Source organism: Podarcis muralis, chromosome 14 (genome assembly GCF_964188315.1).
Source record: "Podarcis muralis chromosome 14, rPodMur119.hap1.1, whole genome shotgun sequence".
NCBI lineage: Eukaryota > Metazoa > Chordata > Lepidosauria > Squamata > Lacertidae > Podarcis > Podarcis muralis.
In genome coordinates, this window is record NC_135668.1 from 46125820 (window position 1) to 46185498 (window position 59679).

The 59679-nt window shown below is 47.3% G+C and overlaps 1 protein-coding gene across 1 annotated transcript; it reads right to left on the reverse strand.

The window, feature by feature from the left end:
• Window positions 1-3229: 3229 nt before the first annotated feature.
• MYH16 (myosin heavy chain 16) lies at window positions 3230-59157 on the reverse strand. Its single transcript, XM_077918623.1, has 44 exons — window positions 58716-59157; window positions 57752-58033; window positions 55942-56085; window positions 54560-54716; window positions 53057-53084; window positions 51774-51870; window positions 50634-50726; window positions 49674-49737; window positions 48875-48973; window positions 47915-48018; window positions 44917-45055; window positions 43463-43731; window positions 42477-42647; window positions 41139-41318; window positions 40232-40358; window positions 39216-39277; window positions 37475-37562; window positions 36123-36240; window positions 34042-34162; window positions 33138-33274; window positions 31138-31219; window positions 28037-28210; window positions 26937-27164; window positions 26520-26624; window positions 25479-25565; window positions 24505-24650; window positions 22555-22645; window positions 22383-22439; window positions 20752-20838; window positions 20411-20656; window positions 20186-20303; window positions 18756-18883; window positions 17217-17413; window positions 15423-15555; window positions 14733-14949; window positions 13590-13726; window positions 11623-11726; window positions 10161-10353; window positions 9088-9291; window positions 7829-7954; window positions 7110-7280; window positions 5655-5855; window positions 3826-4058; window positions 3230-3607 (listed from the first exon to the last, which is right to left on the reverse strand). The coding sequence occupies exons 2-43, from the start codon at window positions 57959-57961 to the stop codon at window positions 3852-3854; spliced, it is 5847 nt and encodes a 1948-aa protein (XP_077774749.1). The 5' UTR covers window positions 57962-58033; window positions 58716-59157; the 3' UTR covers window positions 3230-3607; window positions 3826-3851.
• Window positions 59158-59679: the final 522 nt, after the last annotated feature.

Below are 59679 nucleotides of genomic sequence, written 5' to 3' on the forward strand. Positions count from 1 at the left end.
CCTGCATTGCAGAGGTTGGACTAGATGACCCTTGGGTCAACGCACGATAATCTCATGCCCACTTTTCTGGGGGCCTCATTGAACACGGCAGGACATAGGATGAACCTTTGCATTCAGTTCAGTGGGACTTTGGAGTAAACCTGCAAAGGGGCTGTGTTGCAAGGCTGAGATCTTGTTGATCGATCCAGTCTCTTGATCAGTTCAAGGATATCTCAATGGTGTCCTTGACCAGATGGCCACCTGACCCCCTGCTTAAGCACAGGAGGAGCCAAGGCAAACTGTTCTACTGTTGAACGGCTCTGAGAGTTCAGAGGTTACTCCTACTTCCCTGCCATCCATTGGCTCTAGTCGTGTTTCTCATAGAACTCTGGACATTTCACAGGGAAACCAAAATGCTTGTTTACAAAGCTATTGTACTACCAACCTTACGGTATGCTTGTGAAACATGGACCACTTATAAATGCTATCTCCAGCTCCTTGAAAGATTCCATCAATGGTGTCTCCCAAAAAAATTACACATCACTTGGGAAGGCAGGCGAACCAGTGTACTGGAAGAAACAAGATCACCAGTGTTGAAGCAATGATTCTTCAACATCAACTTCATTGGACTGGTCATGTTGTGCGGATGCCTGATTATCGTCTTTCAAAGCAACTACTCTATTCCAAACTTAAAAATGGAAAGTGTAATGCTGCTGGTCAACAAAAGAGGTTTAAACAAGGCAATTTTTTAAAAATGTAGTATAGTAAAGGTAAAGGTACCCCTGCCCGTACGGGCCAGTCTTGACAGACTCTGGGGTTGTGCGCCCATCTCACTTAAGAGGCCAGGGGCCAGCGCTGTCCGGAGACACTTCCGGGTCACGTGGCCAGCGTGACAAAGCTTCATCTGGCGAGCCAGCGCAGCACACGGAAACGCCGTTTACCTTCCCACCAGTAAGCGGTCCCTATTTATCTACTTGCACCCGGGGGTGCTTTCGAACTGCTAGATTGGCAGGCGCTGGGACCGAGCAACGGGAGCGCACCCCGCCGCGGGGATTCGAACCGCCGACCTTTTGATCGGCAAGCCCTAGGCGCTGAGGCTTTTACCCACAGCGCCACCCGCGTCCCACCAACAATTGGGAAACACTTGCCTGCAAGCACTCCAGTTGGAGAACAGCCTTTACCAAAGGTGTCACGGGCTTTGAAGACACTCAAACTCAAGACGCAAGGGAGAAACTGTTGGGAATTCCATTCCACCCTTTGCTGCAGACATGGGATTGTTGCGTGTCACATTTCTGTTTACATTCCAGCACAGATTGCTGGAATGAGCAGAACTTCCGCTCTGTATTGCTTTTGTTTTTAGTCTCACTCCGAGAAAAGGGCAAGGAGAGACGACATGTTTCTTTGTCCTGATTTATGTATAATAAATGCATAGTTTAGTATGTGTCTACAGCCTCAAGCCTCTTCTGTTGTGCAGTTTACACTGCTGAGTAAAGTGTCTCAAGTCTGCAAGCTTGAGTCGCTGATGCACATTGGAGCAGAGGTCGATGAATCTCCACAGCGGCAAGGCTGAGGGGAGACGCTCCAGCTGGGGCTGAGCCAGCTGGCCTTTCGAACCCCCCTCCCCATTCCGACAGAAACGTGCTAAGAGGAAGGCACGCTTGGCAAATCCACACCGTGATCAACTCCCACCCGGAAATCAATGTCCCCACTGTGGATGGATGTGTGGGTCCAGAATTAGCCTCCACAGTCACATTGTTAAAACCGTGTTTATGGAAGACAACCTTACTCAGCTACAAGTGATCGCTAAAGTAGAAGAGTTTTCAGATCCTATACACCCTTGCTTGGGAGCAAGCCCAACTGAATTTCAGAGCTTACTCCTGCATATAGAATTGTTCTGTCTTACATACATTTCATTGGGTGCAAGAACTACTGAATTTAATAAAAGCCTTTGTTTTTAGTGCCCATCCCTGCTCCTAAGCAAGTTCACATAAGGATGGCCATCTTTAATTCTCCAGATAAATCTGCAAAATTGGGTATCAATAGTATACTAGGTGAGAGCATGAATGACCGCCCTGTTTCTGCATTGATTTGTGGCAGGAGGGTTGTTTTTTTAAGGTTTTTACAGATTAAAAGCTTTGCAACTAGGGCAGCTAAAAAATGCATGAACAGAACACAGCGCCATGTTAATACAGTATTATTTTCCAAGAGGTCTTTTGTTGGTGGGGGAAATGAAACACTTTGGAGCTATATTTGAGTGTCTACCCACCCCAAGCAGGAATATACAATGCAGCAAATCTTAGCTGGGCAGAAATATTTTACGGTAATCTCTCAACTTTCCCACTTAACTTTGTTTCTCTAAGAACAGGGGAGAGGTTGCTAGAATGAAGAGTGGAAAAGATAAATGATGACGTGGATTGGTTGGATGCAGAGAAATGGTGGGAGGAACCAGCTGGGGAACCCCCAGAGGAAGAAAAATCAGAGCCCTGGGAATGGCGGTGGGACAATGCGTGGGAGAAGGACAGGGAGGAGGTGTAAGAAGCTGAAGGGCCTAGTGAGCAGGGAGAGTCTGTGATGCTATATATAGCATCAAGGGGAGGAACCCTGAAAACAACTTGCCCTCGGCATATCGCCCTAGTTTGGATAGCATTTCCCCTCCCAGAAAATGTTCTAATGCTCGGAAAACCCACATAACTGTATTTATCTTACATTGACTTCTTTCTGAATAGACATGTGAAGGAGGTACAGTGGTACCTTGGTTTTCAAATGCCACAGAAGCCAAACGTTTTGGTTTTCGAACGCCGAAAACCCGGAAGTAAATGCTTCCATTTTCGGAGGTCGAACGGCTTCTGCACATGTACGCCTTTGCGCCTTGGTTTTCGAACGTTCCAGTAGTCAAACGGTCTTCCGGAACAGACTACACTTGAAAAACCAAGGTACCACTGCATGGGGAACCTCTGGCCTTCCAGATCTTTCTGAGGTAGAACTCCCTTTATCTCTGACTTGCTGGGCTGATGGGAATTGTAGTTCACAGCGTCTGGAGGGCCAGAGGTTCCTCTTATTTGTAGTATTTTTAAGTATTTTATTTAAGTATTTGATGCACCCTTTATTTTGTATCATAAGCTGCCCTGGGCGTTTATTTAAAGGGCGGGATACAAATCAAGAAAAGCAAACAGTTCCTCTCTTCAAAATCGTTGCTAAACCAACGTATCCATGCACAGCCGTGGAAAGAAAGAATAAGAGCTCACCAAGGTTGTTTTCTATGGGATTAAGCTTTATTAAGACTATGCATTCAGGACTATTTTGCAGGAGACAGCTGAGGCCTCGCCTTCGTAACATTTTCCGTCCTTGACATGAAAATGCAAGCAGGGTGTGTGGAGAACAGACTCGTTCCAACTCAGAAAACATATCAGTATAACCTTCTTGGTAAATAAAACATTCTCTGGGAGAAGAGATGGGGTTTCAAGCTCCTGTATATGGTGGATGCTTTGCTAACCGCCATTTCTCCCCATTCTTTTCACTTCCAACTTCCCTTCTTGAGTGTCTTTTCCATTGCCTTAAGCTGCTCCAGTCCTCACTAGGGAAGCCGTCCTGCAAGAGGCAGCTGCATGGAGATGCTTCGTCCATCCGCCTGCAAAGTTAAGCACAGTTGGGACAACGTCAGTTGCAAAAGGATACAGAGGGCTAGCTGGCTGAATTGGTCCTACTTGAGCCAGCAAGGAGGCCAGGGGAGAATTAGCTGTGGGGTCTCAGAATGGGTGATCTTCATAAAAGGGGAGGGGGGGAGAGAAGGTTAAAGGGAGCCCCTCCAAGATCACTTAAAAACCAGGGCAGAAATAGCACACCTACCAGCTGCAGGTTCAAAGAGACGGGAGCTATTCCTCAGCCGTTGACTTGGAGGAGCTGGAGGACTTGGCCACCTGGATTATTTCTACGGAGGTGAATGCTTTGCCAGCTGAGACTCTGTGCCTCGTGCGTAGTTTGTTCAGGGCCGACTCGGCCATCCCAGCCCTCTCTTCGGCATCGTCCAACTCATGCACAGTCTTCCGGTACCTCGCCAGACTCTGGTTAGCCTGTTCTTCCTATAGGGAGTTGAAGTGGGGGGAAAGAGTTTGGTTGTTTTGTACTGGGCGGCTTGAGAAACAGTTTTCGGTCATTTGCTGGGAGCGGATGCATGCCTGCGTTTCCCCAAAGGTCTCGTACAGGAACACACCCGCACCATATATTTTTACACATTTCTACCACTTTTACATTCATAGCTGTTGGGAGTGTTGCAAGTATCGACTCTGTGTTAAGTGGAAATGCTGACTCGCGAGGTGTGAGGTGTGAGTCAGCCTCACAAGCAACTGGGAGAGAGCTAATAGGTTTAAAGCAGTGTTTCTCAAACTTGAGTCACCAGCTATTTTGGGACTACAACTCCCATCATCCCTAGCTAGCAGGACCAATGGTCAGGGATGATGGGAATTGTAGTGTGAATTAGGATGAGGTAGACTGCAACTGGAATAAAAGCTTTACATGGAACAAGGGGTGACTCCGGAGTGCTTCACGGGGTTGCTATCCATCAGTAACAATATTCCACTGGTTGTACCACTTTTAACAGTCATCCTAGGCGCCAACTCCTTGAGGCCCTGAGTGCCCGAGCACCCACAAAATTCCCCATGAAGGGGCCAGGCACTCACAAATTTCAGTGCCAGGGCCATGCACGCTGCATGGCACCCACGGTCTCTGGCACCCAAAGTTGTGGGGCCAAGCTGGAACTCCTGACAATTGTGGCTCCCCCCCCCAAAGAATCCTGGGAGCTGTAGTTTACACCCACACAGAGCTGCAGTTCTCAGCACTCTACAGTTCCCAGGATTCTGTGGGGGGAGACTTGTGTTTTAAATGTGCTTTAAAATGCGTGTTGTGGATGTGACCGAAGCCGAAATGCATTGTTCCTAGAGTACACTGGGATCCCTGATGTTAAGCAGAGTGAGGTGGCAGATGGTGGCAAGTGGCAGCGACGTCACATCTGCACATCATGCACCCTTTAAGCAAGCCTGATGGCCCTCTCAAATAAAAGGGCTTCTTTTATTCCTTATGCGTTGATTTTTATCACATTCCAATTTGAATTCCATGGAATTTAGACTGCAGTGCAATAGAGCAGAACACAAGAAACGAAAGAAGCAATTAAAAATACCGTATTTTTCGCTCTATAGGACACACTTTTTCCCCTCCAAAAATGAAGTGGAAATGTGTGTGCGTCCTATGGAGTGAATGCAGGCTTTCGCTGAAGCCTGGAGAGCGAGAGGGGTCAGTGCGCACTGACCCCTCTCGCTCTCCAGGCTTCAGGCAGCTATCCACAAGCTTTCGGAGCGCTCCAAAGGCTTGCGGATAGCAGCCTGCAGCCTGAAGTCTGGGGAGTGCAGTGCCAACTCCCGCTGCGCTCCCCGGGCTTCAGGCAGCTATCCGCAAGCCTTCTGAGCGCAGCGGGAGTTCCCGCTGGGCTCCGAAGGCTTGCGGATAGCAGCCTGTTCTGGGGGCTGGGGTCGGGGGAAGCTCGGGCTTCCCCCGCCTCAGCCCCGCAGCTAAAAAGGAAGTTTGGAAGCCCCTGCGATTCCCCACCCCCTAGTCAATGTGCCTGTCAAGGGAGGAGGCAGGGGAAGAGAGAAATGATGCTCAAGGCCACTCCTGGTACATACAGCTTCCTCGATCTGCCTCTTGTAGGTCTTCATCTTGCTCTGCAGCTTCTCCACCAGCTCCTGCAAGCGCTGGTTGGTCTTGTGGTCCTCCTCCGTTTGGAAGACCAGCTCCTTCAGGCGACGCTCATTCTTGTGCACGATTTTCATCGTCTCCACGTGGCGCTTCTGTTCCGAATCCAGCTCTGTTTCCAGCTCCTTGATCTGGAAAAGGGGGTGGGGGAGATTGAGGCCGTGGAAATGTGGAAAGCTACCTTAAACTGAGTCAGATCCTTGGTCCCTCTCGCTGGGAACTGTCTACACTGACTGGCAGCAGCTATCCAGGGTTTTGGGCAAGGGGCTGAACCTGGAACTGCCAGCGGGCAAAAAGGATTTCCTACCACAGGGCTACAGCCCTTTCCAAGGGACCTAAGACAATGTCTTCTACTGAATTCACTGGGTGACCATGAGTTCTAGTGTTATATGAGAGAGGGAGGGAGGGAGGGAGGGAGGGAGGGAGGGAGGAAGGAAGGAAGGAAGAAAGAAAGAAAGAAAGAAAGAAAGAAAGAAAGAAAGAAAGAAAGAAAGAAAGAAAGAAAGAAAGAAACCTCTCTCTGAAGAAGAAGAGGAGTTTGGATTTGATATCCCGCCTTTCACTCCCTTTTAAGGAGTCTCAAAGCGGCTCACATTCTCCTTTCTCTTCCTCCCCCACAACAAACACTCTGTGAGGTGAGTGGGGCTGAGAGACTTCAGAGAAGTGTGACTGGCCCAAGGTCACCCAGCAGCTGCATGTGGAGGAGCGGGGAATCAAACCCGGTTCACCAGATTATGAGTCCACCGCTCTTAACCACTACACCACACTGGCTCTGTCCAATTCCTCCACATCATTCTATTCACCTCTGTGATTTCCCTGAGGGGCAGATGGGACTTGTCAGCCTGGGAAGGCAGCCCATCTAGGAGAAGGAAAACCCTGATCCTAAACCTCTGCTGCCTTGCAGGACATATTCAGGAGGAGAAGCAGCTAAGGAGTAACCCCACACAAATTCAGAGTGGAGTCCCTAAGACGGTTGGATGGCGCATTGTATGGCTCCTTCTGGCATCTCTTGCAGCCAAGCTGTTTCCAAACGTCTTGGTCTGCTTTCCTTTGGACCACACCAGAGAGGTCTTGTCATGTGAGAAGCCCAGGACCTCCATACACCTTGCCCTGGCTTGTGAGGTCGCTTTGGCGCTGCTAACACAGCAGTTTGACTCCACCCCTGGAGGCACACTCCATTGTCTCTTGAGACAGATGCCGATTAAAAAATAAGTAATGATTTCTCCTCTTAACTGCCTTTTCTGTGGCCCTCATGGTGAAGAAGGTTCTCTGCTCCCGGCAGGTCTGGGGTTAATCTGAAGATTCAGCACCTCTGTGCATCTTTGGTCTGGCAACATGCATATTTTGGGGACGAGGTCAGAGGCAACGGGGAAGCGTCCTCCTACCTTGGTCTCCAGCTTCATGATGGTTCGCTTCCCTCCTTTCAGGGCCATTTGCTCAGCTTCCTCCATCTTGACTTGCAGGTCTTTTATGGTGACCTCATGGTTCTTCTTAATCCTCTCCAGGTGCATGGAGTGATCTTGCTCCTGGCGCAGCTCCTCTGCCATGCGGGTCGCCTGGAAGGGGTGGGGAGGGTAAGTAGTAAGTATTAGAATCACCAAGAGCAGCAAGCGTCAGAACTCGGCTCCATCTCATGTATTCAGAGCAGCCCAACGGAAGGAAGGGGAATGTTGAGTGATACTCAGGGCTATGGAACGCAAGTAGCTGGCCTCAACCTGTTTATTGAGCGTGCATCCTGATATCTTTGTAGGAAAGTGAGGCAATGCTATCTACTGTATTTGATGGTCTCTGTGTACTTTCCCCATCACTTTCCTAACTGCAAATAGCCCGTTTTTTTTTTAAATGGTTGTACCAGAGCACTTTAATCCAATTTAATTGTGCAAACCTTAATTTTCGGTGCACAGTCCCTTCTGCAAAATAGTGATAGCCTGGAGTTGACCGAGGTGTGATTAAAAAATAAACAAACATGAATGAAGAGTATGAGATTCCTCATCCTTTAACCTCACATTATTGATACACAAAGGATCATCCCTTTCTATTTGCCACCATAAAAATAATAGGCTATAATTATCCCTGAGCCTTATTCGGCAGGGATGCAACTCACATCAGCCACTGCCTTCTTTGCTTTCTCGTCCGCCGTTCGGAACTCGCTGATGAGCTCCTCGTGATCATTAGTGATGCGCTGGAGGTCAGATTCCAGTTTTCTCTTGATCACCAGCAGGCTTTGGTTCTGCAGAGGGAAAAGAAGAGTTTGGGGTAAGCAATTGCCTCAGTTGTTGCAGAAATGCAGAGACAGACTGCCTGTTCTAATGCCTGAATGCTGCTTTTTTTATTGCATGCTTTGAGCTAGTTGCCTGTGATGATGGCTGGTGCCACTGGGCCTGATAGGACAGAAAGCAAGGAGACCCACAACAGGTAGCACCAAAACCAGTGACAGGCAGAGCCAGCTTAGTCTAGTTTGGTCCCTGCCTCCCTGCTGAGTTCTGCAAGGGGCAATAATGCGACTAAGGAGGAGAAAGTCAACAGGGAGTGCCACCATCTGGACTGGCGGCAAGTAAGAAGACAGACGGGCAGTATCAAAGAATGAGCCAGCAGTAAATCACACCATTCAAGGTTGGAGTTAACTCTTTATTTGCCAAAACATTATTTTCACAGACTTGGCGGAGAGTGCGGCCTAACAAGCAAAACAGCTCCTTCCCGTTGGGTCTTAGACATAAAATCAGTTGCTGAGACTGAAAGCCCCCGCCTCCCCACAGCTGTCTGTCCCCTCATCTTCAGGGTTTTCCCCCAAACAATTTGAGACTGTTCCTGTGTGAGGCTAATTTCTCCTCCACCCTCTTCATGCCTCTGCTGGTTCTGGGAGACCAGCAGGGAGGGGAGCTTTTCACAGCAGAAGGGGGAGACACCCATGACTCTTCACCACCTGGGCTCACCTCTGCCCCTTGGCCTCCCTCCTCTCCTGCTTCAGCTTGTGCCTCTGATTCTGGACTTCTATCTGCCACAGACTCTCCCATCTCACTAAGCCCTGTTACTTCTTCAGCTTCTGATACATCCTCTTCCCAGTCTGACTACTCGGCGGCATCCCACCACCACTGTCCAGGCTCTGAGCCTCCTTCCCTTCAGGGTTCCCCAGCCAGTTCCTCCCATCATTCCTCTGCGTCCAGCCAGTCGATGACTTCTAGGGGCTGGCTAAGGGCAGACAGACTAGTGAAGGAGCGCTGCCCTAATGGACCACTCTCCATTGGCTGGTCTAAGCAGGGCGTGCGTCTGCTTAGTTTTACCAACGGGTTCAACATGCTGCACATCAAACTGCCCAGCTAGTCAGCCAACCACACCCAGGACAGGCAGGTCCTCTGTCCTCACCTGGACGTTGAGTTCATTGTGCCTCTCGGAGACCTCCACCAACTCCTGCTCAAGCAGTTTGCGGGAGCGCTCGCTGCCCTCCAGGCCGGTGCGAACTTCCTCCAGCTCCGTTTGGAGAAGGCTGAGGCGACGCTCCTGGAGGTTGTACTGTTCCCGGAGCTCTTCATGCTGGCGGGCATCCTCGTCCATCTGGATCTGGAGGTCCTGAAGGTGGAAAAGTAGCCAGTGGAGTCAGGCTGGGGACCACCCCAGATCCACAAGATGGGTTGCACATGGGACATGCAGCACTGTACCTAATATTAGTCACGTTCATTGAGGTCCAGCTCTGAGGGCCTTCTGGTGGTTCCCTCACTGCGAGAAGTGAAATTACAGGCAACCAGGCAGAGGGCCTCCTCAGTAGTGGTACCCGCCCCATGGAATGCCCTCCCATCAAATGTCAAGGAGATAAATAACTATACACCTTTTAGAAGACATCTGAAGGCAGCCCTGCGTCTGAAAGTCTTTAATGTTTGATGTCTTATTGTGCTTTTATGCCCAGAGTGGCTGGGGCAACCCAGTCAGATGGGTGGGTTACAAATAATGAAATCAGCAACATCGTTTGGTGTGGCTAACTCAGTTCCACTCATTTCAATGGGTCTACTCTGAGAACTTGGATAGCTACAACCTGTACCTAGGAAGCTGCCTTAGGCTGAGTCAAGCTGTTGGCCTATCAAACTCCATCTCATTTACACTGGTTGTAGACCAGTCTGTCCACACCCCAATCTGAACTCTGCCAAACTGTACATAATCTGCCCTGAAAAGAGCCATTGCTCAGTGTAGGGTGTTGGAAAGAAAGGCGTTTCGGTTCACATTTTGACTGGGCAAGAGCCTTGGCTCAGAGGTAGAACACGCAAGAAGACCACAGAAGGTCTTGAGATCAACCTTGCCAGCTCTGTCTGAGGAGAACAAGCAACCCAGGGGTTTCTCCAACTTGTGTTAACCTGCAAAGCTTTTCCTCAGAAGACCATCCCCTCCAGGCACCATTTTCTCTTCCGCCTGGCTTCTCCCTCCCTTCCTCATGATCTTTTTCTCACCTTGATCTGTTGCTGGAGTTTCTTCAGCGTCTTGACCAGCTCGCTGTTGTTCCTGTTGGCGTGGTCCAGCTGGATCTCCATCTCGTTCAGGTCGGTCTCCATCTTCTTTTTCAGACGGAGCGCCTCAGCCCGGCCTTTCGCCTCCAGCTCCAGGCTGGATTGAAGGGCCTCAATGGCCCGCTGGTGGTTTTTCCTGCAGAGGAGAACAAAGGCATCCATTTGTCTCAATTCCACTCCCCCACCCCCTTAGTTTTTTATTTATACTTTTCAAATTTATACCTTTCATTAGTTTTACAATCAATTTAACGTTTCAAAATTTGACTTCCTCCCCCCTCTTTCTGCGGTTCCTTAAATTTATTTTTTAATATCTTCTGCATACCCAAATTCATTTAACTTGCTCGTTTAATTATCTACTGTAAATATATACTTTTATAAAACGGCAGGTTATTACAATAATCCTGCTAATGTTTTTATCTGTTTACAATTTATCTGTAAATATTCAATAAACCATTTCCATTCTTTTATTAAAAAAAGTTTGTTTTCTTGATTTATTATTCTTCCGGTAAGTTTCGCCATTTCTGCATGTTCCATAAGTTTTTGTATCCATTCTTCCTTTGCGGGGACTTCTTCTAGTGTCTCAATCCCTCTCAGTCATGAAGCTCAGTTGGGGATCTTACACTAATCTGTCTGTCTGTCTGTCTGTCTGTCTGTCTGTCTGTCTGTCTGTCTCTCTCTCTCTCTCTCTAATGTGCCAAAAAATTATCCTGCATTTCATCATTGTACATTACTGAATACAGAAATGCCGTCTGAAAATTATCAAAGAGGATTGAAATGGTCAATGAAAATCTCATGAATGGGATATGGGTTTTTGATGCAGTTACCTTGCCAAGTCTCCTTCCTTTCATTTTAAACCTCCTCACCTAGCATTCTGCCCTCTGCAGCCTCCTCAGGTGCCTGCACTCCCATAAAAGGCCAGAGGAAGATGTTGTGAACTTATACCTCCCCACTTGGGCTTTTTCGAATCGGGGAATGCAGGCAGCAGGGAAGGCTGCAGAAATATTTACCAGAAAGAAAACCACACACATACACACACACCAGCCACTTTTCTAGACCAAGGAAAGTTCAAAATCCCACAACCACTGATATCCCAAATAAGTTAACAAGTGTTCCAAATAGAACAGCTATAAAATGAGAAGTAATGTTCACTGGCTGGCAGTGTGGAGCAGTGGCTAGAGTGCTGGACTAGGGACAGAGAGACCAAGGGTTCAAATCCCCACTCAACACATTGGGTGACTTTGGGCTAGCCACCGTCTCTGCCTAACCTACCTCGCAGGGTGGTTGTGAGGATTAAAACAAAGATTAAAAAGGGGAGAACCTCATCTCTCTCAAATACTTCTTTTTTTGTTGTTCCCAGTTTTAACCTTCCGCTTCCTGCCTCTCGCACGCGTTCTGCGCTCCATACCTTGTGGCTTCAAACTCCTCCTCCTTCTCATGAATCCTCCTGTCAATGTCTGCCTTGACTTGCGCCAGTTCAAGCTGGATGCGGATGAGCTTGCTCTCTTCCACCTGTCGGCAGAAACAAGGAGACGTGTGGATGACAGGCTCTTTAAAGGGGAAAACAGCTATTGACTACTTTAGTAGGGACCGATCAGCTATGGGTGTCTGAGCGATGTGGGGCAAAGGACTTGGAACCCCCTTCAAGCTCGGCAAAGGAACATAACTCCCAACACTTACCTTAGACGCTCAGGTGCCAATCAAGCTTATTATTATTTTCTTTTTCATGTACCATTATTCTTTACTCTCTACCTCATAGCACAGGTTTCCTCAACCTTGGCCCTCCAAATGTTTTGGGCCTACAACTCCCATGTTCCCTAGCTAGCAGGACCAGTGGTCAGGGATGAAGGAAATTGTAGTCTCAAAACATCTGGAGGGCTGAGGTTGAGGAAGCCTGTCATAGCATATCCGAATCTTAAAGGTAAAGGTAAAGGGACCCCTGACCATTAGGTCCAGTTGTGGACGACTCTGGGGTTGCGGCGCTCATCTCGCTTTATTGGCCGAGGGAGCCGGCGTACAGCTTCCGGGTCATGCGGCCAGCATGACTAAACTGCCTCTAGCGAACCAGAGCAGCACATGGAAACGCCGTTTACCTTCCCGCCAGAGTGGTACCTATTTATCTACTTGCACTTTGACGTGCTTTCGAACTGCTAGGTTGGCAGGAGCTGGGACCGAGCAACGGGAGCTCACCCTGTCGCGGGGATTCGAACCGCCGACCTTCTGATCGGCAAGTCCTAGGCTCTGTGGTTTAACCCACAGCGCCACCCGCGTCCCGAATCTTAGGATCAATCAAGGCTACTAGCTCGGCTTATGGCTATTCTCTGCCACCATGGTCAGAGGCAATGATGTTTCTGAATACCAGCTGCTGGGAATTGCAGCTGTGCAGAGTATTATCACGCTCAGATCCTGTTTCCAGGCTTTTCATGGCCACCTGAGTACAACAGCAACTCTGCCCCTTGCAGTTTCCTGCAACTGGCATTCAGAAGCACCACTTCCTCTCACTGAGCAGGAGGCCAATGGAATATGGATGGCGATGCCCTTTGCAGGGCCGGAAATGCTGAAAAAATGAGGCTGCTCATGTTTTTCGTGTTGGCGTTCATCTGTCTCGAGACGCAACGGAGTGTGCCTCTGGGGGTGAAGTCAAATCGCTGCATTTGCAGCACCAAAGTGACCTCCCCGGGGTGCAAGCCTGGGCGGTGTGCATGGAGGTCCTGGGCTGCCCACATGACAAGCCACACACACACACCCTTGACCTCGCTGATGTGGTCCGAAGGAAAGCAGAGCAAGGCATTTGGCAGCAGCTTGGCTGCAGCAGTTGCTGGAAGGAGGCGTACAGGACGACAAAGAGAAATGAGGCCGGGGAAAGGCTGGCACTGCAGCATAAAGGCTGCTGGACACGCCCCCCCATGGCACCTGGTTGGACGGCCACCGGGGGGGGGGGGCATGAGCGCCAGCCAGGTGAGCTGGAGGCAGGGGGCAACGCCCCCTGCTAGGAGCGGTGTTCAGGCTCCCGCCCACAACCACTCCCCTCTCTTTCAGGGAGGAGAGTCTTTGCTGGCAGGAGGCGTACAAGGTGCCATCCAACCGTCTTAGGAACCACATTCTGGATTTGTGCAGGTTTCACTCCTTAGCCTTTTCTTCTCCTGAAGATATCCCGTAAGGCCATGGAGGTTTAGGATCAGAGTTTTCCTTCTCCTAGACGGGCTGCCTTCCCAGGTAGATGAGCCCCATCTGCCCCTCACTTCCCTCTACAGCACATGCAGAAACTGCCTTCTTGACCACTGGACCCTCTATTGGTCTTGTCTGCTCCAGAGCCTGTCTCCACACGCAGGGGAAGTCCTACTAATGCTTAATAAATAAACAAGGAATCATTACCTCCAGGGTTGATTCTGCTTCTTCCAGGGCCACCTGCAGCTCGTCCTTCTCAAGCTCCAGTTTCTTCTTCATCTTCTGCAGCTCATGGACACTCCTCCCTCCCTCGCCCAGCTGGTCAATCAGATCTTTAATCTCCTCTGAGGGGGGAAAAAGCACACACACAAATCTTTTCAATGCTTCCGTGGTATTTCAGGCCTGCAAACTGGAGGGATGTACAAATCTCTCCATTTCCGTTCCACCACATTTCTCATTCGTCCGCACCAATTTGTGATTTAAAAACAACTCATGGAAACTCATCGACATTTGAGTGCGAATTTCTCCTCATAAGCAATTTTTGCATGTAGTTTTGCCTAACAGGCACACATTTGTAAGTGGTTTCCTCCAATGAAATGCATTTCGTATGTTTATTTTCACTTATATAGGCATTCCTATGCACATTTCACTCTAGGACAGGGGTCAGCAACCTGCAGCCCATGGGCCACAAGCAGCCCATGGGGGTCGTTTAAATGGCCCCCGAGCCACCCCCGAACCGAGCCACCTGCTCGGCAAGTCCCTGCATGCTGCGCTAAACCGGCACAGTGCAGCGCTTCTGTGGGCGCAGACACAATCTGGCCCACGGAGCGATCTCCCGGGAGTGAACTGGCCCAGGCGAGGTACACCTTGCTGACCCTGGCTCTAGAATATGCATTTTTGGAGACGAAGAAGAAGAGTTTGGATTTGATATCCCGTTTTATCAGTACCTTAAGGAGTCTCAAAGTGGCTCACAACTTCCTTTCCCCTCCTCATCCACAACAAACACTCTGTGAAGTGAGTGGGGCTGAGAGACTTCAAAGAAGTGTGACTGGCCCAAGGTCACCCAGCAGCTGCATGTGGAGGAGCAGGGAAGCGAACCCAGTTCACTAGATTACGAGTCCACCGCTCTTAACCACTACACCACACTGGCTCTCATGTGTTACTTTGCTTAATAACTGCAAGGGAAAATTCATGGAAGCACAAATTTCGAAGGAGGGCTGTATTTCTGTCCGTGTCTTGTATTTCAGAAAGTGAAAATTAGATCAGTTCGCCTTCTGATTGGAACTGAACCAAATCTTGTCTCCACCCTATTTCCTAGCACAGAGAAACTACAGCCCCAGAAACACTTGCCTTGGAGGGTCTTGTTATCCTTCTTCACAGATTCCAAGTGCTCCAAGGATTCCTCATAGGCCGTCTTGAGCTTGAAGTTCTCTGTCATGTACATGCGGCACTCCTTCTGGGAGTTGTCTACTTCCAGCTGCAGCTCCTCGCACTTCTGGTGCCACTCCGCAAGCATCTTGTCAAAGGCTCTCTGCTTCTTGTCCAGGGCTGCGCAGGCTGCATTGGCCTGGGGAGAGAAAGTCAAGCAGGGCATTTAATAATACAGTGGTACCTCTGGTTGCGAACGGGATCCGTTCCGGAGGCCCATTCTTAACATGAGCAGAACGCAACCTGCGTCTGTGCATGTGCAGGTCATGATTCGCCACTTCTGCGCATGCACATGACATCATTTTGTGCATCTGCGCATGCGTGAGCAGCGAAACCCGGAAGTAACCCTTTCCGGTTCTTCCGGGTTGCTGGGGGACGCAACCTGAAAACACTCAACCTGAAGCAAACGTAACATGAGGTATGACAATAATAATAATAATAATAATAATAATAATAATAATAATAATAATAATAATAATAATAATAATTTACTATTTATACCCTGCCCATCTGGCTACTCTGGGCGGCTTCCAACAAAAGATTTAAAAATGCATTAAAACATCAGTCATTAAAAACTTCCCTAAACAGTTTTGGGAACTGCGAATCGGGTACCTTCTCGAGATCCAGAGTGAGGTCTTCCACTTCCATCTGCAGCCTCTGCTTGTTCTTCTCCATGCTGGCCACCCGGGCTTGAGCCGTTTCAGCCGTCTCCTCTGCCTCCTGGAGCCGGGCGGTCAACTTTCTCCTGGAAGAAGACACCGCGACACGAGAATGCAAGTCAGCGTTGCATCGGTTGTGGGTTTAATACCGTAGGTGGCGGCAGCATCCTTCCAGAGTAACATTGCTGCATCCCTTCCTGGCTCTCAGACAGGCCCATAACTGGAGATGTGCTTCCATGCACTTCACCTGACACCTCTACAGGGATGAGGATGGAGATATCTGGATCTGACTGTAAAGAAGGCGGCAGGTGAACTAATCTGGGGAGGCCATTCCACAGCAGAGAAGGCTGCAACGCAATTGCATTGGGCGCACTTGCTCCAAGCCGATTTCCAGACCGAATTCAACGTGCCTGTCTTAAAGCCCTCCATGTGGGGATGGGAGACCCTCTGGCACCCCGGATGTTGCTGGACTACAACTCCCATCAGCCCTAACCAGGCTGGCAGGGGCCAACGACTGTTGGGAGTTCCAGCAACATGCGGACGGCACATCGGCTATTCCCCAAGATAGATACTGGGCACCATAAAGAGCAGGGGATATTTCGTGTTTATTATGGAACCTTTGTCCCAGCGCAGGCGACAACAGAATGATAAGTTGTCGAACAAATAAAATTATGAACAACTGGAAAACAAAGCACTTCCATTTATAAAAAACACACACACAAACATTTCAACGCAATTCCACATATAAATAGAGTTTTAAAAATAGTTCCAGTGCAGATTCAGACTGGGGAAAATCTCTGCTTAAAAGACTTGATGAAAGAGGAAAGGAATGGAAAGACGACAGCGGCAGCATCCAGTGGTCGAGCTTCATGCTCCGGCACCAGGGGGCGGAGAGCAAGCAGGGGCGGGGGCTGGTGCGCATCCCGGGGGTGTGGAATGCCGCCTGTGAGGGCATGGTGCCCAGCGCAGGCAGGGGAGCAGCCGCGATGGCACCCTAGAGGGATTGCGTTGCCAGGGGCGGTGCGCTCCCCCCGCACTCCTCTTCCTCCGCCACGGACAGCGTCTGTCTCATATTCCAGGGAAGGTGCAAACACACCAAAAGCCCAATTCCTACATTCCTTCTTGTCTGGCCCTTGGGACACCTCCAGGCCAGCTCTCCTTTGCACCCTGCTTGAGTATTTTCCTGTGGTTGGAAAGTGTTGTTTATAATCCCCTTTCCTTGCCTGGACAGAGGATAGAAAGAGGAAGTGGTATGTGTGTGCCTACTGTAAAGGTAAAGGGACCCCTGACCATTAGGTCCAGTCGTGACCGACTCTGGGGTTGCGATGCTCATCTCGCTTTATTGGCCAAGGGAGCCGGCGTACAGCTTCCGGGTCATGTGGCCAGCATAACTAAGCTGCTTCTGGCGAACCAGAGCAGTGCACAGAAACGCCATTTAACTTCCTGCCGGAGCGGTACCTATTTATCTACTTGCACTTTGACGTGCTTTCGAACTGCTAGGTTGGCAGGAACAGGGACCGAGCAACGGGAGCTCACCCCGCTGCAGGGATTCGAACCGCCAACCTTCTGATCGGCAAGTCCTAGGCTCTGTGGTTTAGCCCACAGCGCCACCCGCTTTGCCTACTGTACAAAAGTATAATTTACACGTATTGTTCCACCCACTTGTCTCTGGCTCTGACCAACACTAGCATATGGCCATCAGAAGGTTGACCAGGAGCCCCCTCCCTCTCCCCAAAATCATGCTCACTTAGTCTCTTCCAGCTCCTCCGTCCTCTGAATGGCATCCGTTTCATATTTGGTCCTCCACGTGGTGACTTCGGTGTTGAGCTTGGAGACCAAGCGTTGCAGCTCTGCTTTGCCGCCTTGCTCTTCCTCCAGCTGCTCTTTGATCAGGTCCAGGTCGTGTTTGGTGTTGGCCAGACTTACCACGGCGGCGCTCCGAGCCTACAGACACCAAAGCCATAGCTGCTTAGTACAGTTTCCCATTTAGTTCCTCTACTTAAAATTTCTACCCTGCCCTTCAGCCCTACATGGCTCGACCCTGGTAAGCCCAGGTGATCAGAGTGTATGGAGAGGTCCATAGGTACACTCTTCACACCAGGAGTGGCTCAACTTTGACCCTCCAGATGTTGGGCTACAACTTACATCATTGTTTCCCAAACTTGGACCTTTAGCTGTTTTGGGACTACAATTCCCATCATCCCTGACCACTAGTCCTGCTAGACTCCCTCAGAAGGTGGTGGACTCTCATTCATTGGTAGACTCCCTCAGAAGGTGGTGGACTCTCAATCATTGCTAGACTCCCTCAGAAAGTGGTGGACTTTCATTCATTGCTAGACTCCCTCAGAAGGTGGTAGACTCTAGACTCCCTCAGTCCTGCTAGAAGGTGATGGACTCTCATTCATTCATTGCTAGACTCCCTCAGAAGGCAGTGGACTCCCATTCATTGGAGGTTTATAAGCAGAGGTTGGATGGCCACATGCCATGGATACTCAGCACATGAGATTCCTGCATTGCAGGGGGTTGAGCTAGATGACCCTCAAGGTCCCTTCCAACTCTACAATTCTATGATTCTATGCAAAGCACCCTCCTTCTCGGTGAACCGGAATGTGATGCACTCCTATGAGAAAAAGCAAATTGCTGACTCTGGCTGCATACTGGCAATCTTTTGTTTTGTTTTGTTTTAAAGGGAAAATTGTAGTCCATGATAATTATGAAGACATGTCAGGTCTGGGCCAGAGGTAGCTGTCAGGAGCCAGGAAATAAGACCAATGAAGATTAGGACGTCAACCAGAAGGTTGGACTGGAGAACCAAACTGGGATCAGGGCCACAGAGCAAGCCCAGAAGCACAAGACTTGCCACAGCTCAGATAATTATTGGTGCTTAAACAAAGTGCCATTGAGTCAGGAAGTCTTCTTATACTCTGTTCTGCCCAGGAAGAGCCAATGGCCAGCCTGGGTCAGTCAGTCCAGAAGGTTCTACACTGCGAAGCTGCAGTGACGTTTCTCGCCACATGGGGCTGGAAGGTTTGATTGGGGAAGAGCCAGAGTGCCACCCTCCATGGCAAAGGACCTACCCTTTAAGGCAGGAATAAGGAACAATAGCGAACCAGTTGAGATCTTCAACATGCTGCAGTTATGGAGTCCACCACATGGGGCAGCATTCCTGACAGAAGGTTCTTATACTGAGAGGCTGCGCTTCTGCCGCTCATCCCAAGGGGGCGCTGGTCAGCAGTTCTGAATGAGGCATGCATGTTTTTCTATACAATTATTCACCCATCTTTACCTTGGACTCTTCGTCCAGCTGCCGCTTGAAGTCGTCCACCTGGGAGGTGAGGGACGTCTTGACGCGGAGAATCTGGTTCAGCCTCGTCTGGCTCTCCTCATGCTCCCGACTCAGCTCACTGTTCTCAGCTGTAGCAGAAAGTAGCGGGAAAGCCCAGGCTTAAGGGTCTGCGATAGGGGCAGAGAATCTTTCTGCCTCACAAGCCAAATTTGACAGGCGGGTTGACGTCACATGGTTGTGTGGTGTCACACGACTGGCTGGTGGTCCTGGTCACCTGTCAAACCCCTTTGTTCTGGGGTTCCTAAGTGCATTGCTGGCCCTAAGCACCACGTTTGGAGAGACGTCAATCACAGGGTTGGTGAGGGGAGAAAGACGCTGCATTTCACTTGCTTGCTTTGGCTGTGCCAGAAGAGAACATGTGTACACAACAAAACAGCAGACCTTAACACCTGCTTGTCAGCAATTGAGCGAGGTTAAATCCTGCTGTGTCAGCTGTGCCTGCCAGTTCCCCTCTGGGAACAGGTGTGCACAGCCAAAGAAAGCCCGTAAAAAAGAATGAAAGCCAGCTAAAGAGCTTTCAAGCAGCCCTGCACTCCTGTGGAGGTTGCAACAGCAGCTGTGGGCTGCTTGAAAGCCCTTTTGCAAAGGGCTTTAAAGCAGCTTTGTGCTGGTGTTTCAGCCTCTGGTTTTCAGAGGCTGGGAGAGCAGCCCTGGGCTGTTTGAAAGCCCTTCAATTTTAGCAAGATTCCAATGCCTCCTGATTCAAGAAGGGAGAATGAAGGAAAAGGAAGGGAGATAAAGGAGAAAGGTCTGCTGCAGTGCTAGGCAGCATATGAATACCAAGGACTAAATAAACAGTCCAGGCTTCCTCAAACTTTGCCCTCCGGATGTTTTTGGCCTACAACTCCCATGATCCCTAGCTAGCAGGACCAGTGGTCAGGGATGATGGGAATTGTAGTCTCAAAACATCTGGAGGGCCGAGGCTGAGGAAGCCTGAACTAATCAGTTAAAATGTAGTTACAGATAGGTAGCCGTGTTGGTCTGCCATAGTCAAAACAAAAAAAATTCCTTCCAGTAGCACCTTAAAGACCAACTAAGTTAGTTCTTGGTATGAGCTTTCGTGTGCATGCACACTTCTTCAGATACCATCTATCTATCTGAAGAAGTGTGCATGCACACGAAAGCTCATACCAAGAACTAACTTAGTTGGTCTTTAAGGTGCTACTGGAAGGAATTTTTTTCAGTTAAAATGTAATAAATGTGTTATAAACATGTGACACCAGAGGTTGCTGTAGAGCAATGTAATGTAAAATTGCATTGAGAGCTATATAACACTTTAAAAGCGTTTTTTACAATCAGTATAGATCCAGCCCAAGAATGAGTTGGACGCAACATTGCAGGCAACCGAATCAGTCCAGAAAGATCCTGACCTTGGAGCCTGCTCCTGATCGCATTAATTTCCGCTTGGTTCTTCTCCATCTCGGCCAGCCTTGCATTGGCTTCAGACAGGTTGTCTTCCAGCTTGCGGACATGAGCATCAGCATTCATCTGCAGAAGACGTGGAGTGGATGGTATATAAAGCAAAGAGGTGCTCACATCCTTCTTACCTTTTCAAGAGCACCCAAGTCTTTGCGAACGGGAGAAACTAACCCTACCTTGGACTTCTGGATGGTCTCCATGCTGGCGCTGAGGTCTTCAATCTCGGCCTTCATGACCTGCTTGTCTTTCTCCAGCTTGGACTTCACCCTCTGCAGGTTCTCAAGGTGCTCAGTCATCTCCGCCATGGCGTCCGTGTGCTTCTTGCGGAGGGTGGAAGCCGTGGCCTCACTCTGCAAGGCAGCCTCCTCCAGCTCCCGGCGGAGCTTCAGCAGCTCGGCCTCCCGCTTGCGGTTCTGCTCAATCTGGAGGCAGAAAGGGATAGAGGGAGCGAGTGACCACCCTGACCTTTCATCTGCATACTGGGTTGAATGGCTCCTCTGTCTTGGCTCCTGCATACCTGAGAGGTTGTCGCCCCGCCAGCCTCTTCCAGTCTGTCACTGAGCTCTTCCAGTTCCCGGGAGATGTCACTGCGCTGCTTCTCAACCTGAAGGAAGTTTGGGAAAGAACACATCTTAATACTGGTTTGTTCATTTAATTTTGCACCTCCAACATGCCTTGATGACCCCTGGACAGCTCGGTGTAGTTAGGAATAAATAATAATAATAATAATAATAATAATAATAATAATAATAATAATAATAATAATAATACAGTCATACCTCTACTTACATATCCCTCTAGATATGGAATCTTCAGGTTACAGCCACAGCAAACCCGGAAATGTATACTTCCGGGTTTCTCCCCGTGCGCATGCACAGAAGCGCTCAATTGCGCTGCGTGCGTGTGCAGAAGCGCACCTCTATTTATGTGATTTTCCGGGTGCGAACAGACCCCTGGATTGAATTAAGTTCGTATCCAGAGGGTCCACTGTAATAGTAAACTAACTAATGCATCAGTTAAAAGGACAAACTAAGTCACAATTTAAGGATATTGTCAAGCTGGAACGTGTGCAGAGGAGGGCAAGCCAGATGATCAAGGGTCTGGAAACTAGGCCTTATGAGGAACAGTAGCAGAAGCTTGGTAGCTTGGTATGTTTAGCCTGGACAAGATGAGACTGGGAAGAGATATGAGAGCCACCTTCAAATATCTCAAGGGCTGTCCCATGGAAGATGGAGCGAGTTTGTTTTTCCCTGCTCTGGAGAGTAGGACCTAAACCAATGGCTTCAAGTGACAAGAAAGGAGAATTCGACTAAACATCAGGAATAACTTTCTGAAGTAAGAGCTGTTTGGCAGTGGAATGGGCTCCCTCAGGAGGTGTGGACTCTCCTTCCTTGGAGATTTTTAAGCAGAGACTTGGATGGCCATCTGCCATGGATGCTTTAGCTGAGATTCCTGCACTGGACCAGATGATCCTCAGAGTTGCTCTCAACTCTATAATTCTGAAAATATTAAACTCTACATTACCCCACCTAGGCATCTTTAATGGGCTGATATATCCTGTTTTGTTCTTTAGCTGATTTCAAACAAAACTCTTCCAAAGTTGCCCATTTGAAACTTCTTCTTCTTTTTTGTTTTTACAAGTACAGTGGTACCTCGGGTTAAGTACTTAATTCGTTCCGGAGGCCCGTTCTTAACCTGAAACTGTTCTTAACCTGAAGCACCACTTTAGCTAATGGGGCCTCCTCCTGCTGCTGCACCGCCGGAGCACAATTTCGGTTCTGATCCTGAAGCAAAGTTCTTAACCTGAGGTACTATTTCTGGGTTAGCGGAGTTTGTAACCTGAAGCATATGTAACCCGAGGTACCACTGTACCTGATTGTAATTACACTAAATGAGACTCAGTGCAATCTGCTGGATTGAATGTCAGGCTCAGGAGATCTGGGCTCAGATTCCAGTTGGCCCATGAACTCCCTGGGGGCCTTCGGATTACTATCTAGCGTCTGGCTTCAGTTGTCCAGTCTGTAAAATGGAGATTGCAATGGCCGACCTTACAGGTTTGTTGTGAGGGCAAGCGTCGAAGCGTTTAACAACAATGTGCACAACTGATTCATGTCATTGGCTGTTGAAAAGGGGGTTAAAAAAAAATACCTTTGCCCTTATAGAACGTTCTGCTTCAAGTTCTTCCTCCAGCTCTTCAATCCGGGCCTATGAGAAAGACATGCGAGGATCATGAGGCTTGTATTTAAGGCAAAGAGTAAAAGCAGAAAAGCTACCAAAGAAGGCTGTTCTTTCTGCCTCCCTCAGCCTCTTTCTCTTCTACCTGATGCTCCTTCAGTTTCCTCTGGAGTGTGGAGTTCAGGGACTGCTCATCTTCCACTTTGCCGGTGATAGAGTTGATTTCCATGTCTCGCCTGCAAGGGAAGATGTGGTGTAGTGGTTAAGAGCGGTGGACTCGTAATCTGGTGAACCGGGTTCGCTTCCCCACTCCTCCACATGCAGCTGCTGGGTGACCTTGGGCCAGTCACACTTCTTTGAAGTCTCTCAGCCCCACTCACCTCACAGAGTGTGTGTTGTGGGGGAGGAAGGGAAAGGAGATTGTTAGCCGCTTTGAGACTCCTTAGGGTAGTGATAAAGCAGGATATCAAATCCAAACCCTTCAAACAGAAGGAATGCTATCACCTTGGCCATGTATACCTGGGACAGGGGACCTGTGGCTCTGCAGATATTGTTTGCCTCCAACTCCCATCAGCCTTGGACACGATCCAAGTAACAATATCTGGAAGGCAACAACTTCCCTATTCCAGATACATGGCAAGGGAGAGGGCCTTCTCTGTTGTGGCTCCCTGTCTGTGGGACACTCTCCCCAGGAAGGTCCGCCTGGCACCTTCACGGATATCTTTTCACTGCCAGGAAAAGGCTTACCTTAGCTCAGTCAGTAGAGCATGAGACTCTTAATGTCAGGGTTGTAGGTTTGAGCCCCATGTTTGGGCAGAAGATTCTAGCATTGCAGGGGGTTGGACTAGATGACCCCCGTTGTGGTCCCTTCCAACTCTGCAATTCTATTATTCCTCCAAGACTAAGATGATGCTCTCTTTTTTTGCTGTTGGGGTACTTGCCAAACCTTCCTGTCGCTGATACAGTGAGGTGTTCTTTTGTTCATCTCGATGTGCATTCAGGTTTGCGTTTCTCAAATTAATATTATAATGTATTTATGCTTATGTTTTCAAATATGTTGTAAATCGCTAGGAGACATCTGTGTAACAAGCCATTAGCAAGCTGTGGCCCTCCGGGTGTGGTTGGACTCCAATTGCCACAAACCCCAGGGATTATGGGAGTTGGAGTCTAGGAAAACTTAGTATGGCAACAGTTTTGAGTGCCTTCAACTTTTTCTTAGCACATCTTGGTGATATATTGAATGTGTCTTCCCTCCAGATGCTGTCAGACTCAGATTCCCATCAGCCCCTGCATGACTAATCGTTAAGGGAGATGGGAATTGGAGTTCTACAACACCAGGATGCTACCTTGTTGGCTAACTCAGATATATGGGTAGCCCTAAACGGCCTCGGTCCAGTATACCTGAAGGAGCGTCTCCATCCATATCATTCTGCCCGGACACTGAGGTCCAGTGCCAAGGGCCTTCTGGGGGTTCCCTCACTGCGAGAAACGAAGTTACAGGGAACCAGGCAGAGGGCCCTTCTCGGTAGTGGCACCCGCCCTGTGGAATGCCCTCCCACCAGATGTCAAGGAAATAAAAAACTATCTGACTTTTAGAAGACATCCCCTGTTTAGGGAAGTTTTTAATGTTTGGTGTTTTATAGTGTTTTTAATACAGTACCTTGGGTTACAGACGCTTCAGGTTACATACGCTTCAGGTTACAGACTCCGCTAACCCAGAAATAGTACCTCGAGTTAAGAACTTTGCTTCAGGATGAGAACAGAAATCGTGCTCCAGCGGCACGGCAGCAGCAGAAGGCTCCATTAGCTAAAGTGGTGCTTCAGGTTAAGAACAGTTTCAAGTTAAGAACAGACCTCCAGAATGAATTAAGTACTTAATCCAAGGTACCACTGTATTCTGTTGGAAGGCGCGCAGAGTGGCTGGGGAAACCCAGCCAATGGGAGGGTATAAATATTATTATTATTATTATTATTATTATTATTATTATTATTATTATTATTAGTTTCTCTGCTGGCCAGCCCACAGTTCACTCCTACTTTAATTCCCAACCGCCTTCCTTGCAGTGTCGCATGCCTGATACACGCCTTCACTCACTTCTTGACCACCTCCTCCAAATCAAGCTTTGCCCTTTCCATCTCGTTGAGGTTCTCAATGGTCATCTTCAAGTCGCCCTCAGCCTTGCGACGGGCCTTCTCCACCTCAGCACGAATCTTCTTCTCCTGCTCCCAGTTGTCCTCCAGCTGGTTGAAGAAATCAATCCAAAAGTGAATTACAAAGGGAAGAAAAGCAAAGAGGACAATGGGAAGGAACCACCGAGGTGGAACACATGACACTCCTTTGTCACAACGGAAAGGAGACGCACCACGGGGAGGCGGTGTGGGGGTGGTGGAGTGCCAGACTAGGACCTTGGGAGATGAGGGTCCAGGGGGACCGTGTGGACCAGTGTCATGGATCAGCTGGATGCAGAGGGATGGTGGGAGGAACCAACTGGGGAAACCCCAGGGGCTCAGAGCTTGGGGATTGGTGGTGGGATGACGAGGAGTAGTCAGAGGGAGAAGAGAGAGAAGCCTGGGAAGAGGAGGTGTTGGAAGCTGAAGAGGCCACAGGGTTTGGTGAGCAGGGAGAGTCTGTGGCAGAGAGCAGTCCTGAAGCAGAGGCAGAAGCAGAGGCTGAAGAGGAGAGGAGGTGGGGCCAAGAGGCAGAGATGAGCCAGGTCGCTAAAGAAGCCAGGGAGTCTCCCCCTCCTGCTGTGACCAGCTCTCTGTGCCCTCACCGGTCTCCCAGAACACGAAGAGGAATGAAGAGGGGCGCAACAATCTCTTTTGCTTGCCCTGAATCTACTATATGTTATTGGGGCTCCTGGAGGTCACAAGCCCTTCCCTCTGCGTGTGCATGCGTGTGCACACACACACACACCTGCGCTTTTGCTATTGCCACATGGTTTCCAGTCACATATCCACTGTGCATAGGGCGGGACAGTGTAGAATCTCAAGGCGTTATTCGCGTGACAAGTGCCCTAGCCCAATGGCAGATCAAGACAGCACCCCAGTTGTCCAATCGGTACTGACCTCGTGTATCTGGGTGCTAAGTTTGCTGTTGTTTTTGGTGAGATGATTCACTTTGTCCTCCTCAGCCTGAAGGTCGTCCAGAGTTTTCTAAGGAGAGACGGAGAACAAGGGAAACTTGTCATGGCCAAAGGGAACTAAAGAGAAGCCAGGGGGCGTTCCTCTTTGAGATCAGGCCATCTGATCTGATCTGGCCATCCAAGAATTTTTTCTGGCTCTCGAAATTTTGACAGAAGTCACACACACACACACACACACACACACACACACACACACACACACACCAATAGACACAGCACAGGAGTTGGCAGCATCCTGATGGGGATTCACACTCTCTTCCCTTCCTGGTAAAAGGTAAAGGGACCCCTGACCATTAGGTCCAGTCGTGGCTGACTCTGGGGTTGCGGCGCTCATCTCGCTTTATCGGCCGAGGGAGCCGGCGTACAGCTTCCGGGTCATGTGGCCAGCATGACTAAGCCGCTTCTGGCGAACCAGAGCAGCGCACAGAAACACCGTTTACCTTCCCACCGGAGCGGTACCTATTTATCTACTTGCACTTTGAGGTGCTTTCGAACTGCTAGGTTGGCAGGAGCAGGGACCGAGCAACGGGAGCTCACCCTGTCACGGGGATTTGAACTGCTGACCTTCTGTTCGGCAAGTCCTAGGCTCTGTGGTTTAACCCACAGCACCACCCGTGTCCCTGGTAGGGTGGGGCAAATTGGTCCCTTTCATTCAGTTCCTACATTTCTGCAGCAATTTGCAGTTTCATTATTTAATAATAATAATAATAATAATAATAATAATCAGGAAAATTCATCTGCATTTTAAGTGACAATTGTTCCTAATAAACACCTGCAACAAACTACACTTCCCAGAATTCTTTGGAGGAAGCCATGCCTGTCAAAGTAGTATAGCAATGCTTTAAATGTACAATGCAGATGTGGCACAAGGTCTTCTGAGAGAGATTTCCTTGGAAAGGCAGGCTATATTTATCTTTTTTTCTGCTTTGTCTTTATGGTACAGCTTGCGACTGGGCTTTCTTACCTGGTGCAACTCCTCCAGAGCCCGCTTCTCCTTCTGGAGTTTGGTGACAGCGTCTTCCCGTGCCGAAAGGTCTGTGGTCAGGGTTCTGACTCTGTGGTCCAAAGCCTGGAGGGGAGAAGGGAGACCTAATAATGTAGGCCCAACCACGACTCAGCTTGTTTAATTCATTGCAAAATCCAAGACCAGGTGCCAACCGAAAGAGGGAACCTGCCATTTTATCAGGATCCCACAAGATCGAAACTCAAATCTCTGCACTGAACTTTATCCACTCTCCTCCTTTCGATGTTTTAGGCAGAAATTATTAACTGTTGAAAAGCCACAGGTTCCCCCCAACCCAACAGCAACCCAAGAGTCTGCATCGAGAAAGGATGTCCAAAATCGATTTCCCGCTTGGCGCCAGGTTCAAGGAAGACTTACCTGTTTCTCTTTCTCTGTCTTGGCGAGGGTGGTTTCTAGGCCCTCAAGGTCCATCTTGAGATCATTGAGCTCTCCCTCCAGTTTGCGCTTGTTGGCGCCCAGAGACGCAGCTGCACCTTCCTCCTCCTCCAAGCGTTCTTTCATATCTGAGACCTGACTCTCCAGGTCCATCTTGGATTTCATCATTTGGGTCAGGCGTTCCTCAGCATCCATCAGATTCTCTTGCTCCTGAAAGGGGACAGGCAAATGGTGACCCAAGGACCAGTTCTTCCTGGATGCTACTGCCACATCCCTCCAATGAAGCTGAATGTTGGAAGATTCAGTGTTCAACTCCCACAGGAGGCGGTCATCAATTTGGGTGGCTTTAAAAGAGGATTTAGATAAATACATGAAGGAGAGGGCTATCAATGGTTACCAGCCATGATGGCTATGCAGTGCCATCACAGCTGGACCAGAGGCGTAACAAGGTCAGGTGGTACCCAGGGCGAAAACATTTTTGTCATGATGCGATAATCTTTATTGTCATTGTCCCATACAGAACAACGAAACTGAAAATCTACGTCAGACATTCAGAAACCAACAAGCCTCCTATCCCATCTATCCCAGCCTGGTTAGCCCCCTAAAAACTCTGATACCCCATAATTAAATACAATATACGTACTCCCATAGAGACTACCTTAAAGGTAAAGGGACCCCTGACCATTAGGTCCAGTCGTGACCAACTCTAGGGTTGCGCGCTCATCTCGCTCTATAGGCCGAGGGAGCCGGCGTTTGTCCGCAGACAGCTTCCGGGTCATGTGGCCAGCATGACTAAGCCGCTTCTGTCGAACCAGAGCAGCACACAGAAATGCAATTTACCTTCCCACTGGAGTGGTACCTATTTATCTACTTGCACTTTGATGTGCTTTCGAACTGCTTACTTGAGTTCAAAGTCACGTTCCAGCCAAGCATAAACACTAAATGAAGATGTGGTGCAAGACAGATTGGAGGCGTGGCCCGGGAAGAGTTCCAAGGGCCAGCTAGAGAGGCCTGGGGGCCATGTTGGTCCCACAAGCCAGAGCTTTCTCACCCCTGCCCTGCAAAGTGTTTTGTTGACTCACGGCCTGCAGCTGGATGGTCAAGTCATTCTTCTCCTGGCTGAGGGTGTTTGTCTTTTCTTCCAGCTCTTTGACACGGTCCATCAGCTCCTGCGTCTTGGACATGGCGCTCCTCAGCTCCTCCTCCTTTGCTTTCATCTCCTCCTCTTGCCGGGCCACATTCAGCAGAGGTTTGACCTATGGGGAAGGGGACCCGGGGCCACAAAGTGAGCATGGGGGGGGGCAGGCAGGTTGCCCATCCCTGCCTTGCCATAATAACTCAGGAAATCAAAATTCTTAGATCCAGGCTTGCTCTTCCACAAACGGTCAAGTTCCTTCCCGTTGCAGAAGGATATTTTATCCAGCAGAGGGTCCTTCTGATGGGGGGGGGGGAGAGAAAGGTGAACTTTGCCAGTTCCTCCCCTAACCAACATCACCCCCTACTTTGTTCCATGGGATCTTCTGGAACAGATGTGAGAGAGATGTAGGCATTGCCAAAGAGGCATTTTTTTATGATTTGGAACACAATGAACATTCAGATGAAGGCTAAATATTTTAATAAATAGCCCAAAGAAGTTACAAAGCACTGTTATTCCCTTATTCAGTCTTTGGTTTCTGGGGACTTTGTCAACAACAGGTGTGAAGCCTGGAGATGGTATTGGAGGGGTAACTGGTACACAGAACTTCCAAAGTCCAGCCTGTGCAGCAGTTCTCCCTAACAAATGTGTTTCGGGGGCTTCTGTTGTTAACAGAGAAATCTGAGGGCTCCCTTGGACAAAAAACAAGGACACCAGCCAGGAATACCAGAGCAAAACAGCAGCCAGTAGGCATGGTCTTTATTGAAGACTGTCACGACAGGACTTCCACCTGCCACAAGGTGGAACAAGATGGAAGCCCCAAACAAAAGAGAACCCAAACTTTTATTAGCTGCTAATCCCCATGTTAAAAAGGTAAAGGTAAAGGTACCCCTGCCAGTTCGGGCCAGTCTTGCCAGACTCTAGGGTTGTGTGCTCATCTCACTCTATAGGCCGGGAGCCAGCGCTGTGCGCAGACACTTCCGGGTCACGTGGACAGCGTGACAAGCTGCATCTGGCAAGCCAGCGCAGCACACGGAACGCCGTTTACCTTCCCACTGGTAAGCGGTCCCTATTTATCTACTTGCACCCGGAGGTGCTTTCAAACTGCTAGGTTGGCATGCGCTGGGACCGAACGACGGGAGCACACCCCGCCACGGGGATTTGAACCGCCGACCATGCGATCGGCAAGTCCTAGGCGCTGAGGTTTTACCCACAGCGCCACACGCGTCCCTTTTATCCCCATGTTACACACCCCCAAACTACATCACTAAAACATCATGGTTACATCATGAAAGGGGAGGTCTGGTGGCAGTAATCTGAGCATCCTGAACCCTGCCCCATGGTTCTCCTTGCCCTCCACCAAACACCCATCAAGTGTAACAAAAGAGATATTTACATTTCCCTGTTTCCTAGCCAAGTTAATCACACCCTTTTGTCTTCAACTGGGTTTTTTATTTCTGGAATGGCTACCTGTCTGGCACTCAGGTATCAGGATGCCAGGAATTATCACTCAGGCAGAGGGGCTGCTGAATGAGCTCACATGTCTATATGAATTTCTGAAGTTTTCCGAGTGAGCCAGTACATAGAGACATTTATCAGTGAATTGTCACATTTGTAAGAAACTGTGATGAAGTGTTTTGTGGGGACAAATCACAAAAGTCACAAAAGTGATTGTGCTGATTTTGGTAGTGGGCTGCATGTGTATGATATCTGCTGGAGGGGCAACCCCCCCCTCCAACCTATACATAAATTCCTGCAACACTATACTGTACAGTACATCCATTCCAACCAAAGTAACTGATGCTGTTACATAAGCCGTAGCTGGTGTCTGGGTAGCACATCCATTTCCCACCAGAGTGAAAGACTAACCAATATCGGCAGGAAGTTAACAGAAACAACTCCCTTATTCCAGGTGCTTTATTCCAGCCTTATCTTAAAAGATTAACATCCTCACACAGTGCCAACTCAATAGAACAAGGCGTGAGAAACTACGAGGTTATGGCATAAACAGAATGAGTCACTTAAAGGCCCAGACATGCAGGATTTCTAAGTATTATGGGGCATGTGAGCAGCAAACAGTGGGCACTATCCCAAGCTCCTCGAGATAACAAGAATCTCCCTCAATATGACACTACAGTGCGGGTGGGGGGGGGAGGGAATTAAGCGGGGGGTGGGGAATAGCCTTCCTCCCAATTCTACCAGCATTTTGCTCACAGGATCTCTGGATCTCTTAGATTTTAACTACTAATGGTGAGCTGCTTTGGGGTCTCTCTGCTGAAAAACCACGTACCTGTTCATTTTTAAATATAGAAACGAACAAAAGGAGCCTCTTATTTTGGTGAATTAATGAAATTTATAAACTGCTTAATGGAAATAAATCTCTAAGGCATTTTCATAGGTAAAGGTAAAGGGACCCCTGACCATTAGGTCCAGTCGTGGCCGACTCTGGGGTTGCGGCGCTCATCTCGCTTTATTGGCCGAGGGAGCCGGCGGAGGTCATGTGGCCATCATGACTAAGCCGCTTCTGGCGGACCAGAGCAGCGCACGGAAATGCCATTTACCTTCCTGCCAGAGCGGTACCTATTTATCTACTTGCGCTTTGACGTGCTTTTGAACTGCTAGGTTGGCAGGAGCAGGGACTGAGCAACGGGAGCTCTCCCCATTGCGGGGATTTGAACCACCGACCTTCTGATCAGCAAGTCCTAGGCTCTGCGGTTTAACCCACAGCGCCACCCGCATCCCTTAAGGCATTTTCATAAAGCAGTGCATTTTTTATTTTATTTTTTAAACATTTTGCACTTCACACGGCTCCCGTGTTGTACAGCAAAACCCCAGCTTCTTTTCAGGGTGTTCCTTCAGATGGGAAACGGCTCCATCCCTTTTGCCCTGTCAATAATTAACCGAAACTCACAATGGGACTCCTTAGCATCAAACAAAGGGGCTGATAAATTCTCCTCCTGTTTCCTTGTTTTCCAGAATTGCCCCGGTCACCAAGCCAGCTCCTCCCCTCCTGGACCCACAATGCTGAGCTGGGTTGCTTGGCCTCACCTTGTTATACAGCTTCCACCAGCCCCAGTACCGCATCTGCAAGAATTTGCGCACATTCCTCTGGATAAGCATCAGGCCCAGCCTGCAATGGAAAGGAAAAACGGGTTGCAGAGTCCATCATCACCTGGAGGGACCTAGGTTCCCTGCCCCCCTGATTTAACCCAACCAGAAGATTCTTACCACCCCCACCTACAATGGGACTACATTATTAGATGGGTGGAGCCACCCACCTGTCCATCACCTGACACCATCACGAGATCCGGAGGCGACCTCAAAGGGACTCCCTCTCAGTGCCCATCAGTGCCCATCAGCTGATGGTGCCGGCCTATACAGGGGTTGCTCACAGTACCTATCAGCTGATCGCTACCGAGAGCAGCCCATTAGTGGGGAACTGTTCTTTACCTGCCATCATATATAGCAGTGGTTCTCAACCTGTGGGTCCCCAGATGTTGTTCGACTACAACTCCCATCATCCCTGACCACTGGTCATGCTAGCTAGGAATGATGGGAGTTGTAGTCCAACAACATCTGGGGACCCACAGGTTGAGAACCACTGACATATGGGACAGTGCCTGAAGCGGGGGCCAGTTGCAGGTCAGTGATAACTCACATGGCATCAGTGACATTAACTCTTTATTCAAAGAAACAAAGCTCAGGAGACTAGGCCTAGTGAGAACAGCAACTCTTCCCGGTAGGTCTTGCCCCAATGAGGCAACTGCGAGGACTGAAGGTCCCCTCCTTCCCACCGCTCCCTACGACGCCTACTCCCCTGGGTATTTCCCAAGCTTTCTGAGACTCTGCCAAAAGTCTGTCTCTGCTCTGCCCTCTGCATACCTCTTCTGGTCCTGGGAGACCAGGCGGGAGGGCCGTTTGTAACAGCAGGAGGGGGAGACCCATTGCCTTCTTCAGCAGACATCTCATCTCTGCCTTTTGCCCCTCTCCAGCTTCCCTTCTGACTCTGGACTGCTCTCTGTCCCAGCCTCTTCCTGCTCACTAAACCCTGTTACCTCTTCAGCTTCTGACACCTCCTGCTCCCTCTTCTGCCTCTGATCGCTCATCATCGTCCCGCCATCAATCCCTGGGCTCTGAGCCTTCTTCCCTTTGGGGGTTCCCCAGCTGGTGCCCCCCAACATTCCTCTGCATCCAGCCAGAGGCAGGGGTGTGTGTGTTGGAGGGCAATGGCTTTGCCAGACCTAATTAGGACCCTCACTAAGCACAATTAGGCCTGCAGGCTGGGGGTTCCCCATCTCCCAGTTTAAACTGGGGGTTCCCCATCCCCTGATTTAAACTGGGGTGGGGTTTCCTGGCTCACAGAGCCCCTTCACTGGCACCACATTGAACTGTGCTAGCCAGGCCCAGCACCACAAGCTACAAGGGTTTCTCCCAAGTAGCAAAGGGCTGATACAGAGGGCAAGGGAAGCACTACCAGAGTGGAGCATGCTCTAGTTATCTCCCACTTGGACTACTGCAATGCGCTCTACGTGGGGCTACCTTTGAAGGTGACCCAGAAACTACAACTAATCCAGAATGCGGCAGTTAGACTGGTGACTGGAAGTGGCCGCTGAGACCACATAACACCGGTCCTACATTGGCTCCCAGTACGTTTCCGAGCACAATTCAAAGTGTTGGTGCTGACCATTAAAGCCCTAAACAGCCTCGGTCCTGTATCCCTGAAGGAGCGTCTCCACCCCCATCGTTCAGCCCAGACACTGAGGTCCAGCGCCGAGGGCCTTCTGGCGGTTCCCTCATTGTGAGAAGCAAAGCTACAGGGAACCAGGCAGAGGGCCTTCTCGGTAGTGGCGCCCGCCCTGTGGAACGCCCTTCCAGCAGATGTCAAAGAGATAAACAGCTACCTGACATTTAGAAAACATCTGAAGGGAAGTTTTTAATGTGTGACATTTTGATGTATTTTTAATCTTTGTTCGAAGCCGCCCAGAGTGGCTGGGGAAACCCAGCCAGATGGGCAGGGTACAAATAATAAATTATTATTATTATTATACCTCCTGTCTAGCATCTTCTTGAACTCAATCCTCATCAGGAAGCCCCGGCCCCGGCACTGCAGCATAGTCATGATCTTTGCCAAACGCTCGTCTCGCATGTCTTCCAGCTTGGCCAAGATTCCAGCGCGGAAGAAGACCTTTGAAAGCAAGGAGCAGCAAGTCCATCAAGACACTGGCAGGAGAATGATCACACCGCCAGCTCACCCTGCAAAGCTCTGTTTCACATATGATCTCGAAGGATACAGAGACCACTTCTTCTACAAGAAGCCGTGGATGGGGGGGAAACCGCTCCCCTCAAAGGGAACAGTAAGGCTGCTAGAACAGTGATTGCTGCTAGGTGGAAGTCACAAACTATACCCTTAAAGGAGGACTGGATTTGTAAACTAAACGAATATTTAATTTTGGCAAAATTAACTGCTATAATAAGAAATCAGTCAAATCAAAAATTAAAAAAGGAGTGGAAATGTTTTGATGAATATACGGCAAAATATTGCTCAAAAAACGATACACTAATATGCCTAGATTAACATGTGAAGTGCTGGATGGAAGAAAAATTAATAATGAAAGATAAGAAGAATATACAGATGATCTGAGATGATTGTAGAATGCTATGATTATTGTAAATTGTATAATGTGGAGGAAATCGAGTGGGGGCGGAGGAGAGTGGGAGGAAGGAGAAAAGAATAACATGATGGATTGAGGAAATATAAATGTAAATTTATGAGGGGATGGAGAGGAAATGGTGTTGGCTTTGGCTTTGGTATATCTGTGTTGTAATGTAATATGTGAAAACCAAGAAAGAAAGAAAGAAAGAAAGAAAGAAAGAAAGAAAGAAAGAAAGAAAGAAAGAAAGAAAGAAAGAAAGAAAAGAGGGACAGTAAGGCCAGACTGAAGCCTGCCGTACCTTCGTGTGCCCAATTTTGTACTCATTCTCTCCCAGGTCCAGAGATCCCAGGAGAAGTTCTGAGGCCTTCTTGTTGTCCACAAATCCCTGAGGGATCACGTTGGGGTTCAGCACCTGGTACCTGACAAGAGAAAGACACAAGTGGCCACTCAGAGGCTTTCAAGAACCACAATCTGGTGGCTGGTGGTCCACAGAACAGCTAAGCAAAGTGATGGGGGAGAATAATAGCCAGTAAGGCAACACAGATGGGGACCAGCCCTGCTCTGCCAGCTCCCCAACCCAGCCAATCACGGGAGCTAATCGAGAGAGGAGGGAGAAGGCGTGAAGTGCATCATGGCAGGACATGGGATGAATTCTGCTGCCATGCATCTCACCACACTGAGTTCCCCCAGCCCCCTCTTCTCTTTCGTGCTAAGTTCTGCTGGGTTCGGATGCCTGGAGAGCCACAACGCCTCTCCTTCTGGCAGGACCAAGCCAGCAGGAAATCACACGGAGCAAGCTGGAGTTTATTAGCAAAAACAGCATCAACACAGGATTGTCAGGCCAAATGAGCACAGCAGCTCATCTCTAGTAAGACTTGCTCCTATGTAGCAGCTGCAGAAACTGAAGGTCCCCCACAGACGCCTAAGTCCCCATCTTTCCAGGGGTTTTTCCCCCAAGCAGCCAGAGACTGCGCCTGCACATCACCAATCTCTCCTCCGCCCTCTTCAGGCCTCTTCTGAGGTTTGAGCGACTTTCTGCAGGCAATGTCTTCTCCGCCTGCCTTGCCCCACCCTCCAGCCCCAGACCATGACACTGAGAAGCAGCTGGCAAGAGAGTAGCTCAGGGATAGCTTTCAAAGATAATTTTATGGGTTGTGTGTTCTAGTTTCTCAATCTGATCCTTTTGCGTGGTTTTGCATGTTTTGTGGTATTTTATGCATTGTGATTTCCTGTTATTTTATTGATTATAAATTAGTAACTCTTTATTGTAATTGGTAAGTATAAACTGTTTAATTATTATTTCTTGATGCTTAATTTTACTCTTTGCTATTGGATTCTAAAGGATTGTCGAATATTGTTTTATTTGATATAAGTTGCTTATTTTAAAGTTACTGCGACTTTTCATATAGTATCTGATGGTTACTATTAATGATTGATGTTTATTATTATTATTATTATTATTATTATTATTATTATTATTATTTGTTGAAAGCCACCCAGAGTGGCTGCATAGCTGTCAACTTACAGATTTGAAAATAAGGGACCAGCAGCCAAAATAAGGGATTTTCCGGGCACAGGTATGTTCAACTTCTGAGCTCCTCTGAGTCAAAGGCAGAAAGCCCAGCCAGCAGCCAAACGAAGCCTCATCGATAAGGGACAGCAATGGACATGGCGCTGGGAAAGGGGACTGTCCCGCCAAATAAGGGACACTTGACAGCTATGAGTGGCTGGGGCAACCTAGCCAGATGGGAGGTGTATAAATATGAAAGCGTTGTTATTGTTGTTGTTGTTGTTATTCTGGTTCTGGGAGACCAGGACGGAGGGGAGCTTGTTGCAGCAGGAGAAGGAGACACCCAGGACTCTTCACCAGCCTGACTCATCTCTGCCACTTGGCCTCCCTCCTCTCCTGCTTTAGCTTCTGCCTCTGTTTCTGGCCTTCTCTCTGCCACAGACTCTCCCTGCTCACTAAGGCCTGTTACCTCATCAGCTTCCAACACCTCCTCCACCCAAGCTTCTCTCTCTTCTCCCTCTGACCGCTCCTCCTCGTCCCACCACCCCTCTCCTGGCTCTGAACCTTTTCCCCCTGGGGGTTTACCAGCTGGTTCCTCCCACCATTCCTCTGCGTCCAATCGGTCCATGACACCTGCACGCCCTTAGCAGCTACTACTGAGAAGTGGGTGCAACAAACACTTCATCTGTAGCTCTGCTGGGACTGGAGGAGAATTTTGATCAGTCTGGTTGTTCATCATCTGACTGGCAGTTCCAGTCAACATGGCCAATGACCAGGCCAGGTGGGGTTGTAGCTCATCAACACCAGGAGAGTGACAGGCATTCCATCCCCACCCTAGAAATGGATGGCGTATTGATGATTATATTCACCTTTGCTTGAACTCAGGGTACTGCAACCTGTTGGGGAAACCTTTCCGGCAAATACGGATACCTTCCAAAACGCCGTTACAGGCCAGCTGGTGCAAGATCAGGTGTGCATCCACCACACCTGCAAAAGACAGAGCGTGGCGTTTCCATTTCACGGCTGCAAGAGCAAAAACTGCTGCGGGACTGTTGCTTGGAACGAGACTGGCTCAGTCAGGGCTGAGTGAATTAGGGTGCTACCTTGAAAACTAAAGAAGAGGCGCTCAAGCAAATGGTGGAGCGCTGGAGGGAAAGGGTCGAGAATCAGAGCCTCCGTGAGCCAGTCTTTCGGATGCTTTGCTTCCCGTGACAATTCACCAAGCCAAGTGGACGATGCTCCATGGAACAAGATGTTTCAGCCTGAATGCAGTCAACTGACCCCCCTCCCAAATCAACTGGGACAACACTGGGGGAAAATAATGTCTCCTCTTCTGCCCAAATGGTTGTTTAGAATTCAGGATGCTGCTGATATGAATAAGTCAACTTAACTCATTCATAACAGCAGCACCCCAAATTCTAAACAACCATTATATCTGTGCAAGAAAGGGCCATGTGTCTGATAGGAATGGATAGCTGCTGCAATTTCTGGAAAGAAAAAAACGGAAGAGGATGCATGACCTTATTCATTATTTTAGTAACTGCTTGTTTGTTTTCTCGGGGTTTCCTAGAACATTAGGACTGGACTTCTTCTTGCCCTGTTAGACTATGGGATTGGTTTAAAATGCATTTTACTTTTGTAAACTGCTTGGTGACATTCCTTTGAATGCACGCAGTACAGAAGTACGATCAAATAAATGAATTAAAAAAATTATCTGGCCTAGAACCGATGACTTCCCTCCTCCTCTTTCGTTTGTTATTTACAGTGTGCTGAATGGTTATTTAACCAGCCCTCCTTATATACCTATGGGATGTGGGTGGCGCTGTGGGTTAAACCACTGAGCCTTGGGCTTGCCGATCAGAAGGTCGGCGGTTTGAATCCCCGCGACGGGGTGAGCTCCCATTGCTCGGTCCCTGCTCCTGCCCACCTAGCAGTTCGAAAGCGCACCAGTGCAAGTAGATGAATAGGTACCGCTCCAGCGGGAAGGTAAACGGTGTTTCCATGCGCTGCTCTGGTTCGCCAGAAGCGGCTTAGTCATGCTGGCCACATGACCCGGAAGCTGTACGCCAGCTCCATCAGCCAGTAAAGCAAGATGAGCGACGCAACCCCAGAGTCGGCCACGACTGGACCTAATGGTCAGGGGTCCCTTTACCTTTACCTTATATACCTTTTTTATATTTACAATTTTTAAAAGGGAAAGAAGAACAGCAAAGCTCCGTACCGGACTGCTTGAACTCGTTTGGAACGATACAGCGGACGAAATGAGGGGCTGTGCTGTGTAAAGTGGTCATCAGCTTGTTCAGCTGCTCCTGAAACAGGAAGAGGAAATGGAACAGGGGGTTATTCAGGTGGGGGGAGAATATTGCATTCATTTCATAAAATTTATATACTGCTTGATTGCAAAGAAGAAGAAGACACCTCAAGGTGGTTTACACAAAAATGTAAACTCATTGGTGAAAACTGTTAAAAACAACTATATAAAACATTCAGAAAAACTAAAATCAGATTAAGGCATGCATCAGCATTCTACATATCCAGGCAGACTTGTCTAAGAAAAAATGTGTTTAGCAGGTGCAGAAAAGTGTACAGTGAAGACATCTGCCTGGGATCAATAGGCAGGGAGTTTCGAAGGGCGGATGCTGCCACACGAAACAATCAATTTCTTACAAATGCTAAACAGGTATCCTGTGACATTTGTCACAGTGCCGGCTTTGTGCCAGACAGAAGCAGCCGAGTGGGCATGGTGCCAGGTGATCTTGCAGGTAAACCGGTCCCAAGTTGTTAAGGGCTTGGTTGTTGTGGGCACCCGTCTTTCTCGAGAGACAATGGAGTGCGCCTCCGGGGGTGAAGTCAAACTGCTGTGTTAGCAGCACCAAAGTAACCTCTCCGGGGTGCAAACCTGGGCAGTGTGCATGGAGGTCCTGGGTTGACCAGATGACAAGACCCCCTCTCTTGGACTTGCTGATGTGGTCCAAAGGAAAACAGAGCAAGACATTTGGCACCAGCTCAGCTGCAGGAGTTGATGGAAGGAGGCGTATAAGGAGCCATCCAACCATCTTAGGGTCTTCACTCTGGATTTGTGTAGGGTTGATTCCTTAGCCTTTTCTTCTCTTGAAGATATCTCACAAAGCAGTGGAGGGCTGCCATTGATACACTAATGGTAATACCTTGAACTTGGCCTGGTAGGGATGCTTTCGTTTTTCCTGCCAGCAATCCTGAAGGCCCTCCAGAGCCAAACATCCCTGCTCCACGACTGTAGGTCACCACACCAGTTGCTGGGTTTCTGGCTGGTTCTCAACACACACACACACACACACACACACAGACACAAGCAAAAGAAGTGCCACATGGCTATCCACTGATGCCAATGACAGAGGTGGAGTTCCCTTACCAGGTAAGAATTTAGTTAATGAATTTTGGAAACAGATTGGTATAGAAATATCGGAAATTGTGGGTAGGAAGGTGGGAATATCTAAATTAATGGTTCTTATTAGTCTGCTTAGCACTGAGTTAAAAACAAAAGGGGAATGGAAATGGGTAAAATTGATGATAACTGCAGCCAGACAGGTTATAGCGAGTAATTGGAAAAATGCAGAAGAGTTGGGGGTGAACCAATGGAGGACAAAACTGAATAATATTATAATTTTAGAATATCTGACTGTGAAGATACACAGAATGAAAGGGTTTAAGGTCAGTGAGAAAGAGGAGAATTGGTTTGAGAAGAAATTGAATTTTTTGTGTAGGTTTGAACAATTTAGGGCAATTAAAATGTTAAAAGTTAAATAAACCTTGTGGATGGAGGAGTGTTAACATATATAAAATTGTACATATGGTTGATTTGAATAAGCTATTAATGATTATGTATACCCAATGTACCAGCCGCCTGGGAGGTTTCACTGTTTATGTTTTGGTGGTTGGTAAAAAATAAAATTTTAAACATTCTCTTACCAGGTGAGACTTACCCTATAGAAGTTGGAGACAGTCATAAAGGAGGACCCCCTTTTCTGCTTCTTGGTTGTTCCAGCTGAGGAAAACATGGAACTGAAGATGATTCAAGTGTATATGGAAATAAATTCATGTATACACAAAACCTAGGATGCTTCCCTATTTTCACCTCAGAGGCTGAGGGGTTACTAAGGCAGCCATTTCAGTACAGCCGCACCTTGGAAGTTGAACGGAATCCATTCCAGATCTGTTCGAAAACCAAATTGTGGCTTCTGATTGGCTGCAGGAAGCTCCTGCAGCCAACCAGAAGCAGCGGAAGCCCCATCAAATGTTCAGGTTCCAAAAGAACGTTCACAAACCGGAACAATCACTTCCAGGTTTCGATTGTTCGGGAGCCAAAACGTTCGAGTTCCAGGGCGTTTGGGATCCAAGGTACAACGGTACTCGCAGAAACAATGTTTCTGGTGGGGTTTTGGTAATGTGACTTTACAACAACAACATTTGTAGGCAGACAGATTTCCAAGTTGACAGAATCGTAGAATTGTAGAGTTGGAAGGGACTACGTGGGTCATTTAGGCCCACCCCCGGCCGTGCAAGAATCTTTTGCCCAGTGTGGTCTTGAACACACAACCCTAAAATTAAGAGTCTTGTGCTCTACTGACTGAACTGTCCGTCAAGGAAGGACAGGGGCCACATAGCTCAGCAGCACAACAACCCTGTGAGGGAGGTTAGCCTTAGAGACAGTCAGGCATTAAGCTTCATGGCAGAGTGGGGACTAGAACTCCTTTCTCTCAGGTCTGAATCCAGTACTCTAACCACTTCGCCACACTGCCTGATGGACGTGGCAGTCCACAATATCTGAAGTACACCAGGTATAGTGGACGGAACACCGTACCGGAGAGACTTTGGGCAAGTCACGCTCTCTCAGCTTAACCTTACCTGGTGGGGTTGTTGTGAGCAGGAAATAAGACAACCTAACCGGAGTTGTTCGCTGGGTTTGGGATAGGAAATGCAAGCAAAGAGATCCACGCACCTGCGGCCTCCTCTTCTTTGAAGAGAGTGCAGAGCAGGGCCATCCCGGACTTCTGGAACAAGCCCACCACCGTTTCATTCAGGGGGTCCTTGTTCTTCTCCAGCCACCCGGTGATATTGTAACCCACCTGGAGCAAGAAAGTGTTAGAATTCCTGCTCTGTGATTGCAGTCATGGGATTGTTGTCTTTCACATGACGGTGTATGTTTTGACTAAACAGAGTGGGAAGTGATGGAGACAGGATGTTTGTGTTACTGTGTTCTGTGAAGTGAGACTATTGTCCTTTGTTCTTTCTCTTTGCTGTCTGATGCTAGAGAGAGAGGGAGCCATGTTGCAGTGCTCCGTGTGTGTTTATATGTAAATAAAGTAGATTAGCCAAAATGCTGAGTTGCTGAGGTCTGTCATGCGCATGATGCGCAAACTCTGCGGATCCCTAAGTGTGCCGGTGTCGGTTGGCATCGGTCGCTGTGATGTTTGGGCTGAAGAAAGCTTTTGAAGCTCCCAAACGATCGACAAGGAGGGAGAGAACATGCCAGTCGGGCTTGTGTCTCTGCCAGGGTCCTACTCGAGTGTAGGCTGAACTCCTGACAACAAGGAGAGGGAAAAGTGGGCATGGTGGCACTCAGGAATTACATGACCGCAACACCTAGCTCTGTCTTCCGAAACCTGGTGCCCTCAGGATGTTGCTGGGATACAAGCCTCATTCCAGACATGTGGTTTATATACTTATGTGTTTGCCTTGTACATTAATGAACATTTATTCTAGATTTGAGACCTTAGAATTCTTATAACAGTATACAAATTTAATTAAATAATAATAATAATAATAAAAATAAAAATAAAAATAAAAATAATAACAACAACAATAATAATAATAATAATAATAATAATAATAATAATAATACTCACGGTGCCAGCATAATGCACCAGCTCAAAGTGGGCTTCGGCCCCTTTGCCTTTGCCTCCTTTGGGCTTCAGGAAGTTGGGGGACTTCCCTAGATGATTATCATAGAGAGCAGCTTTGAAAGTAGCGTCGGTTGCCTTGGGGAACACACACTGCTCTTCAAGGATGGAGAAGATGCCCATGGGCTGGAGAGAAGGAGGGCCCAGTAAGAAAACACACACACACACACACACACACACACACACACACTAGCCCTGGATTTAAATACCGTATTTTTTGCTCTATAAGGCTCACTTTTTCCCTCCTAAAAAGTAAGGGGAAATGTGTGTGCGTCTTATGGAGTGAATGCAGGCTGCGCAGCTATCCCAGAAGCCAGAACAGCAAGAGGGATCACTGCTTTCACTGCGCAGCGATCCCTCTTGCTGTTCTGGCTTCTGGGATTCAGAATATTTTTTTTCTTGTTTTCCTTCTCCAAAAACTAGGTGCGTCTTATGGTCTGGTGCGTCTTATTGAGCGAAAAATACGGTAAGTCCTCCTTGGTGTCTGCAAAGTGTTTGCAAAGTCAGCAGTGAAAATAAATAAATTTAATAATAATAACAATAACAATAATAATAATAATTTATTTATACCTTGCCCATCCGGCTGGGTTTCCCCAGCCACTCTGGGTGGCTCCCAACAGATTAAAAACAGATTAAAACATCAAACATTAAAAACTTCCCTAAACAGGGTTGCCTTCAGATGTCTTCAGATATTTCTTTATTTCCTTGACATCTGATGGGAGGGTGTTCCACAGGGCGGGCGCCACCACCGAGAAGGCCCTCTACCTGGTTCCCTGTAACCTCACATCTCGCAGTGAGGGAACTGCCAGAAGGCCCTCAGAGCTGGACCTCAGTGTCAGGGCAGAGTAGGGATTTATCATGAATGCGCAAAAAATAAGGACATGTGGAGGGAGTGATGAATATTAAGAATCTGTGCAGATAGTACTATCTCAGCAGGCTAAGGCGCGGGGTTGTGGCAAAACAGAAATAACTGCTTTGCCTTGCTGCCATGTGCCTTGCCCCACCTGAATCTGGCGAAGGAGCATCGCCATTGGTGCCCATTTGGGGCAAGATCGTGCCAATCTGGGGTGAAATCTCATCCAAAATGGCCGCCGTCTTGCCTCAAATTGGCGCTGATGGCGGCGGCACTTCTCAGTCACTGGTGGAGGCAGCGGGGAAGGTGTGTGCTGCCTGAGGGGACGAGTTCTGCTGCCTGAACCAGCGGCCTCACTTGCCTCATGTCTGGGCCGGCTCTGCCAAGCCACCAGAGGCCGGCCATGCTTCAGGCTGGTGAGAGAGGCTCACCTTTTCCAGGAGCTCAATGCAAGCCTGCAGATCCAGACCAAAGTCGATGAAGACCCAGTCGATCCCTTCTCGCTTGTACTCCTCCTGCTCCAGCACAAACATGTGGTGGTTGAAGAACTGCTGCAGCTTCTCGTTGGTGAAGTTGATGCAGAGCTGTTCAAAGCTGTTGAACTGCAAAGGGAATAGAAACGAAGGGCTGCGTCAGGGGCCGCTGGCGAGTGTGTGCCATGGGAAAGGGGGATGGAGTCTGACATGGCAGAGGGGGGCAGTGAATTGCAGGGAACTTCACCAGCCAGGAGGGACGCGGGTGGCGCTGTGGGTTAAACTACAGAGCCTAGGACTTGCCGATCAGAAGGTCGGCGGTTCGAATCCCCACGACGGGGTGAGCCTTCGTTGCTCGGTCCCTGCTCCTGTCAACCTAGCAGTTCGAAAGCATGCCAGTGCAAGTAGATAAATAGGTACCACTTTGGTGGGAAGGTAAACGGCGTTTTGGTGCGCTGCTCTGGTTCGCCAGAAAGTGGCTTAGTCATGCTGGCCACATGACCCGGAAGCTGTACACCGGCTCCCTCGGCCAATAAAGCGAGATGAGCGTTGCAACCCTAGAGTCGGTCACAACTGGACCTAATGGTCAGGGGTCCCTTTACCTTTACCTCACCAGCCAGGATTCAATAGCAGGGGGAGTTTCAGAGCTGGAGGGGGGAGCACAGGATGGGTTGGAAGAAGAGGAGGGAGAGGCAGGTCAAGCAAATGAACGGCAGGGTGCTTCTCCACCCTCTCCTGCATCGCTCTCTCCCAGGACCAGGAGGGGACTGAAGAGGGAAGAGCAGAGGCTGCTTCCCTGAAGGCATAGTCTCTGGATGCGTGTGCACAGCCCAGCAGGGGAAGAAGGTATATAAACTGGTTGCTCCGACTGCTCCATAGAGCACAGACCTGGGACAGACCCCACTGCAAACCTCCCGCTAGAGCTGTTCCTAGTTTCCCTGTACCTCAAAGATTTCAAAGCCAGCAATATCCAGCACTCCAATAAAGAACTGCCTTTGCATCTTGGTGTCCAGGGTCTTGTTGATCCTGACGACTAGCCACTTGAACATCTTGTCATAGACGGCTTTGCCCAGGGCACCAACGGAGTTGTGGCACTGGTCCATGTTCTGCCCCTTCTGCACAAACTCGTTGCCCACTTTCACCCGGGGCCGGGTGATGCCCTTCTGGAGTTCCCCAGAGTTGAGAGCCATGAGGTGGGCGACTTTGTCGGCCACTGCCAAAAGACCAAAGGCACAGATTAATCGGAAGGGGAGCAAACTGCTGGCCATGACAAAGGCCCCCGTTTCCTCAGACAAGGAAACCACAACCATTTCTGCAAGTTCTGCTAGGCCGCTGTTGCAGAAAGGACAACACAAGCACAGTCAGTGCCTGCCTGCGCAGAAGTAAGTCCAATGGGGCTAAGGGCTTGTTCATACTTCCGCTTCCCCCACCCCTAGATAGCACGGGTCCAAGCGGCTTTGTCTTTGCCCCATTGCTTTCCCCCAGAAAATTCACTCTCTAGTGCTAAATCGGAGCAAACAACAATCCACAGAAAACCCAAGTGCTGTTTGTTCGGATTCAGCACTAAACTGTGGGCTTTCCTGGGGGGAGAGGAAGAGCAAACGGAAATGTGAATAAGCCATCAACCACATGTTTAATTAGCACTTTAAACTACATTTTAAAAAATTATATTTTATTAAGTTTCAACATTTTTAACATCTACAATCCAACAAACAATCCCTCCCCTCATATTTTATCAACTTCCCACCCCATTTTCCACTTCTTCTTGTTTCTCCACTTCTGCTTCTCCCTATCTTCTGCCTGTTGAAATCATAACCACAATACTATAATCTACAGTGGTACCTAGGTTTTTGAACATCTCCGTTGACGAACATTTCAGTTTCCGAACCCCGTAAACCCAGAAGTAAACGCTTTGGTTTTTGAACACGCCTCAGAAGTCGAACATGCCACGTGACTTCCGCTGAGTGCAAGATCCTGAGGCCTAGATGTCAGCTATTGAATTTTCGGTTTTTGAAAGTTTCAAAACTCGAATGGTCTTCCGGAATGGATTACGTTCAAAACAGAGGTACCACTGTAATTACTTATGTGGCTCATAGCTCAAATCCAAAGTAGTCCAAAAAAGGCTTCCATTCTTCCACAAAGCACTCATCAGATTCTCTTAATTTTGCCAGTTCTGCATAGTCCATTATTTTACATAATGTCAACACTTTGAGTTGCAAAACAGTGAATTCCTTTGAATTTGAGAGGCATCCCTTATTTAGTTGGGGAGGGTGTGGCACTTGAGATGTTGTTGAACTCAAATTCCCATCAGCCCCAGGCACTACGGCCAACGGCCAGGGACGATGGGAATTGTAGTCCCACAACAACTGGTTCCTGCTGCTCCTCCCCGCTCTGTTACCTTCAGCGGTGTCAACTTCTGCCTGCTCCTCTCTTGGCTTCTGCTTGAATTTCATGTTGCCGAAGTGCATTATGCCTCCAGTCAGCTTATAAACGCTTATCTTCTCTTCTTGAGTGAAGCCTAGGACATCAAAGGCCACCTGGAAGAGAGGAATCATTATCATTTCCAAACCTTGTGTACCGTTTCTCAATAGGTGTCAAAGCACTCCACACACACACACACACACTCCAATTTAGATATTACAGCCAGCAGTTCAATCACCACTGCCATCGAAACTAGAATAATTAAGTTTAAAACCCCTCAACTCCTGGAGGCATGTTGAAAAGAAACATTCTCGTTTGCTTCTGGAAAAATAAATAGGTAGAGAACAGTACAAGAGCTGTAGCTTCATTCTAGAGCAGCGGTTCTCAACCTGTGGGTCCCCAGATGTTGTTGGACTACAACTCCCATCATCCCTGAGCTCTGGCTTTGCTAGCTAGGGATGATTGGAGTTGTAGTCCAACAACATCTGGGGACCCACAGGTTGAGAACCACTGTTCTAGAGCATCTGCCAAGGAGTGTGGTGGAGTCTCCTTCTTTGGAGGTCTTTAAGCAGAGGCTTGACAACCATATGTCAGGAGTGCTCTGATGTTGTTTCCTGCTTGGCAGGGGGTTGGACTCGATGGCCCTTGTGGTCTATTCCAACTCTATGATTCTATCTCCTCTATATGCAGAAGATCCCAGGTTTCATCCTTGGCATTACCAGGTCGGCCTGGCAAAGACTCCTGCCTGAGAACCTGGATCAGTGTAGACCACTGGTCTTTGACTGGTGGCTCAGTCAAGACCCTCAAATGGTGGCATCCTGATCTAAGGTGGTCTGTAGCAGCAGCAATAGGAGACGAAGGGAGGAGGAGGGGGAATAATAATAAGGCCCCCAGTGCATGCTTGGGTTAAAGGTGGGTTGTGAGTCTAAAAAGGTTGGATACTGTGGTTATAGGCAATGCTCAGGTATGTGGACCAGTGATTGTTAAGTACTGTATAATTGCTTAATTGACACTGAAATGGAGAATGCCTATGTGTATTGCTGAAAGGGTTTAACTGGAAGATTCCATTGAAGCTAAGGAACAGCAAAAAGGGCTCTCTGAGCTCCTTTGTGGGCTGATAATTACCGGTAACTGTTGCTGTTCTCTACTTGCTAACACGTGAGTGTTTAACCTTAGATCAGGTGATTAAGGTATTGAATTGCAAATCTCCACTTTGAAAGATAGTTGCCATTAGTGTTTGTTCCCAGGCTCTGCTGGAGTAAGATGCCTTTCCAGGAGCTCAATAGCCTTGGGGCTGGAATGCAGGCTAACGGAGCCAGTGTGTGTGTGTGTGTGTGTGTGTGTGTGAGAGAGAGAGAGAGAGAGAGAGAGAGAGAGAGAGAGCGCTATGTTTGTCAACTCTGATTATATGTTATTTTATTCCTAAGAAGATGCTGAGCCATGGAATGATTTGGGTGTAGCTTTGATGCTTTTGTTCTGTTTTGAAGAAAGTTCCGCAAGGAAAGTTTTTGAATAATATCTAATGGGTCTGGAAAGTGCTTCATTCCAAAAAAAGAGAGCCACTTTTTATCCATCTGGTTGCTACAAGATGCACAATATTAACATCTGCAATAGTAATCTGATTTGGTACGAGGCAGCTCCCTATGTGGACTTGATTACACTCCCCTCCCTGCCCTCTCATTTCCTTAAAGTATCTGAGCGAGGCTAAAGACTGCCAAGCTGTGCTTATAGCCCTTAGGCTGCCATATTTTGCTACCGTTTCCCTCCTACACCCAAAATACAACAGGTGCTCATTTGGGAAATGATTTACAACGAGCGTAAGAAAATGTTCAAATGCTCCTTCCCTTAAAAAACACTGAAGTCTTCCTGCTAGGAATTATGGGAAATGAACCCCCCCCCCCCAAAAAAAAAAAATACAGGAGAGTCCTTATGTATGTTACAGTCCCTGCCAGAATTCTAATCGCAAAAGGTTGGAAGGGAGAGGATACCCCATCTAAAGCAGACTGGCAAAATAAAATAAGAGAGTATGCCGAACTGGTGAGATTATCAGCAAGGCTAAGAGATGTTACAGCCATATTTTTTTTTTTCAGAGAGTGGGTTATATACAGAGTTTATATAAAAGAATATTGTCAAAAGATCAATTCATTGGCAGGTTTTGATTGAGCTTCGGTGTGTCAATAGGGTAACTGTATAAAATAAAATTTATAGTAAGTCAAATAATATGGAGAAAGTAAAGTTTAAGCTCATATTTAAGGAATTTAATTCGGGAATGCAAGGGGAAGATCGGAGGTCTTGAAAAATGTAATCACAAATGGACGTACAAAGTGTGCATTAGTTAAAGAATGAAGAACCATTTATTTTGTATTTCTCATTTTGTCTATAATATAGTAATAGTAATTTATTATTTGTACCCCACCCATCTGGCTGGGTTTCCCCAGCCACTCTGGGTGGCTTCCAACAAAGATTAAAAATACATTAAAATGTCACACATTAAAAACTTCCCTGAACAGGGCTGCCTTCAGATATCTTCTAAATGTCAGGTAGTTGTTTATCTCTTTGAAATCTGATGGGAGGACATTCCACAGGGCAGGCGCCACTACCGAGAAGGCCTTCTGCCTGGTTCCCTGTAGCTTTGCTTCTCACAGTGAGGGAACCGCCAGAAGGCCCTTGGCACTGGACCTCAGTGTCCGGGCAGAACGATGGGGGTGGAGACGCTCCTTCAGGTATACTGGGCTAAGGCCGTTTAGGGCTTTAAAGGTCAACACCAACACATTGAATTGTGCTCAGAAACGTACTGGGAGCCAATGTTTCAGGACCAGTGTTATATGGTCTCGGCAGCCGCCCCCAGTCACCAGTCTAGCTGCCGCAATAATATCTATTGTACACTTCTGTTATAAAGTTTTCAATCAATAAAGCACTCAAAAGTGGGGGCGGGGGTGGACAACATGCAACAGGTGCTGCCTTTGCAAACTTACATCTGTGAGAAGCAGTTCCTCTCCGTCGTCCATGTTGTCAACAACTGTGACTCCTTGGCTTGTCCAGTGGTACTCCTTGGGGTCCGGCACACAAAGCAAGGATGCTGTCACATAAAAGGAATGTCAGGATGCAAAAACTGTGGTCCTTTTTTAAGAACTCTGCTGAATCAGCCCCGATAGTTAGCTCAGCATTCTCTTCTTGCTAGGGATAGAAGGACCTGTCCATCTCACTTGCCTCGGCTTCTCATTTTCCCCCTTCTCAAATTCGTGCTTTGCTTCATGCCAAAATCCAGTTCTTACAAAGCATCTTCCCATGAAGATTTCATCCAGCCCATCTAGTCTAAAAGCATCCTAACGGTGTAATCCAGTGCTTTCCCCCCCAAAAAAATGTTTAGGGGTACTCTCATTTTGACTCAAGAAAATCACCATTTTAGAGTTCAAATCGGGGAAAATAAATACAGCAAATGTACAAAAGTACAAAATGTTTAGGGGTGTGCGTCCCCCTGCGTCCCGCCAGAAAAAAGCACTGGTGTAATCCATACCCATGCCTTCTCAGGAGCAAGTCCCACCATTTAAAAAGGGGCTTGCTCCTAGGTAAGGAAGGAGGGATTTCGCTTCTCTCCATTTCTCATTTTTTCCCACCTTAAATTCAGTTCTCCACATTTCTGCAGCTATAGGCCATTTTATTTTCTTTAAAAATCCTGATTTCTCTTACTAACACGTTGATTTTTTATGTATGCTTTCTGCTAACCAATGCATTTTTATAAACATTGTTTCGCTGGAGAACTGGATTACAAAATTCAAAAAAAGGAGAATCTGGAAGGATGGCTGTGTTTCAGTTCACAAATTGTTTTAGCATGTGCGAATGATAGATTTGGCATTAAATGGAAACTGAATTTGTCCCTCGGCCCCAGTTCTTGCACACACACACCCGCCAATACACAGGGGAAAGTTTCATACAAACAAGATCTGGCTTCTTATTGGAGAGGAGCTGGTAGAAGATGTGATAGCCCCTTTCAGCGGGTTGCTGAGAGATCACCCGAGATTTCTCTAGGAGATCTGAAAAACAAAGTATACCCAGGTTTAAGCTGATACTGTAGACCAGGCATGTCCAAAGTCCAGTTCGGGGGCCTAATCTGGCCCCCTGGTCGGTTTAAACCGGCCCCTGTGGCAGTTTATTTCCTGGGGCAAAATCCGAAAAAACCCTCAACAACTTCAATCCCAAAAAAAGCTCAACAATGTCAATCCTAGAAAAAAGTTGGTTGGCCCTTTTTGGTTGGCCCCCTCACGGCCCTTCACTTCATCAAATCTGGCCCTCTTTGAAAAAAGTTTGGACACCACTGTAGTAGATTGTATCCAAACACTTCAGAAGTCAGCTCTGTTGCTCTGATATGACTTAACTGAACTACAATGCCACGCACAAGCAACATTAAATTCTGACTCCAGGGAATCAAAATCTTGGACCAAGAAAAACTAAATGAATGAACTTTGAACTGAGGCAATCTGCATAATTCTGTGTCATTCATTCTGTCACTTCCTATTAGCACCATCACCAAGTTTATTAGAAAAATCTGGTCAATTATTCAATTTATTTTCCATTAATACATTGACTAATCAATTGATTAAATCTGTGTATATTTGCATATGTCCAATCAACTTTTTGTTTTAGACATACAAACATATACACTTCCTAAGATTACTGCCAAATTCCACTTAAAATGGATTTCGGGGTTGAGATTAGCCGAACTTGGAAACTTACAACTCTCAATGTCAGCTCCAGCCAGTTTTCCTGTGCTGCCAAAGTGGATTCGGATGAATTTACCCTGGGATGAAGAATAAGAGGCAAATCAGTTAATGGAGATGGCAATATCTAGATTAAACAGTACAAGTGCATGGTCTTTATAGTGGTGGTGCCCTCCTTGTGGAGTGCCTTTCTAGTGGAAACCTGCCAAGCCCCAACAGTATGTCAGCTTCCTGAACCTGGTGCCCTCTGGACATTTTGGGCTGCAACTGCCATCAGTCCCACCCAGCAAACGTGAAATAATTGTTATCACCTCATAAAGTGATACAATCACCTTCAGTGTAGACAACTGAGAGTCAACAAGCGCTAGGTCATTAGTTGAAGACCAAGCAAGTGATGTGTATGCATGTGTGAATCAGTGCATCCCTCTTCTTCTTCTTTGGCAATCCCTTGTAGCTGAGTCTTTCCATAAACATGGTTTTAACAGTGAGTTTGTATGTGACTGTGGAGGCCAGTTCTGGATCCACACATCCTTCCACAGTGGGGACAGAGGTTTCCGGGTGAGAGTTGATCACGGTGTGGATTTGCCAAGCATGCCTTCTTCTTAGCACATTTCTCCCTTGTATCCTGAGTTTGATCGTCTTCAAAGCCCATGACACATTTGGTAAAGGCTGTTCTCCAATTGGAGCACTTGCAGGCAAGTGTTTCCCAATTGTTGGTATTTATACTACATTTTTTTTTAGATTTGCCTTGAAACAGTCTTTAAACCTCTTTAGTTGACCACCAGCATTACGCTTTCCATTTTTAAGTTCGGAATAGAGTAGTTGCTTTGGAAGACGATCATCAGGCATCCGCACAACATGACCAGTCCAATGAAGTCGACGTTGAAGAATCATTGCTTTGAGACTGGTGTTCTTGAATCAGTGCATAATAAGGAGGGGACAAGGGTTCAAAATATTTTCAGATTCTTGTACTTACAAAGCGGGAAGAATTGTTGTTCCTCGTTGTTTTGGCATTTCCAAAGGCTTCCAGTACAGGGTTAGCCTGGATGATTTGATCTTCCAGGGACCCCTGACCGAGACAAACAAAAATGTGTAAATCACCTTGAGATGGTGGTTTAAAAGGACGAATCAATTGTAGTAACAACAGCAACACAGTTTTATCATGGGGGATTTCTCAACAGCTAACGATTAACATATTATTCCAGACAATGCCTGCATTTCAGCTGGAACAAGACAACCATTACTCTCCAGAATGTAATTTTTGTTTACAACAACATAAAGTTTACGGCTTGCTATATGCTAAAAGAAAACTACATGCAGATGTTCTATTGATGGTACATTACGCCAAGCAAGCTGGCGAAAATGTATAAAACCAGCTCAAAGTTTTGCTGGAGATGTAAAAAATCGGAGGGAACAATGTACCACATGTGGTAGAAATGTAAAAAGTCAAAAAGCTTTGGGGAAACTATCTATAATGAGCTTTAAAAAAATGTTCAAATTAACTTACATCAAAAAGCCGGAAGCCTTTTCGTTAGGTATTATTGCTGCAGATATACCAAAAGAATTAAGAAAGATATTTATGTATGCAACTACTGTAGCGAGAATGTTAATAGCTAGATGGTGGAAGGGAGATAAAATACCAAGTAAATTGGAATGGCAGGTGAAGTTTTTTGAATATGTAGAATTGGCAAAGATGACAGGGAAAATCACGAATCAAACAAACCAAGAGTTTAACAAAGAATAGGATTTATTTAAATCATATTTAAAAGAACATTGTTCTCAGATAAAATCTTTGACATGTTTTGAATAACTTCTGCAATGAAATACTCTGCCAAGAATATGGACAATTAACTATAAGTTTAAAAGTATGCAAATATGCAGTCAACAAGGTAATGATGGACCCATTTTGAGGATGACGGAAGTCACAATTATATGGAAGAATCTTATCTTCTATGTAAAAAAATTCTTTGTATGTGAGGTGATTTGTTTTCTTTTTTGTTGTTTCGCGGTGGAGGGATTTAATATCTAAAATCAATAAAGATTAAAATTTGAAAAAGAAAGAGGGGAAAAAAGACAACAGTCCCCAGTTCATTCTACTAAAAGAGAAACCTCTTACCTTCGAATCGGTAGAGGCCTTGCCAGTACCACCGATGTTGGCAAAGTACTGAATAACTTTCTTTGTATTTTCAGTCTTGCCAGCTCCGGATTCTCCACTATGTGTGAAAGAGGAGATAAAGGAGGAGAAATCAGGACCACAAAGTTGAAAAGTATCCATCAATATATTTTTTTTAACTCCAACCCCCTGCTGCAAGAGAAGGTCATTCACACATGAGGTAGACCTGGTTTCTGGGTGGGAAAGGGCAGAGGTACATGCAGATACTTAATTTTCACTCCATCTCTCCAGTATAAGTCTCTGAATGTGGCCCTCGGACCAACTGCTAAGAACCTCTGTGACAGCCCCGCTTTGTGTGTCCCCAGTGTCTGAGGTCTAGTGAAAGGGGCAGGATCTTTTTGGTGCTGGCACCAAAGCTGTGGGACTCCCTCCCTAGGGAAGTCTTCCTTGCTCCTTCCTTGCTGTCTTTCAGATGCCAACCTCAGAAGACTCCCATCCAATAGGTGTCTAAGAAGATGAATTACTCCTGGTTGGAATTCTTTTTTTATTTTATTTATTTCACATAATTGTTACAAAATATAAGCAAAATATTGCAAATACATACATACATATATTTTTCAAATAAGCACATATATATGAAAAAAGGAACAAAAGAGAAAAAAGAAAAAGAAGAAAAAAATAAAGAGGAAAAAAGAAGAAGAAAAGTTGGAAGAATTTCTTCCAAGTTTATTCTACAAATATCTCAAGATGAAAATAATAATAAAATTTCATTGATTGACTTCCATCGCTTACACTGCACTTCCTATATTTAAGCAAGATTGTATCTGTTATTCCATATTGTTCCCATACAATCTCACACAAATATTCTAATCAATAAGTTTTCTAAATCTTTCATAAATCTATTCTAAACACAACCAATACTTTACATTTAATCCTTGTCTGGTTGAAATTCTAGCTGCATCCTTTTTATTAATTCAGGGTTATTTTAAGATCCTGGCTGGAACTAGACACATCAAAGAAGCGCTTAAGTTTAAAGCGCTGTAAATTTAAAACAGGGAAAACAGGCCGAGAAAAACGGGACTCCACATCGCCTTCTGGTGGCACAATGTTATATCGCATATACAGTACGTATAAATCGCTTTTTCTTTACCAGGCTAGCTGAGTCCAGTGCATTAATGTCGCTTCCTTTTTCATACTCTGTGTAAGCAGCCTTGCAGATTTTAAACCCAAGGTGACTTATAAATATTTTAAGCAGCAATAAAAAAATAATAAATGTATACACTTACGTGATCAGCATAGACTGGTTTTCACGCTCTGTGGGAGGAAGAAGAACAACACATCACGCCAAGCGGGTCTTAAAAGTCCTAGGGGGCTGATTTACAGCTCTACAGTCACTCCAGGTTGATTGATTCCTGTCTTCCCACAAATTTTAACATTTGGATTTTTCGAAGGTGACAAGAAGGGCAGGAGGACCCAATCCCGCTGAAGCAAGATTCAGCTGGTGGTCCCATGGAAAGAGGGCGAGTACCATCTTTCCCTCAGAAAGCAAAATGCATTGGGTCAACCTCTGCAGCAGACTTTCCCCCAAACTGGTGCCCTCTGGATGTTAGGTAAAAGTAAAGGGACCCCTGACCATTAGGTCCAGTCGCGGACAACTCTGGGGCTGTGGTGCTCATCTCTCTTTATTGGCCGAGGGAGCCGGCCTACAACCTCCAGGTCATGTGGCCAGCATGACTAAGCTGCTTCTGGCAAACCAGAGCAGTGCACGGAAATGCCGTTTACCTTCCTGCTGGAGTGGTACCTATTTATCTACTTGCACTTTGACATGCTTTTGAACTGCTAGGTTGGCAGGAGCAGGGACTGAGCAACAGGAGCTCACCCCGTTGCGGGGATTCGAACCACCAACCTTCTGATTGGCAAGTCCTAGGCTCCGTGGTTTAACCCACAACACCACCCATCTGGATGTTGCTGGACTACAATTCCCATCATCCCCAACCATTGACCATGCCAACTATGGCTGATGGAAGTTGAAGTTCAACACATCTGGGCACCCCCCAGGTTGTGGAAGGTTAACCTACAGTCTCCTTAGTCTACAGGAACACCAGAAGCTGCCCTAGGTTGAGTCAAACCAATGTTCCATTGAGCTCAGTATTGTCTAGAGTGTCAAGATTTCTTGAATTTAGGTCTCCAGCTGTTTGTGGGTTTTTTGGACTACAGTTCCCATCATCCCCAACCATTGGTCCTGCTAGCTAGGGATGATGGGAGTTGTAGTCCAACAACAACTGGAGACCCAAGTTTGGGAAAGTCTACAATGACCATCTTGGCAGTGGCTCTCCAATATTTCAGGCATGAAGCCTTTCCCAGTCCTACCTGGAGATGCCAGGATTTGACACTGGGACTTCCTGCATGCCAGACACATCCTCTACCACTGAGCTTTGTCTACTTGAGGTCACTGTTTATGCAACTCTGCAGGCATGTGCCATGTGACCACAGTTCCCCAAAGCAATGAAGGGGTGCAAGGCGGTCCTAGTGGTTTCATGGCTGGTCAGCTCAGCTAGGACAATATCTTGGACCAGTGCTGGAACATAGGAAGCTGCCTTATGCTGAGTGAGACCATCAACCTATCTAGTTCAGTGTTGTCTACACTGACTAGCCGCTGCTCTCTAAAGGTCCTTCCCAGCTCTAACGGAAGGAAGAATCCGGGACATTTTGCCTGCAGTGGATGTGATCTGCCTCTGAGCTTGTGAGCAGAGGTACCAGGGAGGCTGGAGGTCCTTCTCTGTACTCACCCATGAGCATGTCATGGTAGGCGTTGTCAGAGATGGAGAAGAGGTGAGGTGGCATCTCTGTGCGCTTCCTGCCCTTATACATCTGGGCCACTCGGGATCCGTAGATGGGCAGCCACTTATAAGGGTTGATGGTGACACAGAAGAGTCCAGAGTAGGTCTGGAAAGAACACAAAACAGCGATTGTATTTTAATATTTTGTTGGAAGCCACCCAGAGTAGCTGGGGAAACCCAGCCAGATGGGCGGGGTATAAATAAATTATTATTATAATTATAATTATTATTATTATTACTGTTTCAATATAAATCAATGACTTCCCTTCTCTTTCCATGGTTTGTTTTGCATACCACATATCCCTGCATATTTTACATGAACTAAACCATTCAGTAATCCATTGTTACATCCATCAAAACTTATTTACACTGTTGAATTTTTAAACGAACACAGTTTTCATCCATATATTCAGTAAACATTTTCCAGTCTTCTTTAAACGTACGTTCTTCTTGATCTCTTCTTCTATATGTTAAATCTGCAAGGTGCGCCTATTCCATCAATTTCAATTTATATCCTGCCCTTTATCAAAAGATCTCAGGGCGGTGCACAATATTAAGAACATAACTTAAAGGTAAAGGTAAAGGGACCCATGACCATTAGGTCCAATCGTGGCTGACTCTGGGGTTGCGGCGCTCGTCTCGCTTTATTGACCGAGGGAGCCGGCGTACAGCTTCCGGGTCATGTGGCCAGCATAACTAAGCCGCTTCTGGTGAACCAGAGCAGCGCATGGAAACGCCGTTCACCTTCCCGCCGGAGCGGTACCTATTTATCTCCTTGCACTTTGACGTGCTTTCGAACTGCTAGGTTGGAAGGAGCAGGAACTGAGCAACGGGAGCTCACCCCGTCGTGGGCATTCGAACCGCCGACCTTCTGATTGGCAAGTCCTAGGCTCTGTGGTTTAACCCACAGTGCCACCCACGTCCCGGTAAGAACATAACTTACGCAGCATAATAATAATAAACATAATACGCAGCATAATAAGAAAATAAACATAATAACAGTCCCCACACATCTAACAGGTCATGGATTATGTAATGGCTAAAGACCTCGGTGAAGAGGAATGTTTTTGCCTTGCGCCTAAAGACATGTAGTGATGGCACCAGGCGAGCCTCTCTGGGGAGAGCATTCCACAGTCAAGGAGCCACCACAGAAAAGGCCCATTCTTGTGTTGTCGCTCTCTGTCTTCAATCTTCTGTTTGTTTTATCCAAGATGAGGGCCAACACATCCTTCCTACCTCATGCAGCTTGACTTCCAAATCTGGCCCTAGGAGCTATCTGTCTCTCTAGTCTACTGCTTGTCTCAGATGCCCTCACCCATCTTCTCACTTACATAGATCCTCATCAGGACATAACGCTGGCGCAGGTTGTCTAAGACACTGGCTTCGTTCAGGAAGGTCATGTTGGCCATGTCATTGACCTGGTAGAATTTGGGTGGGTTCATCTGCTGGACATCATCCTTCTTAACGGTGACCGTCTGTGGATGGAGAAGTCACGGTTTAGCGAAAATCATGAGGCATAGCACCCAAAATTGCCAAAACATGGTGATGTATATGTTCCTTTACTTAATGGTATTTACACACCCTTTTTGCAGGGGCTTAAATCAATGGTGGAAATGTGAAAGTACAGTGGTACCTCTGGTTACAAACTTAATTTGTTCCGGAGGTCCGTTCTTAAGCTGAAACCATTCTTATCCTGAGGCGCACTTTCGCTAATGGGGTCTCCCGCTGCGCCTGTGCCTCCAGCGCACGATTTCTGATCACACCCTGGGGCAAAGATCACAACCAGGAGCAGCTACTTCGGGATTAGTGGCGCTCATAACCAGAAGCGTTCGTAACCAGAGGTACCACTGTACAGTGATAGTTACGCCATCGAACGAACGCAGCAGTAAAATCCACCATCAGATAATAAAATCAATCAATCAATCGTCAGTTAGAAAAACTCTCTCAAGTAAGACCCAAAATATTGCAAACTGGTTTTGAAGGCATCCTAAGAAAACTGGCCCCATAGAAATCAGGAGCTCATAATCTAATCCTTTGCTTTTGACACTCCTGACTGAGTTGCAATGCCATCCACACTGTTGTTTAGCGTGGACAATCGGCTTCATGTACCTCCATTCATTTTCTGTTGTCCATACGACATTCTCCTCCAAACCAATGCCTCTCTTTCCACTTCCAGATTTTCACGGGCCAGGGATATAGTACAGTGGTACCTCAGGTTAAGTACTTAATTCGTTCCGGAGGTCCTTACTTAACCTGAAACTGTTCTTAACCTGAAGCACCACTTTAGCTAATGGGGCCTCCTGCTGCTGCCGCACCGCTGGAGCAGAATTTCTGTTCTCATCCTGAAGCAAAGTTCTTAACCCGAGGTAATATTTCTGGGTTAGCAGAGTCTGTAACCTGAAGCATCTGTAACCTGAAGCGTATGTAAACCGAGGTACCACTGTACTTCGAAATGTCCAGGGGTCACTTACTTTTACTTCAAAAAGGTGAGGGCATGAGAAAATCCGGACTGAAGGAGAAGGGCAGGCAGCGATTTGGAGGTGAATTAGTGCAGGGACATGAAGCTTACATTCCACCTTAAACAACGGTATGGATCAGGTACCAGGCTGCGGTCACACCATACACTTGGCTTCCCAAAAGAATCCTGGGACTCAGCTACATTTGTGAAGAGAAAGCGTTTTATACACTGTGGCACCAGATGGCGCTGTGGAGTCCCATTTTTCACCAACAGGATTTCCCTGTATGACGTTTACAACACATTTAACTTAATCGCTTCTTTGATGCGTCTAGATCCAACCCTGGAAACTGTAGTTTGTCCCTTATAGGGCTCAATTCCTAGCAGCTTTCACAAACTACAGTTCCCAGGATTCTGGGGGAAGCCATACGCTTTTAATGGATGGCATTCAGAATTCCAAAGTCTTGGTTGTTGTGGTTGTTGTGTGGTTTTTTTTACATAAATAACCAACTTCTTCATGCAAAAAGGGGTTGCATCTCCTTATCTGCCCAGCCACCCCATCACTTCCCTACAGCTGATGTTCCTTCTCCAGTTCCAAAAGCATTGCCAGGTGTTCCTCCCAACTAAGGAGCAGATCAAAGACTTTGCAAGACCCAAAAATCATCCCTCCTGTCCCACCAAGTCACCTGATTGGTCACTGTCTTCACAGTGACTTGGGTATCCGTTTCGGACTGGATCTCTCCAGCGACAAATCCCTCCTTTTCATCCTTGACCCAGACAGACTTCTTGATATCGTACGGTTTGCTTATGGCCTCGATCCTCTCTTTCTCGCTAGGAGCCAGAAATGGCATAGGATCCACATCATCCCCGCATTCTCCTTTGTATCCGCCAGGCATCTTGGCTCGGGGTTAGGCACAAGGCAGAATCAGGAAGGAAGAAGAAGAGGCTAGGAAGAGTGTTGTGGACTCCTGGGTAGGGAAAAATAAAAATCAGAACACTGTCTCAAAGTTAAAATAAATAAATAGGGGACCTGTTAAATTTCTTCCTGTAGCTGTCTATGTTTTCTTTCCAACCAGCAGAGGGTTGGTCCATTGGTCCATTTGTTGGCTCTACCTCTCACTCTCTCTGGCGCCACCTGCTGTTGGTATCCCAGCCTTCCACCCTACCAGTCCCAAAGGGAACCAACTGCCACTGGCTCTCAATGCTTAAGTGACGGCGTGGTTTATTTATATACCGTTTTGGGGCGCAAAGGTCCCTGAAGCGGTAAACAGCATATTGCCAAACAAGAAATAAAACAGTCGAAGAAGACAAACGCAATCGCTTAATCAAAACAAGAGCCAAAAAATAAAATAGCAAAACCACCAAACACCTACCCCAGCGTTACTGGATAATAATAATAATAATTTATTATTTATACCCCGCCCATCTGGCTGGGTTTCTCCAGCCACTCTGGGCGGCTTTCAACAGAATATTAAAATCCAATAGTCTATTAAATAATACTAGTTAATACCAGCATTAAGAATACTAGTTAACCCTATGGAGAGAGAATTAGAATAAGGCTTCATGCTTTAGTTTCTTGCGTGTACCGCAATCCAGACTGTACCACAATTCCCTCCCGCCCCCTGCCAGGAATGGCCCAGGAGTACCTACCAGAGAACAGGACACAGAGACACCCCTGGTTAGCAAGAGACTGGCTGGTCTCTTTTATACCCAAACAACGAGAGTCTTGAAGATATCACTTTCTCCCTATGAGTACCAGCGACTTTGCTTAAGGGAAGCTGATTGGCCCAGGATCGGATCCCTCAGGAGAGATCAAGTGTTGCCTCAGTTTCTTGGGGATTTCTTCTTCCTTCTCTTCTTCCTTATAGGGTGTCTTATAAACAGGGCCTTGTGGCTCGAGGGACCAGAGGAGAGGCCGAAATAGAAGCCCTGCCTTGCAGATTTCTCTCATTAAAGGCACCGTCTGAGCTGAGGCTCCGTTGCGCCAGGTGAAGGGAGAGACTTGGGTCTGCTAGCGGTGAGAAGGAAGCCAGAGTGAAAGCAGATTCAGACAATGGGTGGCTCATGTCAAGTGCAGTGAGGAGAGACCGAAAAGAGAGATCAATGCATAATATGCATACAGTGGTACCTCGGGTTATAGACGCTTCAGGTTACAGACTCCACTAACCCAGAAATATTACCTCGGGTTAAGAACTTTGCTTCAGGATGAGAACAGAAATCGTGCTCCAGCGGTGCAGCAGCAGCAGGAGGCCCCACTAGCTAAAGTGCTTCAGGTTAAGAACAGTTTCAGGTTAAGTATGGACCTCCGGAACAAATTAAGTACTTAACCTGAGGTACCACTGTATATAGTCCAGTGCTGGGACTGAAATCATTTGGTTTATCCTTTTATTTCCTAAAATTTATACACTGCTTGATTGGTTTTCTTATAATTATTTTCAAAACAACGGTTAAAATAAACAACACGGAATAAAGTTAAAAAATTGAAAATGTAAACAAAGAAATATATATACATATATATTTATTTGTAACCTAATATATTTTGTATAAATAAATTTGGAGCCCATTTATACAAAATATAGTAGGTTAAATCAGTTTTTGTGTGTATGTGTGTGTG

Excerpts from the sequence above, each read along its gene's own strand:
- MYH16 (XM_077918623.1), bottom strand. The coding sequence starts at position 57,961 with ATGCCTGGCGGATACAAAGGAGAATGCGGGGATGATGTGGATCCTATG. Across the intron at positions 42,648-43,462 it reads CTGGCTTTGAAATCTTTGAG|TTCAACAGCTTTGAACAGCT; the intron begins GTACAGGGAAAC and ends TTCCCTTTGCAG. Across the intron at positions 11,727-13,589 it reads AAGCAGAATCAACCCTGGAG|GTGGAAGAGAGCAAGCTCAT; the intron begins GTAATGATTCCT and ends TTCTGCCGACAG.